At 32.2% G+C, this 72,089-nt stretch overlaps 1 protein-coding gene and 1 long non-coding RNA gene across 4 annotated transcripts; both read left to right on the top strand.

Moving 5' to 3' along the window:
* Positions 1 to 41,124: 41,124 nt before the first annotated feature.
* Positions 41,125 to 44,494, top strand: LOC145038918 (uncharacterized). 3 transcript variants are annotated; one of them, XR_013679633.1, is made up of 9 exons: positions 41,125 to 41,387; positions 41,553 to 41,605; positions 41,677 to 41,755; positions 41,938 to 41,989; positions 42,081 to 42,127; positions 42,890 to 42,945; positions 43,062 to 43,172; positions 43,250 to 43,355; positions 43,536 to 44,494. It is a non-coding gene; the product is annotated as an uncharacterized LOC145038918 (long non-coding RNA). The 3 variants fall into 3 exon arrangements; XR_013679634.1 differs by having other exon boundaries at positions 43,250 to 43,624; positions 44,276 to 44,494; XR_013679632.1 differs by having other exon boundaries at positions 43,250 to 44,494.
* Positions 44,495 to 56,788: 12,294 nt separating this feature from the next.
* On the top strand, positions 56,789 to 58,179 carry LOC145038917 (geranylgeranyl diphosphate reductase, chloroplastic-like). The gene has a single exon (XM_078987129.1). The coding sequence runs from the start codon at positions 56,789 to 56,791 to the stop codon at positions 58,160 to 58,162; it is 1,374 nt and encodes a 457-aa protein (XP_078843255.1). The 3' UTR covers positions 58,163 to 58,179.
* Positions 58,180 to 72,089: the final 13,910 nt, after the last annotated feature.

Genomic DNA, 72,089 nt, shown 5'->3' with positions numbered 1-72,089 from the left:
AGGATTCCGGAGATATAAAGAATACCAAAATCCGAGTTATAACGAAGAAGTTATGACATGTCAAAGTTTCACGACAGAACCGACACACGTTGTATGACGTAAAAAGTGAATTTACTATAAAGTGCTTTTTAGCTTTAACAATCTAAATGAAATTTGTAGTATTCGTTAAACCGAGAGCGTGCATAAAAAGAATGTCCAAATCTGACTTCGTATGTGGATGTTATGAATTTTTTAAGATTTGGCATAGCAATATGCAGCCCGAAACTCGAATTTTTGATCAAGTAATTTTTAGCCAAAACAAGCTAAATGAGAATCGAATATCTTGTTGATTGTAGTTTAACGGTAAAATGACAGATGAAAACGGACGTCGGATGAAGAAGTTATGAATTTTTAACGGAGTTTTCCTATGCTAGCCTGTTAAAAATATAACTTTAAAATTTAAAATCAAAATTAGTCGACGGAGTCTAAATGAATGTTGTAGAGCATAGTCTCACCTACACGTGGATATAAAGAACATCAAAAAATGGAGTTCATATGCCAAAGTTACAGATTTTACAAGTTTGGAAATTCAGAGTACGCCCAGCGTACAGGATTACGCCCAACGTACTCGTGTTCATGGTCTGAGTTGGGCCACATAGCCTACTCCATCGCATGGTTGACATGTGTATGTAGCTCTGATGCGTCCGAGAGGATCCACCCGTACTCCTAACATACTCGGTGTACGCCCAGTGTACTGGACCGCCTTGCAGTACACCCAGCGTAACCCCGATGTTCAACCACTATAAATAGAACTCAAGGTTGCTCGGATTTTGTTTACTTTCTTTACATCTTTCACCCTTATTCTCTCTCCTAAATTGGAAGAAATACCCCCGAAGCCTAGTGTATCGCCCTAGCACCCGAAGCAAGTTCTAAAGCCTCGAAGATCCCGAGGAAAATAGTTTTCGAGCTGAAATTCTGCCTGTGTAAAGTCCGTTTTTTTGGGAAAACACCCCGGTTTTATCGGAAACGATTGTTTTAAGAGATGAGGTGGTGTCCAACCGCCATCTTATCAGGTGAGTGTATAGTTATGTGTAAATATGTTGTTTGTTTATTTGAGATGATGTTGAATGAATGTTTTATATAGGTTTTAAAATGATTTAAACTATATATATATATATATATATATATATATATATATATATATATATATATATATATATATATATATATAGCTACAAAAATGTTGAGTATCACATAGGTAGATAAAATAGTTGGTTTGTGTTAAAATGATGAGAGATCTCGATATTGTTGTTATTGTTTCAGTCATCTAAACAGAGTATAGATGATGTCCATGGACTTTTCGAGACAATCCAGCGGAACACTGGCAGGTTTGCAACCTGTAGCTGTTTGTGAACTTAGTGTTCAATGCTATACTCTATCCCCCCACATGGTTGCCTTATTTGACATAAATTACCGAAGTATCCATAAAGCAGTGTTGTCACCCCAATGAAAATTCTTAGACTAGGTCCCTAATGAAAGGTGTTTAGGGATGTAAAGTGAGAATAATGGGAACAAGTAATCAGGGTTATTGCTGTTTGATGAAAATTAAAAAGTTTATTATTGGTTGATGAAATGAATAAATTTGTTATATGTGGGTTGAAAACCCTATATGCTCATCAGACTCCCAAGCCCGACCAACTCAGTTTTATGTATTACACTTAGTGGACCCCAAGCGTAGTTTGGAGGTTAATGACGGATTTCTGAATTTGTGACACCGTAAAATTTAAACAAAATTTTCACATTTTTAAATACACTTTTCCAAACACAATTATCGATAAAACTCCAATGTATCATGACTTTGTTTCACAAATATTTCCCAAGATCAAAATACATAAAAACCCATGCGTGTGTACGAATCCTGTCGACGCCTTCCCGCGATCATCACTAGTACCTGAAACACATAACACATAACACTGTAAGCATAAAGCTTAGTGAGTTCCCTAAAATACCATACATAACACATACTAGTTACTCGAGGCTATAACTCTGTGGGCCCATGGGCCCTAACTCTGTGGACCCTCTGGTCCTAACTCTGTGAACCTTTCGGTTCTAAATCTGATATACTCTGATATACTCATGACATAAACCACATAGAAATAATGCAGTACAACACATCACATAATAGCATACAATAACTCTGTCACATAACTCTAATTACCACTCAAGGTAACGTATAGTGAGAAGACTCACCTCAGATGTCTCGGTAAATCACTGACTCGGTAGAAATACGATCTAGCCTCCGCCTAAACACATAAAGTAATACTCTTGTAAATACAACTATCAGAAGTAGACTCAACCCTCTCTAGGCATCCTCAGAAGGGTAAAAGACCATTTTACCCCTCCTTTGGCTCAGAGGCCCTCATTGTTGACCAAACCCTAAAAGTAAACCAAAGTCAACGGTCAAACTTTGACCCGACTCGTCGAGTGCACTTGGGAAACTCGGCGATTCCACTAACTCTTTAGTCCCGTTTAACGCGTCCAGTCCCTCCCTTTACTCGACGATTCCCCAGGCATGACTCGCGGGGCCACCCCGACTCAACTCACCGAGTCTCAAGAACAACTTGGCGAGTACATGCCATGTAAAAACTCCATTAACCTCCTAAGGTTAGATCTGTTCCTCTAATCCATAGATTTGGCCTTCCCAAGCATAATAATCACGTAAAGTCCAGACCTTGACACTCATATATCATCTAGATGGTTTCATTTGGTGATTTATCCCCAAAAATGACATTCTAAGCTCATGACTCCCAAGATAACTCATAAAGCTCCAAGGTTTAAGGTCTCTGAACCTCTTTGAGTCGAGATCCAAAGCATAAACTCGATAAGGGACCAATTGCTCCACATAACCATCCTCAAAAAAGGTTAGGAAACCCTAACTCTAAGAATCAACACCAAAACTGAAGAAGGTCCGAATAAATACCTCAAGATGAAGTCTCTGGACTCTGAAACCACTAGAATCGCATCTCCTTCAGTCTCCTCTTTCTCTAGATCACTTCTTCTTGCTAAACTAAAGATAGAAAGATCAAATATAGCTTCTCCTTCCTCCCAAACAATTTAGCTCACTTAGGGTTCTCTCAAGGGACTGGTAGCTGCAATGGGAGACTATGAGTGCCCTTAAATAGGCTCCAAACCCAGGGGATTAAGGTTTCATTAAGCAGCATGGACTTGCCGAGTCCACTAATGGACTCGCCGAGACTAGTCGCGAACCCGGATGATAATCCGTGACCCTACTCGGCGAGTCTAAGCATCAACTCGCCAAGTTCCTTCACAAACTCCAAAAATAAATTATTAGAATAATATACCTGGGAATCCGGATGTTACAATTCTCCCCCACTAGAATTAGACTTCGCCCTCGAAGTCTCACTCTGCAAACAACTCTAGATGCTGCTCACTCATCTCACGCTCCGGCTCCTAAGTCAGCTCTGACCCTTTCCTATGCTGCCACTGCACCTGCACCATAGGCACTTCCTTGTTCCTCAGAACCTTGACCTTCCGATCTCTAATTTCCACCGGTCTCTCAACATAGTTCAGGCCCACATCCACCTGAATATCCTCTAATGGTACCACTGCTGACTCGTCAGCTATACACTTTCTCAACTGCAATACATGAAAAGTGTCGTGAATCTGACCCAACTCCGCAGGTAGCTCCAAATGGTAGGCTACCCTGCCTACTCTCGCGATCACCCTGAAAGGTCCAATATATTGAGGCCCCAACTTGCCCCTCTTCCTGAATCGGATCAGTCCTTTCCAAGGAGAGACCTTTAGGAGCACGAAGTCACCAACCTGAAACTCGAGCTCGGACCGATGCTTGTTTGCATAACTCTTCTGGCGACTTTGAGCGGTCAACAACCTCTGTCTGACCTGCTGTATCTGCTTAGTCGTCTGAAGCATAATCTCCATACTACCCATTACACGTTGCCCCACCTCTCCCCAACAAATAGGGGTCCGACACCTCCTCCCATACAATAGCTCAAAGGGTGGCATACCAATGCTCGAATGATGTCTATTGTTGTAGGAAACTCTACCAAAGGCAAATATGTGACCCAAATCCCGCCGGAATCCAACACACACGCTCGGAGCATGTCCTCGAGCGTCTGGATCGTCCGCTCGCTCTGCCCGCCAGTCTGTGGGTGGTATACGGTACTAAAATGCATCCTCATACCCAACTCTTAATGAAATTTCTTCTAGAATCTGGAAGTGAAACGCACATCTCGATCTGAGACAATCTAGATTGGCACTCCATGCCGCGATACCACCTCCCTCACGTACATCTCTTACAAAAGAAGATCATTTTGAAGCAAATTATGTTCTTGGGATGATTTACATCTCCAAAGGACATCCAACATGAAATGAAGGTACTTTATATATTATTGCAATATATCTTAGAGCCTCCACAATGCAAGTAGTATAAGAGTTAAATATATAGGTCGATGACTAGGACTGAATAGGAGTTGAATGGAGTGTGAGTGATGACATGGAGTAGATTTTAAAGAAAGAGTTGAATGATCATTGAATAGTTCAATAGAATGAATAATATTGATTAAGACTAAATATGTGTTTAATAGGTTCTGAGTGTTTTTCTATAGAGTTTAGTGGATTGCGGATGCCTTTAGACACAACCCTCATCACTAGAATAGATATTTGTGGATATTTAATATGTTTTCTTAATTCCTACTTGGTCTTCATTGGGTAACACACTTTAATTAAGTATACTACGTAATAAAACTTTGCCTTTGGGCTATTTGTTTTTATGTGTATGTTATGGTGGACAAATGGAACATGTTATATTGGACGTACTGAATACTTGTTTTGATCATTTGATGATATATGATGATGATTTTGTTGATTGTTCAATACAAGTAAGGAAACTTTTGCGAAATATTATGGTTCAACATAAACCTTCAGAAGATCAAGTCATGACTTTAAAATGTGAAGACTATACAGTCACAGAGGTTACTGATGAATTTTTTAGTATAATCATGTATTGGGTGTTTGACTTGTTTGTAAGTGGTATCGAGAGTACAATACATTTTATAAATTTGTAAAACATCATTATTAAGTAGCTACATAACATTTTATGGTAGCCGTGAAGGTAAACACAATATTTTTTTTGGTTTTTTTTTTTGTTGATGAATGTAAATGCAGCTAAATATCTTATTGTAGTAAAAATGCTTGTGTTTAAATTTTTTCGATTTTGTTTATTTACTTATTTAACATTTAACAAATCATAAGTTAATGGTGAGCACTTAAAACAACCATTGGGAAATGAATTCTCACAATTATAATGGTTAATTTATTATTTGACTTCAAGCTAGGATGTTTGGTATTTCATTAAAAAAACAACTTATTGACTTTAAAAAAGTTAATAAGTCAAAAAATGTGTTTGTCAATATGAAAAAGACTTTTAAAATAACATTTTATTAACCATTCAAAAATGAGATTTCAATAAGTTAGGATTTCTAACTATTCAAAACACCTTATAACTTTTTGGGTTGTAAAAGACAAATACCCTTTAAAACTAGTATAAAGCTAAGACAAACACCTTTTCAAAAACAACTTATTGACTTATTGACTTTTCCGCCACAAAAGCTATTCCAGACACTATTTAAAAATTTTGTTTTCTCACGACCATAATTCAATAAGTCTTTTTGCCTAAAAGTCTGTTAATTTGAGGTTCAAAATGAAATCCAAAACACATATTACCTATTTACTTAATATTTATATTCATCTAAACTAAATAACTAGAGGGAATAACTTACAATGAAACTTTAACACCTTATATACATTTATCACCTTATGTCTTTACGTCTCACTTATTACCCAAAGGTAAAGGTACATATAACATAAAAAAAAACCATTACAAATTATGACAATTGGCCACCGTTTTCGACTGTGGCACAACTTGTCACAAGTTTTTTCATGTTACAAATTTCAATATAAGATTTAGTTAGTTAAAATGAAACTTCAACACCTTATGTATCAGTTTATAACCAACACAAGGTAAAGGTACATCTAAAATAACAAAACCCATTATAAAAGAGGGCATTTAGTCACCGTTCTCGGCCATCGTACTACTTGTCACTTTCTATTGTGTAAAACCGATGTTAATGTGTGAAGTCTGATTTGAAATGGTGACCCATTTTTAGTGAAATGTCATGGAAACAATCATTTGAATTACTTTAGTGATGAGAAATATGAAAAACGATGCAAAAAGCTAGTTTTGTGCTGGTATTCCAACCTCCCAAGAAGAAACAGAGTCTTCAAAGGTTGTACAGTTCTACTTTCTATGGTCTTGTTTTAATCTTTGTAAGCTTTGCAAAATGATCATTGGTAGGTTAAAATGTTTTTAGTTTATTCAAATCTAAAATGCATATGTCGCTAAAAACATCAAATTTGTCACTATAATTAGTTTGTTTTTGAATAAAACCCAACAATTGATACAAAATCCATTTTTGCAAGCTTTGTTATATTTTTGATAATTTGTTATTATCTCTGTTTTTAGAAAACATGGATGGTTTCCTTTTTGTAAGAAAATCCTTACATATTTTCTATGACAACTTTATAATTGTTATTTTTTAGTGACAAAATTTTACGTGCATTTTTGTCACCAAACCTCTTGTGTACATATATGTACGATGTGCATAAACCAGTCATAAACCTCTTGTGTTGTTGCATGTGGTTTTTTCTTTAAAATGGTTGTAATAGCTTATTTATTAATATGGTATGTAATAATTAAATATATTAGTTTTCATTTTTTTTTATTTTATGTTTTGATTGATAAATTAGTTGTTTGACATAAGATGCTAAAACGGTTTTAAAATAAAACAAGTTTTATAAGTAAAAACTAGCTAACGGTAGCAGGCAAAAAAGTTTGTCAATTAAAATTATATAAGTTTAAAATTAAGATTTTAGAAACTTATCAAACTCCAACCTTATTTTATAAAAGGAAGTTTTATTAAAAAGGTTTATAAATGTTCTTTAGCACTCAAACAGTAAAACTTAATACTAGTTATTAAATTTAAAATTTGATCTCGCAAATTGTATAAAACCGAGTTTTAAAAAAGAACATTGTTAAAATTTGATTATAAATAAAAATGTTAAAATATGATTTGAAATTAAAAGTGTACCATGGTTTTTTGGATGTATGCAATAACCATGATATAATATGTTTTTTAAACTAGAATTATAAAAACATCAAAGACCCATTATTTAAACTCAAATCTATGCAATCCATTTTGAGGGCACTAGTATGTCTCTTGATATGCTAATGGGATAAAGGTCACCTAATCGATTACTCTTGTGTTTTGATGATTAGGGTGTATCCATGATTTCTATAACCAAGTTATAGGTTGATTATACAAGTTTTTCAAATTGGATGATTTGTTCGGAAATCTATTGTGATAAGCAAGAGACATCTGAGGCATAAATGGGGTCAAACATGTCTATTAAAATTTGTTATTAGCGATCCCATAAACTAGGAATTATATATTAGTATATATAATTGATAGTCAATATCTACCTTGTTGGATTCAATGAATGAGATAAATGATACCTAACCATTTATTTGTTTTGCAACTTGGATCCTAGACTTTGATCATTAATGTTTTTAGAAACAAATTTTTTATCAATTATTAAAGATTTAAATATTGTAAATACTAAATGATTATTATTAAAATTTTGTAGAGTATTCCTAAACAACCTTCTTTGAGTAGTAGACATGAGCATGATACCTGGTAATGGCAATACTGAGATGCTGAAGATGCTTCTAACATCATATTAGGAATAGTTAGTTATTCATCACTTCCAGGAAGTCTTAGATAACTTAGGTATATATCTAATGATCTAATAGTTTAAGTAAATATGCCAACAACACGGTGATCTAAGAGACCCATGGTTTATGGAACGGACACCTTTAAGCTTAAGAAATTCAAAAAGGCCCATATAGATGGTTCATGTTTCATATTTGGAGAAACATGACACAGGAAGAGAAACTGTCCCCCTTATTTCTATAGAAAAGATTCCTCGTGATATTTTCATTAAACTATACAGATAATAATCTTTAAGAAACTATGCAGTGTGATGTATGACTTCCTTTCTAATGAATGTCTATGATTTAGCACAAGATACCAAATCAACTTTATTGTCATTGTAATTATATTTTACGTGTTAAGACATAACTGTGAAATTTTTGTCAAAGTTTTCTAAAATAAAGTTGAAACACGGTTCAGTAATACAATCTAAATCCTTAGTGATTATAAATGATGAATTAAACCTTACTGGATATGGTTTATTTTCTAATTGGCAGAAATATCCTCATTTTACTCTTTTGATAATATACTTTACTCACTATTACTTGTATTTCAAATATAATCACCAACTAATAATTAGATAAAACACCTTAATAAGATTTAGTATGGAAATGCTCCATCCTTATCTTACTTAATGTTTTGTGGATTTGAAGTCTATGTTAGACCAAAGCTTCTAGATCCAAAGTCTACTAAATACATATTTGTAAAATATTTTAAAAAGTTGCTTAGATTATTATATTCAAACCCACCTAGAATAATTTCTCTTATTCCTCTAAAATCTTAGTTAATAGAAGAAAGCTTTTAATGACAAAGCAAGTGGGAGACACTTGGAACTTGAAGCAGCTCAAGAACGATAGCCTGATGTAGCACAAGTTGGCACTGGTTTCAACAAGAAATTTATGAATATTAATAACACCTATTCGTAAACACAAACTATTCGCATATATGGTAGAAATCATCTATCACGGGAGAAATATGGAATCTCATTGATAAGTTTTCTTGATGGTTTTTGGAAAATCCATCAACTACCAAAATGCGATGTCAGACTTTGAACTTGATAAATAAATTAGTGTCATGAACATTGAGATGTAAATCATGTATGTGCTTAATTAATATTCCTCTTTATAGTAAGGCAAAAAGGAGTAAGTAATTCTCTTAGAAAGAATACACACATGGATATATGTACATATTTTGCAAGACTTTTATATAAGGATTTTCGCATACTCATGTGATTGACTATGATATTTATCATAATCATGTCGTTGACTATGATCAAACCTTTTCACAAGTAGCCATGATTAGATCAACAAGGATATTATTTACCATAACTACATATTCTTAATATGAGATATGGAAAATAGATTTCAAGAAAAACTGTTTTTCTTAATACACACCTACTTGAAGATGTATATATAGCTTAGCCTGAATATTTTCGTAATCCTAGTTATCCTAAAAAAATGTGTAAGCCTTCATATCCATTTATGGTTATAAAGCAAACATCTTATGACTAGAATCATTATTTTAATACGAAAACATGGGGTATGCTTTTATATCAAAATGAAGATAAAATTTGTGTTTACTAAGAACTAATGGAGCATAGTGATATTTGTAATCTTGTAGGAATGAGGCATACTTAATCATGAAATTTTACATTCTGACTATGCAAGGCTCTTTCTTCTTGACTCAGAAAGTATTTCTAAGATGAAAGACTTAGAAAATACAAGATACATTCTTGGAATGTAAAATCTATGGAGATAATAAAGATGAATGTTAAAGTTTTAAATCTTTATGCATAAGTTGACAATATCTTGAAATAGATCAAGATGCAAGAGTCCTTTGGAGAACTCTTAGAATTGCCACATGGAACCAATTTGAGCTTTACTCAAAATAACTTATCCCAAAAGTTTGAGCTAGAAAAAATGATTAATATTCTATTTGCTTGGCAAAGGAATCTAACATTTATTCCACATTTTGCATAAGGGTAGGTATATGATCATGTTGTGAACATATCCTAATATACCAATTGAATACATAGGTAAATCACTAAATGACTACAAGGACATTCTAAGAGTACTTAAAAAAAACTAAGAGAATGTATATGATATAATTTGTTTAGAAGAAGATCTTGAAGGGTTCTACTTTTAATAAAATGGAATAATCCTTATACTATTAAGGTTACATGTAACCTATTAGATCGAAGTGATAACACTATTAAAGTAACATTCTATTGAACAACAAGAACCCTATAAACCCTAACTATTTTCAAAAATCATAAACAAGTTAGGGACTACATAACTTTTTGTTTATTCTTGTAGATAATTAATGAATTCCTTCTTCAATTGATCTTGGAAGCAAGCACCAGAAATCTCCTGCCTCTGATGGTTCACACCCAAACCATAGCAACTAAGGAAACTTGAAAGGAGATAAGGAGATAAGGAGAGGGAATATTTTTGACTATGCACATGGAAAAAACATTGGCCGAAAATATGAAGCTAAGGCACCATATTTATAGCTGATAGGTAAACCCTAGATAACCCTTGATTAAATAATAATATCTCAAATCAGGTAATTATCTGATTTCCTAATTATCTTCAAGGGATACTCTAGAAGCCCTAAAATCATCCACCAAACCGTCCACATGTATGGGGAAGGTTCTGGAACCTATTTGTTCAATTATTGAACAATTATAGCTTAGGTCCTTATACTTTTATCTAATCCAATAAATCCCAAAATTGATTTTAATTAATTTTTGATTAACTCTCAATTAAATAATACTATTTCTAATTAATTTATTATTCTCATAATATATTAACTAATCATTTATTTCTATTTATTAATCATATAATAAATCAATAAATCAGTTTCTTTCTCTCTCTAAAAGTCATCATATTCAATTATTAGGTTTGAGGGCAACCCAAAAGTACTTTGCTAATAGTTCAAGCATATACATATTCCATTATTGCCTTAGACACATAATCTAACAGTTTTCCACTTGTATACGTCTATAACTACAATTACTAGTATAAAATCTAAACTAATAGCAAGGGTGCTTCCCAAAGCAATTCAAGTCTCTATTCTAATGATACATTAGTCCTAAGATAAGTGATCAAATATTACTTTGTTCTACAAGATATCGTATGGACACGAGATGTGGATTGAAATTAATATCATTGTCCAAAATTCCATTTACCAATTTCCTGATTTATAACGACTGAGTTCAGACTACTAATTAAATAAATCAATTCAGTCCGGGCTCAGCCAAGCACTTCATATGTCGACAACAAATCATCTAGGGCCCAAAGATATTGCTTTTTCCATTAGGTCAAAAGGAATGAATAAATTTTGACTCTTATGCTTGTATTTTTTAGTCACCAAATCAAGCATGATGCTATGTTTTATGACATCATGTTACTGGTATGTTTACGTAACACAATGCACAACAGACTTGTAAATTACAACTCATATATCTCCATTTTAAGAATATAAGATATTATCGTCTTAGAATTACTCGTGATAAAATTCATGAAGAAATTGTCTGAGCGTAGGTTTATCCAATACTCAAAACCTCCATTTTTGAAGTACACATGAATATTGTAGCCATAAAATTTGCTATGTCTAATCTCCTTAGACAATCTACAATCCAATTCATGGCAGTCTTTATTCACTACTTACTTCCAAAATACGAGCAAATGTGGAACTTTGAATAATCAAATCATTCAGGAAGTAAAACATGCAAAGTGAAACATAATAATAAAGTAATCAACTATGGTCTCAAAACTATTGAATATAAATAATCTCTATTATTTAATCACCATAATATTTATGACTTTATTTATTGTAAAATGTTTCGAGTAATCAACTAACCACTTGAATTGAACATCAGTCATGCCAAGTTATGAACATGCATATTATGCCTCTCTATGACCCTTCCTTTTTGAACAGATCAATTGGACATTATTCTAAAGATGTTAATTCCAAATTTTTATCACAATCCAAAATGTGATGGAATTCCAACTTAAGATACATTAATCTCCTGTGATATCTAGATTCCAAAGTCTCAAAGACTGAGTCTTTGATATTACAGAATATCCCATTGAAAATTTGTTTCTAGAAACAATTCCATGGTAATGAAGGTTCTAATTTGAGGTACACTCCTTCAATACTTCTCTTGCATTAAGGTTTCCAACTCACATATAAACTTTTCAAGTATCTCCCATTATGGAAAAATTTCCATATTTCCATATGACCATAAATTCTAATCAAGAGGCACCTCAATCCAGAATCATGTCACCATAGTCCATCCAAATTAATATCATACATCGAACTTTCCAGAACCAGTATTTTGATTTGACCTTAGAATGTTCTTGATAGTTGTTTAACAACTTTAGTCACATAAAATTCTAGTCCTTTTTCTTACAATGCTCTAAGCATTCGAAAATTCAGAATAAGTGAATAGTATAGCATATATATATATATATATATATATATATATGTATATATATATATATATATATATATATAATTGATCCTATATCCGAAGCATATGGGACTTGACTCATTATGTCTCACACGAGGATTTGATATACGTTCAGTCTCTTTCTATAATATTTTCATGTATTGAATTTCCTATGTTGAACCATTTCAACATGATATTCATATACATCTACGACTAAGTTTTATTAAACCCTACAATCTAAAATTTTATATTTGAAAAGAAGTATGAGTGTCCACTCCCTTAAATCTACTATAGCAAAACAATTACCAAACATTGCAATTTCCAAATTGAAAACTATGTTCCCTATGAACAGTATTGTCAACATGCAATACTAGCATACCATTTAAGCTTCTACTAGCTTTGACATGTACACATAAAACAATTAGACTTCTAGAAATAAATACTCTTGAATTTCTTACTGAAGTACAAACTTCTGTCACACGATGCTTCGATAAGTCTCCAACTTGACTTCTTAAGCTTATATACCTTAATTGGATAGCAAATAATTCCTTACAATTTGAAATATGAAGAGAGATTTCATAATAATATTGTGAATTTGAGAATGCAATAAACACTACCAATATCCATATTGATCTTTGTTAGATCTTTGGAATCTATCAGCGAAAGTATTTCCTCATAATCATTCTCATGAATTAGAGTGAAACCTTTTCCACCCAGATTTTATGGTGAATACGTTCCTATCCATGTGAATCTATCATTTCAAACCTATAATCATGACACAGGGTTTAAGATAAAACAAAATTCGTATTTAGCTTTCCTTCATGGACTGAACTTCATTATTCTAAATTTCTTGACCACTGGTAGCTCAAGGGCCTACCAATACTTCCATGTTGTTAGCAACTCACCCATATTGACCAATGTACTTTCACTGACCAATGCACTTTTTCTTTTGCAGTTAAATGAAAAATATAGAACTCACAAACATTTCCAACTCAACTATAACTATATAGAAATAATAACGTGTCAACCAAACATGATAGGTTATGAACCTCAGATCGTGTGCTAGTGATAATTTAAAGGTTTATTGTTGATTGGCTCTTGAAACTCTCATGGTCAATAGGACTCCCACTAACTTCTTGACATATGAGTTTTCTCTCAAAGAATATTCCTTTGATGAGCTAAAAAAATATTCAAACGTTTGTGTGGATTCACAACAAGAAAAAACATCAAAGAATAGGTCTCTATTTATCTTTTGTTTCTTGATTAATGAAAAAAAAAATATCACAACTCCAACTATATATGAGCTAGAGTAAGAAAACATTTTTACTCCACATATTTCAAATGGTTTTTTAACCTTTTTAGTTTGAAATGGATTTCAAGATTTGATTCATAGTTACTAGAGCATGATTCTAAAACTTGATTGGAACAAAGTATGACTCATCTCTTGATCGAACTAATTCCAACAGTATCTAATTCCTCTTCTTAGTAATACAATTGCACTAAGATGTTCTTCGAGGATCGATTGTGATATAAATCCACAATCACTAAAACGATGATAGTAAAGGACTCGCATTTCCTTTCAGATTGGAGAATCTTTTATCTTTCTGTAAATTAGATTCTTCTTAATCATTTTGCTACTCTTTAAATCTTTTCAAAGTATTAGAATTATGCTTAATCTTATAAATACAACCATACTAACTAAATCATTAATAACTCATGAAGAATAGAGTTATCGTCCTTTGTGGTGGATCTGAATATTCTATGTCAACATGTACTAGATCCATTAGTCCTTCACTTGTATCACAAAAACATGTGATGAATGAATTAGTGATGATTTTCCAATGACCTATATTCTCATATACTATACAATGTGACTTGTAAAAAACCAAGTATTTGTCTAGTTAGTGATGATATTTCTTTTTCACTTGGTTGTTATGCCAATACCACAAGCGATATTATAAGAATCAAATCCACAATTAATTTTGATATTATCATAATATAACCAACAATTTCATCAACTCCATTGTAAGGAAATATAAAATAAGGCAACCAAATAAACCAAACTTTCACTTTTATTGAAAATAAAAGAAAATTTGGAACTTGTCCTTACAACGCATAAAACGAAAACTATGTTTGTAGACACTTCTGAAGAATAATTGCAATCCATTGAATTATCACAACTCCTTAAAAGTAGCTCTCAAATTTTCATCTTCGAACCATGTGACCAAAGTCTATTTCTCATGATCAGATTTAGTTCACCTTGCTCAAGCTTCCTCCTTTCTTTCACCTCCTTTAATACTACCAAAATGTGATCATCACATCATGTATTAAGAGTCTATGAATAAGAACTTATAAAACAATGGAGTCAGATAATGGATGTACCTGAAGTAGATTCATACGACTTGACTTTACTATCTCTAAGATCTTTCAAGAAGCTTTGTTTCCAAAGTCCCTTCAATTGGTAGTAGAAACAAATGGACTCTCTGGGGTTAACACTTAGAATGACCATAGAACTATTTTTACCTTTTACCATATGACAAATAATTTTATCTTGGACGACCCCTTTCCATTAGGAAGGATTTTTTTTATTCTGGACCACCATTGTTACCATTGTCAAAGTCCATGGACACCTTGGAATCAGACCCTTTAAGGACCTCTACTTCTTAAGCATTTCTGCTTCAACAACTATCAACATTTGGGTCAAATCAATCAGGGTCACGTTGATATTCCTCATATAAAAGTTCTCAATGAACTGATAATATGTATTTTGAAGCGAGAGAAGAACCTAGTCAATGGCTTGCTCCCTTAGGAAAAGACACCCAGTCTATCCAACTTGTCAATGTATGATTTCATTTTTAGAACATACACACATACACACACCAAGTTTATGTCTTGATGTTTACATGCCAATAGGGATTGAGTTTTTTCGTATCTTTTATCTTGGGAAAAATGTGACATTGGGAGAGTCATAGGAAGAGGAGGTTTAAGAGTTGAAGAAACATGATGTCCGGTTCCACCAATTCTTGAAGAAGGGAAAACATTTTCACCTTGATCACTATGTGGAAGATCATCTTCAGAAGGAAGAGGAAACCATTTCCATAGGAATGAGGAAGACCATATCTATCTTCATAAGATGCCAAAAATTGGGAGAAAAAAGAGAATTCAAGTTAGTTGATTTTAATCCTTAAATATTAACCTAAAACTTAAATTAAGGCTGGGACCCATATTTTCAATTCGAACTTTGAAGAGGAATGACGTAATGAAATTCGAATATATTTTAGGTAGGTAATGATTTTACGAATTTCGATCTTATGAAACTTCTAGATCTTTTGAGATTCATTGAATCCTATCAATGTCATGTTTAGTCTTGGATTATACTCTCAATTTATGACTGAGATGTTGATGTTCGAAACGAGATGTGAATAACCATGCAAACCCACTTGACAACCCCAATTTCATTAATCATCTCACATGATGTGTCAGTTAACCACACATGCTCCATCAACAATGATAACTTTTGAGATGCCCATCATATCTCTCTATAGTCCCTATTAGTGTGTCGGTTAACCACACATGCTCCAGTAACGACATATAAAGCATAATGTGTGTTTTCATGGATTAGAATACTTTTCACATTTTTCCTAAAGTAACTAAGAGTGGGATTTTATAAAATATTTAGTTACTTTGTATCATTATAATTATTAATGAGATTATGTCCTATCAATTCATTTGGCTAACAACCCTCCACCATAAAAGAGAGTGGTGGGCGAGAGTGGAAACCCAATGTCGGTCATTGTCTAGGCCACTTCCTTAAACTCTCCTTATAGTATTCCTTCGTGAATGAGGCGTACTAATGATTTGACTGACTTTTCTTATACATATAATATATTAAACTTTTAATGATATAAGTATAAGGTGTATTTTAAAACAATTCGAAAACACAAGGTTTAAATATTAATTATCTAAATTAAACAATTAATTAATTAATCTTTAAACCAAATATGATTTTAATATTAATCTTTTAATGAATCAAATAATTAAATATCATTAAATCATAAGGATAATTCACAAATTTAGGACATAAGATATCTTATTACTAAGATAAATATTCAATTTTATGTAATTAACAAAAATATTATCCAAGGTAATTATCCTAATCAATTTGAATTAAGGAAAAAACAATTCACTAATCAGAGGGTTCACCACGACATGGAAATCAATGTCACGTCATGGCAGAACGAAGAAAAACCTGGATCTGAAGATTCCCACGTCATGGCAGAAAGGACCGTAACGTGGCCCCGTAACAGAATGTCGATTCTACCAATTCTCCAAGTTGGGTTTTGTTCAAGTTCAAGCAATGCACTTTTAGTTGTTAGACAACCAAAAGCTCTGATACCACTGATGGGTTTACATGTAATAAAGCAGAATAATTAATTGTTAGACAACCAAAAGCTCTGATACCACTGATGGGTTTTACATGTAATAAAGAGGAAAATCCTTATACTATTAAGGGTACATGCAACCTATTAGATCTAAGTCATAACACTACTGAAGTAACATTCTATTGAACAGCAAGAACCTTGTAAACCCTACCTATTTTCAAAAATCATAAACAAGTTAGGGACTACATAACTTTTTGATTATTCTTGTAGATAATCGTTGAATTCCTTCTTCAGTTGTTCTTGGAAGCAAGCACCAGAAATCTCGTGCCTCTGATGGTTCACACTCAAACCCTAGAAAATAAGGAAACTTGAAGAGAGATGAGGAGAGCAGAGATTTTCGGCTATGCACTTTGTAAAAAGAGTGGCCGAAATATGAAGCTATAGGATGCTATTTATAGCTGATAGGAAAACTCTAGATAACTCTTACTTGATTAAAACAATAATATCTCAAATGAAGTAATTATCTGGTTTCTTATTTATCTTCAATGAATATTTTAGAAGCCCTAGAATCACCCATCAATCTGTCTATCTATCTGAGGAAGGTTCTGGAACCCTTTTGTTCAATTATTGAACAATTATAGCTTAGATTCTTGTTCTTTTAATTAATCCAATTAACTCTAATCAATTATGATTAATTCTTAATTAAATAATACTATTTCTAATTAATATATTATTCTCATAATATATTAACAAATCATTTATTTCTATTTGTTAATCATATAATAAAACAATAAATCGGTCTCTCTCTAAAAGTCATCATATTCAATTAGTAGGTTTGAGGGCATGCAACCCAAAAACACTTTGCCAATATTTCAAGCATATACCAATTTAGTTATTGCCTTGGACACCTAATCCAACAGATCATTATGTAAAGAGCAACATAAGATGCTAACTTTAAAAGAAAATATATATAATTATGAATTATAATTCGATTATGACTTTATTATGGAATGAAGAGTAAGTTTTTTTTTGGAATGAGATCCAATTAAATATGATTGCATAAATGAGTTTATTGAAAAATAGAGTTGAGTCCTTCCATTAAAGGATAACTTAGGGGTCTTTTGTGACTACTAGAGTATACTCAAGCAAGCTAAGAGACTCTAAATCACATAAGAACTCCAATCATATTCGAAATATTTAGCTTTACTTAGAATAAAGTTAAATATGGAGATGATAATGTTCTCAAATTTCACACAAATTAAATATATTAAGACCCATTCATAAACTCTTTCTTTAAGATAAGTATGATTGGCCACACTTTAACTATAAGACTTTTTCACACACCGCTAAAGCGAAAACACGAGGCATGGCAGTATAAAGGGTTTCATAGCAAAAGTTAAAAGACAACACTAACCATAGTATTAAAAATCATTACAAATTTCCAATAGGTTTGAACAACTTTTAAAAGAAATTACAATGTAAATTGAAATTGAAATACAACACATGCGAATGCTCTTAAAAGTGAAGTGTCCCTAAGTGCCACTTACTCGATGATTCCTGAAAAAGCATGTAAAACGAGTGTCAACTATAAAAATAGTTGGTGAGTACTCACAAGTTTAAAAATAATATTGGTTTCATGAATCGAAATCAAAGATTTGAAATAAATTTCCATACATAAAATAAATTGCTAAAATGAGTAAATAAGTTTGTATAGACAAAGTTCGTTGTCATCATGAGAAATATAGTACATTGCCCAAATGAGATGCAACGTTCATATTCTCATGGGAGATAAAGTTTCCATAAATAGAATTATATTGCAAAAACGAGTAAACAAGTTTGCATAAACAAAGTTCGTTATCATAATGAGAGATAAAGTATGATGCCCAAAATAGATGCAACGTTCATAATCTCATGGGAAATAAAGTTTGTTGCTAAAACGAGATACAAGGTTCGTATGTGCATAATGATTATACCATGAGTTCACAACCCAAGCCTAATGACCGAGGGTGCCCTCTTCTATGTATATCGCTAACATAGGGAAATATGGTAAAATGAACTCAAGTGAATCGTGCGAGTGAGGAGTTGTCTACCTCCTAATAGCGCTATCCATAATAACCATAGGCTCAAATGAGTTAATGAGTTGTGTGAACTGATTCCAGGGGCTTAAACGCTATAAGGCCTCATGAATTAACAATAACATACACATACGTAGCAACACATCACAACCAAGTTTGATACAAGTCAAATTAAATACAACGAACATAAATATTTTAGGACATGCTTTTCCACCCCAAAACATAAAAACCAAAAATAAGGGGAGTCGTGAATACTCACAATATGCTAAATATAGTAACCAAGTTTATAACAGTTAAATAAATACAACGGATATAAATAGTTTAGGACATGCTTTGCCACCCCAAAACCTTTAAAAATCAAAAATAGGGGATTGGTGAATACTCACAATGCACTGAGATGATGCAAATGGTGCCTTGACTACACTCCACTCGTACCACTATCGATTCCTACAATAATGTTATTCGCTAGTGAGTCTCTAATCGAAAGCTAACACTAGTATACTTACTACTACAATATAATTATGCCAATAACGTGTCAAATTTTAATATTGATAAGTTACAAACATTTTTCTGTGAAAATTAAATTTCAATGAATCGATTGTTATATAACAATTTAAGTGGAAATAACCCCATTTAAAATGCTAATATTTAACATTTTAAGAGGTGTTCGAATGATAAAATATTCAAAAGCTAAATTAATTTAGTTCTACAATTTCCCAAAGTTTGCATTTCAGTTTTAATTGAGGTTAAGGACCTCAAGATAAATTTTCTTAAATTTTTGATTTGTCTGACTATTTTTCACGACTTTAGTTTCTTAAATAATCATAACATCCTGAAAAGTACTAAACAGTTAATAAAAATTACCAAACTTTAGCTTTTGGTTCTAAATGTATTAAAAGACTTATAGATAAATTTTCATGGATTATGGATATGCATAACCATTTTTCATATATTTAATTCTCTAAATAGATACAAATTCATGAAAAATATAAATCAGTTAAGAAAATACCCCAAACATTTTACAGTAATGTCATTACACATACTTAAGTTGGGAAAAATATACAAATCGGTTTCTAAACTGTTTAACTCAATTTTACGATTTTTGAACATTTATTCTAATAAAAATTGAAATAAATAGAAAATAGTTTCCAAAATTGACCAAAATTTTTGTAACACTGTTATTAAACATTATTAAACTAGGAAAAATATTAAAATTAATTTATGAAGTGGTTAACCCAATTTTACGATTTTTGTGTATTTATTCTAATAAAATTTGGGTTTAAGTATATTAAATCTTTGGAAAATAGAAGAAAAATAGTATACAGAAGAGAAAAATCATGAAAATTTTTATGTAGCATACTCATGTACTACAAGGTGTTTTGGTAGACGTTCATGAATTTTGGATGAGCAAAACTATTTATTCTATTTTTAGGTCATTATAAATATAAAAATCAGAGAAAAATAGGAATGCATTATGCAAAATTCTGAAAATATTTTTCTAAGTCTTCCACAAAGACTATAAACTGCGAAAACTATTATATACCTTTTTCAAGTTATCTAAAGCCGTTTTATGATTTATTGGGGCTAAACAAAAAGAAATTTCAAAACCACACTAAATTGTAACAAAAATCGATGAAACTTAATAAGAAGTCATTATTTAGCATAGCGGTCATCCATGAACTTAACTACGATTTATAAACCTCAGAAAGTATTTTATATGATATATTACCCTATATTCTTGCATTAATTATAATATTTCGAGAAAAACGAATTATTTTCTGAAAATTTACAGATCATCGTATATTGTTGGTTGGATTCTGGGAAAAATATCATTTTAACAGAAAAGAAGTTTTAGGTATTTATTTGGTAATAAATCTTTTATGAAGATGTTTGAAAGCTTTTAACAACAAACTTTGATCATCAATCATCTAAGCTTGAAGATCATCACATGCTTGTTGGTTTGAAGATCATTAACGAGTTTCATATGTTAAAAAATTGTTTTTGATAGAAAACATAGGGCACATGTGGTGTTTTTCCACCAAAACATGTAGAAAACTGCATTTCCTTGATTTTGAGTTAGGTTTAGGTCCTTGGATTTCACCATTTACAACATGCATGTTGTTTTTGGGTGAAATCCTACCACCATCATCATCAAAACCGTGAGTAGGTACAAATGTTCATGATTTTACAATAGAATGGGGTAGAAGATGGAGAAAATCCATGAAAAACAAGTAAAACTTGAAAGAAAAGAGAAGGGGAATGAATGATTTTCGGGTTTACCTTTAAGAATAACATCAAATGTTGAGGTTTTTTAGTAGAAATGGCTGAACTTTTCTGAGATTTTGATGAGTTTAGAGGGAGAAAGAAGATAGAATTCAATGAATGATGGTAGAGTGTGTGAGAGAGAGAATGAAGAGGTGAAGAGTGTGGAGAAGAGAGAGATGATTATGTGTTCTGGGAAGAGGAGGAGGGTCTTGAGAGAGGGGAGGCCGAGATTTTGGGTGAGAGAGGCTCCCTCTCTCTCTTGTTTCTTTTATAAAAATTTAAATATTCTATAAAAATATCAAACTTTTTATAAAATATACACTAAAATCAATTTTGTATTCATAAAACCTTTTTTTTTTTAAATTAAGGGTAATGTTAATGAGTTAAATTTTATTTTCCTTGAATATATTATACTAATTCGAATTATTATAAGATAATATTACAAGTTTTATAATTATTTTTATAGAATTTTTAAGGTTAAAGTTTGTAAATATGAGTTTTTAGGGCATTTAGGGTTTTTGAGAGTTTGTAAATCTTTGGATATCAAAATTACTTGAACTTTGAGACTTCAAACTATTTTAGAGTTTCATAACTCTTATTCAGATTTAAAATATTGTTTGTAATTTATGTTTATTGGTTTATTGGCATTCTATGTAGTGATTCCGAGATTCAAACGAAATTGAGGAATCAAGTATAGTAGTCCTAGTTTCAACTTTGGCTTAAGTTTCTATGAGACTCTGACCTAACTTTTACTACTAGTTCAAGTACATTTTGTGTGTATATGACTCATGAAAGGTGTTCGAGTCAAAGAGTGAACCGAATATGGATAGTCTCGACAGTTAAGTGGTTCTAGAATTCACATAACCATGTGAAATCTAAGTAAACTATCCTTCGATTATACTTGTTTCCAAGTTTATAATAGGTTAAAACTTAGCTTTCAGTTACTAAGTCTAGTATGTGTCGTGCCTATATGTGCAACTAAGTTAACTCAAATCTTGAACCGACTCGAATTTTGACGGATGTCACAGTCTCCCCCGGTTGAAAGAATTACGTCCCGAAATTCAATTCGTGACGAATTCTATTAAACTCATCCGAATGCAATTGTACAATTGGAGAGGTGGTGACTTGGAGAACTATTTGATTATGTTGGGTTAATTCTCCAAGGGAAGAGCCCAATTCTTTAGTTATAATCAAATTAGTGTTTCCATAATTCGAGTTTTTGGGTCTAGATTGTGGGAAGTTAGGATCATGGAAATCATGATCCAACCATGGCGACCTAGTTGAAAAGATTAACTAGTTAGATATTATCTAACTTAAGAGAGAGAGAGCTATAAGTTTTGTTGAAGCACCAACTACATTGAGCGTTAAATCCGCATTGATCCTTAAGTTGCATTCTAAATTAGCACTAAATGTAAATTCGCCGCCTAATAAAGAAGAGATTAGGAACAATTTGTTCTCTTTCGGGTTGGCTACTCTATTTGGAAAAGATATATTCCGAAATAAGATGGGGTAGCATGAATGAAAGGGAAACGATCGAGGCTAAGTTCCTAAAAATACGTACTAAGGGTAAGCAACATCTCAAATGTAAAGGCTATTTAAGTGTCATCGACAAAATAAGTTACGAAATGATTTAGAATCTCCGAGGCTATAATCACTACTACGGTTACTCTTACAATAATAAAACCTTATTCGTAGAATGAATATATTTAGAGAGTCGTTGTTGCAAATGGAGGCGATGAAAGTTTATGATAAATTAAATCACATTATATAGATAGCATTTTAAGTATTTAGAAGCGATAAAAATCTCACTATTATCAAAATATGTGTTTAGAAATGATAACTAATCTCAATATTATCAAAATGTGTAATAATTCCAAGATAATGAAGATACATGTGTGACGATCCAACGAAGTAGCAAAATAATATAAAGATTAATTAAGGTTAAAGGTTTTAGTCGCCATTAATGGAATTTGTATAGAAATAATTGTATTAATTTTTTTTTTTTGAGAAATAGTCTAATTCTCTAAGTCAGGACACATTCAAGTTTACAAGAAGTCGGAAAACTTATAAAAACAAGTTTGAGAGTATAGGAACTCACTGAAAATTCCAAATCAGTAAAATATTATTTTAAGAAATGTGTAACAATGTCAATCTTTCAAAATAGTGCATTCATAGTTTAGTGTTTCTACAAAAACAATAATTTAAAGAATAGAGAATCGTAAAATTCAAAACTTTTGATGTATTTAAAGAAAAGAAGAAACATAAGGAAACATATCATTTGCATATATTTTTCCGGATATAGAAAAATTATAAGAATAAGGGTATTCATCTTGTGTATTAATTGTAAGGTATACACAATGAAAATTGCACTTTAAGTCAAGTTTCCGAATTTAAAACGAAAGAGCAAATGTAAATAAGAATTATTATTTTTTACAGAAGATTTCATAATAAAAATAAAATGTATAAGATAAAAGACGTAATTGAATATATCGTAGTTGACTAAATCAAAAGTATGCCTCACGACTATACACGTATTAATAGCTCAAAACGGAAGGGCAGACTTCTAGTCGTTATGTGTACGGACATGATACCAGGAGAAGCAAAAGAGACAAGAATAAAGTTAGACAATGTATTATGTTAACATTATGGCGTGCGAAATCTAAAATCAGAAGGAGAGCGAGAAATAAAGTTCAGGGGAAAGAAAAAGGAAGTTAGCGGTGGCAATGATCGTTATTGTTAAAATCATAAGAACAATACCTATAGGTAGATTTAAAACCAGGTTGGGATATATTTCAAACTTCAATATTTGATTTATATTCATAATTAAATAGACATGTGGGACTTTTAATGTGTTTGTTAAGGATTACTAAAAAAATCATAAGTTATATATTAAGTTAAACTCGATTTGTGAAAAAGAATAAGCCCTACAGATGGCAATTAAAAATCCGATAGTTTTGACTTTTTAGACTGAAGTCCAACAATGACTAAAATGAATAAGTTAAAGACTCAATATATTTAGAAGAATAGTTATTCATTGTTGAGAGTGTATCACTGGAAATTTAAAACTGAATACTAAGTTTTCAAATGCTATAAATTTTAAAAACTTTATAGATTATAAAACTATATTGGAGCAAAGTACACAAATAATGTATGTTTTGAAATACAAGCATTAGAGATGTCTTATAAACATGTTTGAAGTAGAAATTTGCAGAAATATCATGTTGGGTTTCGAGAAAACACATTAAAGTAAATTACAATGTCTAAATGAGAAAGCTATTAAAAATGTCAAACAAAGTGTTTTGAAGATTCAATGAACTTTTACACATAATATGAACTTCAATGTCATATGTTTAAGTTTTATAGCATAGAGTCTAAACACTTTTATAAAAAGAAAATGTTTCTAAGTTTTTCGAAAACGTGCCAAAATGGTAAGCAAGGTTTAAAATGGTTTATATGCCCTTAAAAGCACATTTATCCATTGAAATGGATTTGAAACGAAATTGAAATAGCAAGGTTAAAATCAATATTGATTAAATTGAGTTTTGACGAAAAGTGTTAAGTTAAAGCAAGTTGTCAAAAGATTTTTAGCGAGAATATGACTTAAATTGTTAGGAAAAGTCTAGTAAGTTGTATGAAGTGGTTATAAAGTATTTTATCATTGACAAATAAAACCGATGAAACGAAATAACTTTTCGATGGTAGATTAAGAAGTAAGGAAAAAGTATGTTAGTGTAGTTGATCGTACCTAAATACTAAGGCGAGTACAAAGCGAGTTTATGGCGAGTGTCGATGTCTTTTCCCCAAAATAAAGGACAAGAAAAATTGTTTGATAAACATGTTAAGTTTTCAACATAGAGGTCAAAGGGACATCCTATGTTAAGTTTTCAACTCAAGGTGGAAACAACGTATAGCTAAAGCGTAGCATGGTAATAAGGCCTCACGTATAGGTTAAACCTCCGTGTCTCCTCGTGAGTCGAATCCGGAATGCCCGCCAATGATGTCCAAGTGATTACTTAGTGGCGACTCATCTACCTCCTTACACGATGCTCCAATTATCATTCGTGTCGGTATCGATACACTTTTTCCTAGTTGTAACTCTTGAATACGATGAAGACGTATTGAGAGATAATTGGTATAGGTTTCGACTTAAGATTATTACTAGTGTATATCTAACTACTAAACTTATATCTAAAGTCAATAGTTACCGAGGAATACCCATTCTCAGTATTAAGTGCATTGTTCCTCAAGTGGCTAGTGATATAACCTAAGTGGTTAACCTAGCACTTGATAAAGGGTATGAATATTTCTAAATAAGACATTGTGGTAAAAGTACACTTAGTTTCTAAGTGTACCTAGATGAATGCCTATAATATGCAATTCTCGTATGCACACCGAAAAGCTTTGTTTTTCAAAAGTTCAAGCTGAAAATCATTTTGAACATAATTCTACTATAACCGTTTCAAGCCTCGCATTAAGTTTTCTTAATTAAGCATAGTTGTCCAAGCTACACTTAATTAAAGTCCAATAATGCATACTTGAATTAGTTATACTAGCAGTATCTTCAGTATTTTAAAAACATTTTGAAATTTTTTGGCTATAGTTGTGGTTCTCCAAAGGAAAACCGGTATTATCTATAACCTTCGGCTCTGATACCATTTTCTATCACACCCCGCTAAAGCGGAAACACGAGGCGTGGCAGTATAAAGGGTTACATAGCAAAAGTTAAAAGACAACACCAACAAGAGTATTAAAAATCATTACAAATTTCCAATGGGTTTGAACAACTTTTAAAAGAAATTACAATGTAAATTGAAATACAACACATGTGAATACTCCTAAAAGTGAAGTGTCCCTAAATGTCACTTACTCGATGATTCCTGAAAAAGCATGTAAAACGAGCGTAAACTACAAAAATAGTTGGTGAGTACTCACAAGTTTAAAATTAATATAGGTTTCATGAATTGAATTCAAAGATTTTGTGACATCCCCATTTTCACGGCCAGAAAAGACCGATTTTGTTTATGCTTTATAAAAATCGGAGTGCCTCTTTTAATAAAAATGTTGCAGAATTTGTTCCCAGTAAAACATGATAAATACGTTATCAAAGAATTTCCGAAGGAATGTATTTTTATTCATTTTAAAACATTTGGGATGTCATCGTCACTACAGAAACATAAGCATAAATAGAACTTACATTCAGTTTCACTAGTGATTTATATCTCCTTAATCTCTCTATGTAATGTGACTTCATATCAACACCTGTGATATAAATAAATTGAGTGGGTCAGGTTCGGAAAGTTGGTGAGTACATAGGGTTTTCAACCCACAATAATATAATTATTATGCTTAAAAAATCAAACAATCAACCAAATTACTCATCCCCATTATCTTCTTTACTCTTAAGGATCTATCCTAAGAGTCATCTACCCTACATTCATTTATTCCGAAGTCCCTTGCTCCCAGGGTTATAGGACTAGCACTAAATCCATAGCTGACAATGCTCGTTCATAAAGCACTAATTCCATAACTACTATAGTTTATTCATCGAGTACTAAGTTCATAGCTACCAATGTTTATCTAATATGTACTAAGTCCATAGCTACCAATTGCTAACAGGTACTAAGTCCATAGCTACCAGTGTTTATCTAGTAGGTACTAAGTCCATAGCTACCAATTCCTAACAGGTACTAAGTCCATAGCTACCAGTGTTTTTCCAATAGGCACTAAGTCCATAGCTACCGATGTTATTTATTAAGCACTAAGTCTATAGCTGCTTATGTTTACTTACATCATCTTTTATCTCTCATCATTCATCTACCCATGTCATACCCAACATATTTGTATATATAAAATATGTATACAGTTTAAATAATTTAAAACATGTATACAAACATTCATCCAACATAGACAACAACTATTTAGTTAATATGCACACATAGCATGTAGTTTATATAAAATACTTCATATCTATGTGTAAGATGAAAGTAACTATGCACTCACTTGAGAAGGTGGTGACTCGGTACTCGGACAGCGCTTCATTTACTTTAAAATAATTTCTTTCGATGAAACAAGAGGATTTTAGCTAGGATTCGGGCTCTGCAGGGGCAGGACTTCGTCGCTGAATCTTTCTAAGAAAGATTCATGCAGCGTTTCAGCGCTCACCTTACTATACTAAAACTACAGAAAGAGATATCGAATCAAGAGGGACTGAAATGCTCGAGGGATAAGGAGAGAAAGACTCTTGAATCAAGAGAATGGTGCAAGAAATATTAGAGACCAAGGCTCTTATTTATACTAATTGAATTTTCAAAAACTACCATCCATAATTACTTAATGACCTTTTAGTTATATAAACAACTAAACACCCCTCTATAATACTATTTTAAATGGATTTAATGATATTTGTACTATAATAATGTCGAAAGAGGTCAACATTAGTCTTATAATGATCGCATTGTCGATACCTTTCTAATGATATATACATATGTATATATGTGTGTACGTATATATGATTTATACTTTATTTTAATACGTAAATATGCTATTATAATTTGTAACTCGTTCATACGAACTCCATTTTTGACGTTCTTTATATTCACGCGTAGGTGGAGACGTACTCTGCAACTTTCGTTTAGACTCCGTCGGCTAATTTTAACTTTATTTTTAAAGTTATATTTTTAACCGGCCGGGACAAGATTGGTCCGTTAAAATCTCATAACTTCTTCATCTGATATCCATTTCCGTCTGTCTTTTAATTTTTACGCTACTAATAACGAGATCTTCGATTCTCTTTTAGGTTGTGTCGGCTAAAAACCGCTCGATCTAATACTCGAACTTCAGGCTGTACACCGCTAAACCGAAACTTCGAAAAATCATAACTTCCTCATACGAAGTCAGATTTGGGCTTGCTTTTTATGGACGTTCTCAGGTTAACATATTCTACGACTTTCATTTAGATTACTAAGGCTAAAAGCCGCTCTATCATAAATTCACTATTTACGTCTTCGCGGTGCGGTGTCGGTTCCGTCGCTAAAGTTCGACAAGTCATAACTTCTTAGTTATAACTTGGATTTCGGCGCTCTTTATATGTACGGAACCCTTGAGACATATTCTACAACTTGGTTAAGATTATTTATTCTAAATAATCTTTTGTCAAAAATTCGTTTTCGACCCTTATTATCTCTAAATTGACTAACTCGGATCTACTGGCGTTACAATTATCTCCCCCTTAGGATGATTATGTCTCGGAATCATCAACAAAACAGGACTCAGATGATGACTCCATACGTTATCTGTTAATCCTAAGTAATAACCATAACTTTGATGTTTCTTCAAATGAGTATCAAACTCTAAGACTTTCTAACTGCAGGTGGTGCACGATCTTGGACCCGCTCTCTATCTCATGTTAGACTTCCAATCATGATCTTTATGTCGTGATCTTGATCTTTATTGGAGACTCCTTTTTTTAACAAACTTGAGATAAGTTTCTTCCTTCAATTATCATAATAGACTGATGGGTCATGACCTCTAATCGTATGATGCATCGCTTGGACTCAGGTCTTTTAGAGTCAAATTCCAGAACAGACTATACCTTCCTTCATGTTCTAACCACTTCTTAAAAGGTAGCATTTCTAGCTACAAGCAACCGTCACGATACCTCTACCGATCACTTCAATAATCTTTTACTTCAATCCTATGGCTTAAGTCAGATGTTACATCGAACTTGGTTATCTAAACCACATAACATAATCAGTGTAGTCGGAGTCAAATTGATATGACCACTAGGGTCGAAATAACAATCATCTTCTTAGTCATTATCAAAACGATGGTAACGACATACATGAACAAAACAGAATCAATTACTAGATTCTTGGTAACCTTGTGACTTTCCCCAATCCAAGCATGAGTCATGTGTTTTCAGTAGTATATGCATCTACTACCTTTCACACCAACTCATACTCATCCCAAGTATTGTCTTGTAGTCCCTAAGTCCTAAAATCACAAAATAATTTAACACATATGAGTGTGTCAAAATAATCATAAAAATTTCCCTAGACTCTACTAGGACTTCTTCCATGCATATCTTCAATCATTAATTATGCTTCAACTCGGTTGGTGATGGACATTCCAGATGATAGGAAAACTTTAGGAGTTACACCAATCATTCTATAATCCCGCCAATCAAATGTGTACATTCAGATGTACCCTACTTCTATAGACGTACTGCTATTTTATCAGACGTATTCTAAACGCAAGATACCTCTCTTATGATATCTTCCGATAGGTATCATTCAGTATCGAAAGCCATCTCATTTCCTCTATTTTTCCCAGTCTATCATGGTCCGCATCACTTCCTGAACTTCTGCCATCAATACGAGTGTGTCCAAGTAATCATAAAAAAATCCCTAGACTCTACTAGGACTTCTTCCATGCATATCTTCAATCATCAATTCTGCTTCAACTCGTTTCGTGATGGACATTCCAGATGATAGGAAAACTTTAGGATTTACACCAATCATTCTATCATCCTGCCAATCAAATGTGTACATTCAAATGTACCCTACTTCTATAGACGTAATGCTATTTTATTAGATGTATTCTAAACGCAAGATACCTCTCTTATGATATCTTCCAATAGGTATCATTCAGTATAGAAAGCCATCTCATTTCCTCTATTTTCCCAGTCTATCATGGTCTGCATCACTTCCTGAGCTTCTGCCATCGTGATAGGTTCGGGTGCACGCGTAACGACCGATGTATGACCCATCACATTCTTAGGCTCAGGTTGTCATCTTCCTCTTGTTTTGTACACCCAAGAAGAAGTTTGGTGTACCGATACGAGAATTTAAGATAGGAAAGATCTTATTTATGATAGACGTATAAATCTCCTTATTACTCTGAAATGTTATATGCTAGTTCTAATATCGTAATCATACACTTAGAATCCTGAACACATAAGGTTTCCAGATCCGGTCGGCAACAGACCATAGATCCAAACAAATAACAGCATATAAGGCATCTATATAGCTCTAACATAAATCATTTAGCACATAAAACATTTTAGGCATCTTTCCTAAAATAAACTAGTGCTCGTGTCTAAATTATAGCAGACACTCATCTCACAATCATCACTTAGCATTCTAAGTTTAAGTCTAGAAATTTCCTACAAATTCCTAGTTCGCTTAAACTAATGCTCTAATACCAACTGTGACATCCCCATTTTCATCGCCAGAAAAGACCGATTTTGTTTATGCTTAATAAAAATCAGAGTACCTCTTTTAATTAAAATGTTGCGGAATTTGTTCCCAGTAGAACATGATAATTACGTTCTCAAAGAATTTTCAAAGAAAAGTATTTTTATTCATTTTCAAACATTTAGGATGTCATCGTCAATATAGAAACATAAGCATAAACAGAACTTACATTCAATATCACTAGTGATTTATATCTCCTTAATCTCAGTGTAATGTGACTTCATATCAACACCTGTGATATAAATAAACTGAGTGGGTCAGGTTGGGAAACCTAGTGAGTACATAAGGTTTTCAACCCACAATAATATAATTATTATGTTTAAACAATCAACCCAACTACCCATCCCCATTATCTTCTTTACTCTTAAGGATCTATCCTAAGAGTCATCTATCATGCATTCGTTTATTCCGAAGTCCCTTGCTTCCAGGGTCATACGACTGGCACTAAATCCATAGCTGTCAATGCTCGTTCGTAAAGAACTAATTCCATAGCTACTATAATTTATTCATCGGATGCTAAATCCATAGCTACCAGTTCTTATCTAATAGGTACTAAGTCCATAGCTACCAATTCCTAACAAGTACTAAGTCCATAGCTACTAGTGTTTATCTAGTAGGTACTAAGTCCATAGCTACCAATTCCTAATAGCTACTAATTCCATAGCTACCAATTCCTAACAGGTACTAAGTCCATAGCTACCAGTGTTTGTCCAATAGGCACTAAGTCCATAGTTGCAGATGTTATTCATTAGAGACTAAGTCTATAATTGCTTATGTTTACTCATATCATCTTTTATCTCTCATCATTCATCTACCCATGTCATACCCAACATATTTGTATATATAAAATACGTATACAGTTTAAATCATTTAAAACATGTATAAAAACGTTCATCTAGCATACACAACAAGTATTTAAATAATATGCACACACAGCACGTAGTTTATATAAAATACTTCATATATATGTGTAAGATGAAAGTAACTATGCAATCACTTGAGAAGGTGGTGATTCGGTACTCGGACAACACTTCACTTACTTTAAAATAATTTCCTTCGACGAAACAAGGGGATTTTAGCTAGGAGTCGGGCTCTGCAGGGGCAGAACTTCGTTGTTGAATCTTCTAAGAAAGATTCGTGCACCACTTCAGTGCTCACCTTACTATACTAAAACTACAGAAAGAGAAGTCGAATCACGAGGGACCGAAATTCTCAGGGGATAAGGAGAGAAATTCTCTTGAATCAAGAGAATGGTGCAAGAAATATTAGAGACCAAGGCTCTTATTTATACTAATTGAATTTAGAAAAACTACCATCCATAATTACTTAATGACCTTTTAGTTATATAAACAACTAAACACCCCTCTATAATACTATTTTAAATAGATTTAATGATATTTGTACTAAACTAATGTCGAAAGAACTCAATATTAGTCTTATAATGACCGCATCATCGATACCTTTCTCATGATATATATATATATATATATATATATGTGTGTGTGTGTGTGTGTGTGTGTACATATATACGATTTATACTTTATTTTTATACGTAAATATGCTATTATAATTTGTAACTCGTTCATATGAACTCCGTTTTTGACGTTCTTTATATTCACACGTAGGTGGAGATGTACTCTACAACTTTCGTTTAGTCTCTATCGGCTAATTTTCACTTTATTTTTAAAGTTATATTTTTAACAGGTCGGGGCAGGATTGGTCCGTTAAAATCTCATAACTTCTTCATCTGATGTCCATTTTCGTCTGTCTTTTTTTTCGTTATGCTACTAATAACGATATCTTCGATTCTCGTTTAGGTTGTGTTCGCTAAAACCCGCTTGATTTAATACTTGAACTTCGAGTTGTACACCGCTAAGCCGAAACTTCGAAAAATCATAACTTCCTCATACGAAGTCAGATTTGGGCTTCCTTTTTATGGATATTCTCAAGTTAACATATTCTACAACTTTCATTTAGATTACTAAGGCTAAAATCCGCTCTATCATAAATTCACTATTTACGTCTTCGCGGTGCCGTGTCGGTTCCGTTGCTAAACTTCGACGGGACATAACTTCTTCGTTATAACTCGGATTTCGGCGATCTTTATATGTACGGAACCCTTGAGACATATTCTACAACTTGGTTAAGATTATTTATTCTAAATAATATTTTGTCAAAAAGTTGTTTTCGACCCCTATTATCTCTAAATTGACGAGTCCGGATCTACGGGCGTTACAGATTTAATTTAAGTTTCCATAGATAAAAATAAATTGCTAAAATGAGTAAATAAGTTTTATAAACACAGTTCGTTGTCATCATGAGAAATAAAGTATGATGCTCAAATGAGACGCAACGTTCATATTCTCATGGGAGATAAAGGTTCCATAAATAGAATTATATTGTGAAAACGAGTAAACAAGGTTGCATAAACAAAGTTCGTTATCATCATGAGAGATAAAGTATGTTGCCTAAAATAGATGCAACGTTCATCATCTCATGGGAAATAAAGTTTGTTGCTAAAACGAGATACAAGGTTCGTATGTGCATACTGATTATACCATGAGTTCACAATCCAAGCCTAATGACCGAGGGTGCCCTCTTCTATGTCTATCGCTAACATAGGGAAATATGGTAAAATGCACTCAAGCGAATCGTGCGAGTGAGGAGTTGTCTACCTCCTAATAGCGTTATCCATAATAACCATAGGCTCAAATGATTTAATGACTTGTGTGAATTGATTCCAGGGACTTAAACGCGATAAGGCCTCATGAGTTAACAATAACATACATATGCATAGCAACATATAACAACCATGTTTGATACAAGTCAAATTAAATACAACGAACATAAATATTTTAGGACATGCTTTTCTACCCCAAAACATAAAAACCGAAAATAAGAGGAGTCGTGAATACTCACAATATGCTAAAGATAACAACCAAGTTTATACGAGTTAAATAAATACAACGGATATAAATAGTTTAGGACATGTTTTTCCACCCCAAAACCTTTAAAAATCAAAAATAGGGGATTGGTGAATACTCACAATGCATTTAGATGATGCAAATGGTGCCTTGACTACGCTCCACTCGTACCACTATCGATTCCTACAATAATGGTATTCGCTAGTGAGTCTCTAATCGAAAGCTAGCACTAGTATTCTTCCTACTACAATAAAATTATGCCAATAATGTGTCAAATTTTAATATTGATGAGTTACAAACATTTTTCTGTGAAAATTAAATTTCAATGAATCAATTGTTATATAACAATTTAAGTGGAAATTTCCCATTATTAAAATGTTAATATTTAAAATTTTAAGAGGTGTTCGAATGATTAAATATTCAAAAAACCAAATCAATTTAGTTCTACAATTTCCCAAAGTTTGCATTTCAGTTTTAATTGAAGTCAAGGACCTCAAGATAAATTTTCATGAATTTTTAATTTGTTTGATTATTTTTCACAATTTTAGTTTCTTAAATAACCATAAAATCATGAAAAATACTAAACAGTTAATAAAAATTACCAAACTTCAGCTTTTGGTTCTAAATGTACTAAAAAACTTCTAGATAAATTTTCATAGATTATGGATATGCATAACCATTTTTCATATATTTAATTCTCTAAATAGATACAAATTCATGAAAATAGAAATCAGTTAAGAAAATACCCCAAACCTTTTATAGTAATGTCATTACACATACTTAAGCTGGGAAAAATATACTAATCGGTTTCTAAACTGTTTAACCCAATTTTATGATTTTTGAGCAGTTATTCTAATAAAAATTAAAATAAATAGAAAATAGTTTCCAAATTTACCCAAAATTTCTGTAACACTGTTATTAAACATTATTAAGCCAGGAAAAATATTAAAATGAATTTATAAACTGTTTAACCCAATTTTATGATTTTTGTGTATTTATTCTAATAAAAATTGGGTTTAAGGGTATTAAATCATGGGAAAATAGAAGAAAACTAGTATACAGAAGAGAAAAATCATGAAAATTTTTATGTAGCATCCTCATGTACTACAAGGGGTTCTGGTAAATTTTCATGAATTTTGGATGAGCAGAACTATTTATTCTATTTTTAGGCTATTATAAATACAAAAATCGGAGAAAAATAGTAATGCAGTATGAAAAAATTGTGAAAATATTTTTCTAATTGTAAGCTACGAAAAGTATTATATACCGTTTTCAAATTATCTAAAGCAGTTTTATGATTTATTGGGGCTAAACAAATAGAAAATTCAAAACCACACTACAAAGTAACAAAAATCGATGAAACTTAATCAGAAGTCATTATTTAGCATAGGGGTCATCCACGAATTTAACTACGATTTATAGACCTCATAAAGTATTTTATATGATTTATTACGCTATTTTCTTGCATTAATTATAATAATTCGAGAAAAACGAAATATTTTCTGAAAATTTCGAGAACATCTTCTATTGTTGGTTGGATTCTGGGGAAAATATCATGTGAATAGAAAAGAAGTTTTAGGTATTTATTTGGTAATAAATCTTTTATGAACATGTTTGAAAGCTTTTAACAACAAACTTTGATCATCAAGCATCTAAGCTTGAAGATCATCACATGCTTGTTGGTTTGAAGATCATTAATGAGTTACATATGTTCAAAAATCGTTTTTGATAGAAAACATAGGGCGCATGTGGTGTTTTTCCACCAAAACATGTAGAAAAGTGCATTTCCTTAATTTTGACTTAGGTTTAGGTCCTTGGATTTCACCATTTACAACATGCATGTTGTTTTTGGGTGAAATCCTACCACCACCATCATCAAAACCGTGAGTAGGTACAAATGCTCATGATTTTACAATTGAATGGGGTAGAAGATGGAGAAAATCCATGAAAAACAAGTAAAACTTGAAAGAAAAGAAAAGGGGAATGAATGATTTTCGGGTTTTCCTTTAAGAATAACACCAAATGTTGAGGTTTTTTTTAGTAGAAATGGCTAAACTTTTCTGAGATTTTCGTGAGTTTAGAGGGAGAAAGAAGATAGAATTCAATGAATGATGGTAGAGTGTGTGAGAGAGAATGAAGAGGTGAAGAGTGTGGAGAAGAGAGAAATGATTATGTGTTTTGGGAAGAGGAGGAGGGTCTTGGGTGAGGGGAGGCCGAGATTTTGGGTGCGAGAGGCTCCCTCTCTCTTGTTTCTTTTATAAAAATTTAAATCTTTTATAAAAATATCAAACTTTTTATAAAATATACACTAAAATCAAGTTTTTATTCATAAAACCTTTATTTTTTTTTTTATATAAATTAAGGCTAATGTTAATGAGTTAAATTTTATTTTCCTTGAATATATTATACTAATTTTAATTATTATAAGATAATATTACAAGGTTTATAATTATTTTTATAGAATTTTTAAGGTTAAAGTTTGTAAATATGAGTTTTTAGGGCATTTAGGGTTTTTGAGAGTTTGTAAATCTTTGGATATCAAAATTATTTGAATTTTGAGACTTCAAACTATTTTAGAGTTTCATAACTCTTATTCAAATTAGAAATATTGTTTGTAATTTATTTTTATTGGTTTATTGGTATTCTATGTAGTGATTCCGAGATTCCAACGAAATTGAGGAATCAAGTATACTAGTCCTAGTTTCAACTTTGGCTTAAGTTTCTATGAGACTCTGACCTAACTTTTACTACTAGATCAAGTGCATTTTTTGTGTATATGACTCAATAAAAGATGTTCGAGTCAAAGAGTGACTCGAATATGAATAGTCTTGACCATTAAGTAGTTCTAGAATTCACATAACCATGTGATATCTAAGTAAACTATCCTTCGATTCTACTTGTTTCCAAGTTTCTAATAGGTTATAACTTAGCTTTCAGTTACTAAGTCTAGTACGTGTCGTGCCTATATGTGCAACTAATTTTACTCAAATCTTGAATCGACTCGAGTTTTGACGGATATCACAGACTTCATTATTCTATAAATGGGATTTTGATTTGAATTTAGTATTTGGATAATGAAACTTTAAGAGAACTATTATATTGTTTTGATATATTAGGAGATGATCATCACATAAATACTTGTTACATTCTATATTAACATGTTTAATCGATGAATAATCTTATTATTCTAAAAGTTCATGGTTGGTTATAATTGTGGGATAAATTATGAAGTAAGACTAATATGAATTGGATTGGTTGACACTCCCTAGATGAAAGTAGGAAAGCGGTTGAAACCAGGATTTATAGGTACTTGTTAGGGAACTAGTACTGAACAAAACCGCATCAAGATCACCTCATGGATCGCTTTCATGAGTGATACTTCATAAAAGATACTTTTTTTGTATCCTTAACACTTCTGATATATAGTGGGACTTAAGTGTAGGGAGTACTATTCTTTGATGCGGTCAAAAGGTAATTCTTAACTGAGTAGTTATAAAATCCATTATCAGGTGTGGTGTAAACTATGCAAGAGTCTTATGTAGTCAAGATGAGATTTTTTTCCTCTTATGTGTTGATAGCTAGACATTTAATGTGCATTACCTAAAGTAAAACACCAAATTAGATTGATTGCGATCCAAGTCTCATGTGTAACAGGATATGTGTAACAAAGGGATAACACATAACTTACCTATTACATGAATTAAGGCTTTAAGCTTTTGGTAATTGCATGTTGATAGAATAACACTAAGTCATATATTACTTGGGGTGGTGAAATGTTGCTAGATGTTCACCATCGTGTATATCAATCTAAAATGATTCTTGTACAGGTGGGAGATTGAAAGATTTATATGCCTAAGAGTCATTATAGAATGATATTTCTAGATAATATATCATCCTAAAAGGTCACACTAACAACAAATTGATGCAAATATATTATTAAAACAAGATATTGATCCTTGATAAATAAATACAATTCTTGTAATTAATTGGAAATTATTTATTTCATGGAAATATTAATCTCAATGTTAAGTATCAAACCATATCATAATATATAATAAGGTATGATTTATTAAGTCATGTACATCTCTTTTGACTAGAAATACTTTTATATTTTATCTAAAAAGATAAGGGTTTGTATTTTATAAAGACTTAAACTTTTTTTATAAAAATCTTGCCTTTTTCTTTATAAAAATTTAAGCATGGCTAGAGAATGGAGAGATGGTCTTTGGCTTATTTTATTCTCAGGGACATGCTTTAGAATCATGACATTAAAATAATATTAAGAGGTATGGCTTGTCCTAAAGTGTTAATACCTAATAGTTTATGTTTTGGCTTTATGAATGATTTCATTCTTCTCATTTCCACTAGCTAAAACCATGAAATTTTGGCCTTCCCATCTCCATATTCTCTATAGCTCTAGCTCTAAAGTCTTAAGATCAAAGTTATATAGATTTGATACTTTACTTGAATTCTCCTGTAGAACAAAAGCTTTGTTTTTTTCTTTAAGGCTTAAGAGTTTTACAACTACAAGAAGAAGACAAGCATCTTATTAAGTTATATAATTGTTTCTGTTTCTAACTAAGGTGGAGTTCTACTCTACATTCTTCATTAGCTTCCAACCTCCCAAGAGGAACCAAATTCTTAAATGGTTGTAAAATTTATCCTTTCTATGATTATGTTTTAATCTCTCTAAGATTTGCAAAATTATCCTTGGAGTTTAAAATAGTTTTGGTTCATTCAAATATAAAAAGCTTCCATTGATAATTATGTCAAATTTGTCACTATAGTTAGACTATTTTTGAATAAAAACAAAATAATATATCCTTCTTTAATCGATCCACTCTCCACTTGATCTTGAGCTCTGTAAGAGCGATTCTGGAGGTAAGGGGGTCTTGATGTAGTAGGAACATACGGGTGCAAGGATTAACTTTCAACCACATCTAAAGTTAATATCTTCCTCTTTAATTGAGCTTATGAGCTTCAATGGTGGAATCATGAATTAAATGGAAATTTAGAATTACTTACTAGATAAGTTGATTATAATTTTATGTAAAGTGTTAAGAAGCTAATTATAAGTTTTATGAGATGATTTCATGGTACAGTTCATATATTGATTTGTATGGTTTCAAACCATGGTTAGTGAAAGTTATGAATTAATGAAATTGAGTTGAGAAATTGATGAATTAAGTCATAAGGGATCTTAAGCCATGGAGCTTAATCAGTTTCATGTCAAAACTTGTCATGATATTGTGTCGAACAAAGTATGAAACTCTAATTGGAAATGTTATTAAACTCTTAATTGATTGATACATGTTCTAAAAGAGCTTAATACAGGATTCATTAGGTTTTAACCAAGGAAGTGTCAAAGCTCATAAAAAAGGAGGATTAAAGATAATTTAAAGTTAGATGTTGTGTAACTTGAAAGGTGAGTAATAAACTTACAGCTAAGTATGAATACATGGATAATTTATGGTAAAGTATATGTCTAATAAGAGTAGCATTATTCTTAATATCTATGTGAATTGTAGAATAACTCAATGTTATGAAAACTTATATGATTATGATATGTGTATATTATTAACCTAAAACATTGAGTTAATCTTGTAAAAGTAATGAAATGTTGTCGGCTTTCCTAAGGGGACTGCGTGGGGACCAATGAAATGTTGCATAGGGGTTCACATGGGAACAAACACTGCTACAAAAATACCCTTTTATGATATACATTGCATTTCGTAAAAGCCACAAATGACACGCAAATGCATGTCAAGGAAGGCCATGTCATAAAGGAACATGGCACGCTTTTGCGTGTCGTAAAATTACGACACACATTGCATGTCAAGGAAGGCCTTGTCATAATGGAAGACAACATGCAGTTGTGTGTTATAACCTTACAACGCGTATTTACGACAACCATTGCGTATCATTAATTCCCCTGTCATAAATGAAGATGACATGCATGTGCATGTCGTAAACTTTAGTAACCATTTACGACGTGCCTTCATAATACTCATTTACGTATAATACAATAATATGCAAAAAAATATATACCAAAACAATCAATTTCATCCAATAACATCATGTCAAGCAAGTTATCAAAAAATTGTAATACATTTGTATTAAGGGATCTGATAGTACATAGTTTTTAAGGGGGTTTCCTTAACTATATAACCTACTACTACATTACTATTAAGGGACACCTTCTTGTTTCACATATCATGTAAAAAAAATCCTTCGTGTCATTGGCTTACACCTTGTGTACCAGGTAAAAGTGTTGAACTTGGTGTCACGGGGGGCTGTCCACCGTGCGTGAATGGGAATTAAGGGCTTGAAGTATTAGCTGAAATTAAAAAAAAAAAACTTTTATTAATCACACAACCAACAACCTTTAGAAATACATCAAAATGCATATATATACATATGAAGTTTAGAGATATAAAAGTTGAGTACGTACATTTCGTGTTGTGTTTTGATTGGTCTCTTCCCATTTCCTTAGTTTGTGTACCTTGTTATAAAGAAGTGCAAGTATTGTAGTCCCCAAGTTTGCATACATAAGCCTTAAAATCTGAAAATACAACAAATAAAAAGACTAAATTTAACAAAAAATTATCTATTAAGAACGTGATACTTAACGGTTGTTACTTTAATAAAAAGGTAGGTCATTAGTAAGCAATACAACCTCTATATGTAATACACGTGTGTACTGAATGAAAATGGAAGTGGAATGTTATAATTTGACAGGTTTATCAAAGTAGAATGCTATAATTGAACAATTTCTTAGATCTTCTGGTAAGCTAACTGTGTCAAGGGGGTTGCATTTAGCTCACTTTTCTTTTCATTAATAATATATTTAGCTTTTGCAAGTTCTTGCTTGATTATTTTTACTGTTTAAGTATGCTACATCACACATAAATAAAATGTACATAAATAAATTATAGGATATTAATGAATAAAAGAGAGAGAGAACCATTAATTAAAAACAAAATGAAGTTCAACCATATGATGCTCATTCTATTCATCAGTCCAAAAAAGCAACAATTATTTAAAGAGACATGATTTGACTTTTGAGTCAACTCTCGAAATCCAAAAATTATTTCAAAGCTTTAAAGACATTTCTTTGACCTGAAATTCAAACAAAGTATGCATGTTTTGAAAGAGGAGTAGACATACATTTTTGATGAAACCTAATCATTATGCCAATTCTCTTGCTTACAATTAGCGGTTTCTCATTTTATGAAAACAAAGACCAAATAAGTTTTGGGTTTTTGCACATGTTTTGCATTATATTTTCTAAAATTCTTAGAAAATTGCTATAGTAAATTCAATCATTCGGACCGGTCTCAAAAACCGATATATATATATATATATAGGAGTAGGATCAAATGAGAACATCAAAAAGGTTGAGAACACGAGAATAAAGTATATTTATCTGCGATTCCATGTATTCATTTGTGGAGAAATGATAAATTTTTACGCTTTTAATTTCAATTGAAGAGAAAAAAACATATTCATGTTGATTGTGCGTAAAAAATCATCATTTCTCCACAAATGAATACATGGACTCACAAATGAATATACTTGTTCTCGGGTTCTCAACCTTTTAAGTGTTCTCATTTGATCCTTTCCGTATATATATATATATATATATATATATATATATATATATATATATATATATATATATATACCATTATATAAACCATATATAATGGTGGACCCTTAAGAATTTAAGACAATGTCTTAAAAAACAAGGGGATGAGTTCTAGACCTTTGGATCTAAAAGGAACGGTGAGGATTTTGCTATCTGTAATCCATGTGAAAAGGTTTTGACCAATGAGAATCAAGAAACACATATGCACACTTTACAACTTACCCTAATCTTTCCTTCTTCTCTTTCCGCCGTTTAAACACATTCCTCCTTTCGGAAGCCATAGAACAGAATGCTCCTACTCCTCTTGAAAGCCATTAACGACACCACAAAAGTCTTGACGAAAACCCTCACCCTTTGTCACGAACATCGTTACACCCATCGACTTACGTACGTTAAACCCCACCAGCAAATATGCAGCCAAAATCTCCTTCCTTTTGTCATGTTTTAACCGATTTTTGTGTGGGTTTCGATTTCATGTGCTAGGGCTCAAATAATCATGAAGTCTTCCAAGATTGTAACGAACAAAGAAGATAAAGGTTTTTTTTTTTTTTTACTTTGTTTGATTTATGAGTTTTCTTCTTAATAATGTTGAATGTACCATCTTATTTCATGTCGAAAGAACTCAAACTTGAGTCCAAATCTCCTTCTTTTTGTCCTGTGTGTTAATGGATTTTTGTGTGGGTTTCAATTTCATGTGCTAGGGCTCAAGTAATGTTGAAGTCTTCCAAGAGTGTGCCGAACAAACTAGACAAAGGTTCATTTTTTAATTGGTTTGATTTAAGGGTTTTCTTCTCAAGAATGTTGAAGAACCACATTTTTTTTTAGGTTCAAAAATATGGACCGTACCATCCCATGGATGATGAACGAACCTCCGATTTTACTTCATGTTTTAGAATATTTACAGGTTATACTTCTGTTTATTGAATTTTTTTTGTTGAACGAACCACTATAGCCTATGTTGTTATTTTTATTGTATATTTTTTTTTCTATCACACCCTTATTAGTTCCCTTTATTAGTTCGAGTTTACACATAAAAATTCTGATTTTGTGATTTATTTTTCTATTATGTATTTGAATTGAAAGCAGATCAAGAAGGTATGATATCAGATTTGCACCAACAAAGTTTTATGTTATTTAGGTATTAATTATTGGTGTTTATTTTACTTCAATTAAATTAGATATATGCTTTTCTTCATTATTAACTTCAAAGTTTATGTTTATTTTTTTAGATTTGATGAAAGGGTGTGATTAAATGCTACACAAAGACTTATTGAAGGTATTTGTCCTTTTTTTAACTCTTCACATATTTGCTAAGGTTTTGTTTACATGATATCATTAAAAAATTCAAACTTATAAGTGAATCATATTGTTATGAAACTTTTTACCCATAGAAATGGCATTGTACTTTCATTTTAGTCTATATGATCCTATTTCTTCCCTTGTAAATACAAATTAAGAAATATCATCATACATCGAATGGCACTTGTATTTGATTTAAAGAACACAAATAATTGGTTTGTATGTCACGCTTAAAAAACCAAATTTGAAAATTGCTTTATAATAACATCCTACTCTACAGTATAAGATTAGCTCTATGTAAGATTTTATGCAATCTCTTGTGTATGATGTTGCAACTTATGATATCAACTCTCACCTACTCTCATATTCTATTTTGATTTTTAAAAATCGAATTTATGTTGAATATGATAGATATTTGTTTTCAATCTGAGGATTCATGAGTCTTGAGTACAGAACAGGTATATCCAACCTACCTTCAAGTATAAACCACCACGAAAGGTTGTGTCTTTAACTTGAAAGATGTAATGATTGTAATTATAGTTTGTGTTCAGGTAAAACCAATCTTGTTTTTTTTATTCTTTTTGTAAACCAATCTTGATGTTTTTGTTTGTGTTTGAAATTAATGATGATGGAATTCAAGATAAGTTACTGATGACCCAATTATGCTAAAACAGATGAGTTACTGGTAAGCCTTTGTCAAGAAATATTGATGTTTTTATTTGGTTTCGTGGTCGTGCAGTATCCAATTATGGAAATCAGATGCATCCATTAAAGGTTGGAGTTCAAAACAAAAAGGTGTCGTTTCATAACACTATATTTTTGTTACATATATAGAAATTCATTAACATGGTCACTAAAGGGGTGTAAGTTGCTATTTTTGATATTTACCCCTTAACCCTTCAATCCTTCAGATAAAAACAGGGGAAAACATGAAAGCTTGGATATATATAAAGAATGATGAGGTTTAGTTGATTGGAGATAGAAAGTTGTGGACACCCTTATCCAAGATCAAGGGTAATGCGGTAGGTCTTTAAACATTACACTTTAATAAATAGTAAAAATAACCTAGGTCTAAAGTGGTCTTCTGATTCTATTACAGGAAGCTATTGGGCTTTTTTTTACTATGGTGGTAGTTGAAGGAATAACCAAATCAAAACCAAGGAATAACGAAATCATATAAACAAGCCACTTACATGAAAAATCATGTAATAATCTGTATCTTGACTTGTGTAAATCTCTTTTTTCTCTGTTGTGACATGTGTAGTTTTTGTAAATGGTTTTAGACCAAAAGAAAAAATAATATCTATCCTGACCTGTATGTGATATTTGCCTTTTTGCTGGTAAAAGCCCTTGAAGATGCTTATCTTGTTGTAAATGCTCTTCAGGAGGATAAAGTGACGAACACACAACTATTAACATGCTTGAGGACCTCGATTATGTTGGATATCTAGCACTTAATGCGTACATCATTGAGGTATTTTGATTTACTTTTTTATCACATCCTATCTGGAATATGGAACACAGATCAACTTTAATTTACTTTTTATTAATAATAAAAAAATAAAAGAAAAAAAATTGTTTTTATTAATTCTTTCGCATGTTCTTTTATTTCTTTCTCTGTATGGTGCTATTTTGGGGAGGGGGGGGGTACTTCTTGAGGTGTGTTTTTTCCCTCATTGTACAGGATCTACAAAGTTGACAATCAATCTGATTATAAGTTTCATAGATATTTACAAGGAATCTGTTGTGAATCTATTCTGTAATAATATGTTCGTAGTGAAATGCCATGGTATGATGTTGCTGACATGTAAAAGTTCATGGTTTGAAGGCATAGTTTGCTGATACTGATCACATTTAATGTCTACAAGCTCTGGTGTTGTCAACTCTTGACAATTTGGCCCTTAACCTGGGCTTGAACTCATCACAGGTTAGTTGCTTGGAAACAAATTAGTCACGTGGTATACAAGCAGAAGAAATTCAAATGGCAGGAATACTAAAGAAAATATGCGAGTGGTATTTTGGTCCAAACCGTGTAACCCTTGGTTGCTGTCTAAAAGTCCATGTCGTTGCTGCTGAGTTTGGTGAGGCAGATCACTCAAGTTTTTTTTTTTTTTTTTTTTATCAGATGGCTTGGTTGTTCATCCTCAGAATAAGAGCTTGTTGTTGCTGCTACCTCCTAGGAATCCCCTCAATTGGCCACAACTTTTCATCTTTAAGTCATGTTTATATAAACACCTTGTGTTTTGGTGATATTATGAACTAGGCTGTTTTTTATCTTTCGTATGTCTATTTTCTATAACTGGTCCAGCTTCCTGGAAGTTGGTTGTTTTCTATAGTTATAATAATATCCAGTCGTTCAAAAAAAAGCTATCTAGACAATGGAGTTTGTTAAATCATCATTAGTGACCGTTATTTCATAATTTTCATAATTCAGTTTCTAATGACAAATAAATAATGTTGACTGAACTCTAAGAAATGTTTACTAGAATAAGCAATACACATCTATTTTGGTTATAAGAAATGTACTACTTTCCTAATCAAAATAGTAATCTAGTGACTTTTATAAAGTAATTTTTTATTTCTTTAACACATTTTTTTATTATCTTAAACAAATAACAATGTACTTTATAAAAATAACTTATGTTTTGCTCGATTGAACCTCTATATGGATTTTGGTCTCTCAAATCTGAGTGGAAACTCCTATGTGCAGCTTGAATGTATTAAAATTTACTTGAATGAACGCACAGAGCATCTATAATAAGACAAGACATTAAATGTATGTTCATTATGTTATGTAAAATTTATATTATAAAAAGGGAGCTTGCGCTCTTTGACAAAACAAAAAACAATATTCGTATAATTCATTTTTTTCAAAACAATTATTAGTTTTTGTGTTCTAATTATTAACTAAACAAAATTAATACTTGTATAATATTTTTTTTTCAAAAAAAATATTTCTAAAAGTTATTAAAATAGAAAGCCATGTAAATAAAAGAAATCCTATTAAAATTACAAAGAAACTTGATGACTAAAGTATATAAATTTATAGAAAAATTAAGAGGCCGCTAAACCAAAATGAATCTTACAAATTTATAGTTACTTTAAAATTAAGATGCTAATAAATTTAAATCATTCTTACAACCTTAAAAATTAAGAGGCTAAAAGAGTCCAAAATAGCAACATACTTTAATTTTTATTACGAAACCGCTTAGCGATAGAAAACTAACCGCTGAAAGAACCTATTTGTTGTTGTCGCATCTACTACGTACATAGCCGGAAATTATCTACCGAAAGAAATATTCAGCACAAAACAATCCGTCAAAAGACTAAACGAACCATCTGACACGAAAAAAGAACTATTCACCGAAAAGAAACTATTCATAATTAAAAAGAAACTATTCACCGATCATAATCTATGTGATGACCGTCGAAAGGAAACCAATCGTCGCAAATGACTATCTGATAGACAACAACCCGCTAAAAGGCTAAAACGAAAAACAAACTAATCGTCGCATTGAAACTATCAGCCGTAAGGAATAATCTGCGCCGTCGCATCGCGCGGGTATGCTACTAGTATATATATATATATATATATATATATATATATATATATATATATATATATATATATATATATATATATATATACCATATTATAAAAAGTTTATAAGTGTGGCCCCATTAAAATTTAAGACATTTGTCTTAAAACTCAAGGAAACAAAATTTGGACCTTTGATTTTACATCGGAGGGTGAAGATTAGACTATTGGTGATCCATGTGAATTGCTTACAACCAGTGAGTATTTAGTATTCAATTCTACACACGGATAAACACTACCATACATATAATTGTGCACTAATTTTTAATACCTTAAAATTTTCATTTGATGCAGCCGCTATCTCATTCCAGCCGCATCGACGATTCCATTTTCCCCAACCCCTTCTCCCATCGCCAGCCATCATCTACGCCACAAGCGAAGACATTGTCGCTCTACGCCACCACAGAAGCCACCATTTAAAACCCTTCCTCATAGCTATTACTCACTTAGGATTATATCGGCGTGTCCTTCGATCATTCTGCTTCACCATCGGTTGACCTGGAGTCAACATCTCCTTCATTTTTTCGTGCATGTTAACATGTTTTGTGTTCCAATTTCGTAGGATAGAGTATTCACAATGGTTATGCAGAAGAAACTTAAACTAAAAATCAACGATTCAACGTGTTTTAATAAGAAAATCATATCAATTTGATTTTATAATTTATTTTATTTTATTTTAATATTAATATTAATTTGATTTTAAAACTAATTTAATTTGATTTTATAATTAATTTGATTTTTTTTTAAACCGTATGTAGTTTACCCTTAAGTTTTTTTTAGAGTTTCTAGTTGTTTCAATTATATCATTGTAGTTTTTTCCTTTATTTTTCTTATTCATTTTTATATTTATATATGCTTTTATAATTAATTTGATTTTGTTTTAAACTAAACTAATTTGATTTGATTTTACAATTAATTTAATATTTTGTTTTTATTGATTTTTTAAAAAAACTAAATCACATTTACTTGCTAGTTCTATATCACATTTACTTTATAATTATTTTAAAATTACTAAAAGTACGTTGCTATTAAGTTAACGACGACATGACCAACATTAAGTCACTAACAAAATTAAACACTCAAATTGTGAAGTTTGTTTGCTAGTTCTATAAGGTTGCATATTAAATCAAATTGTGAAGATGATTCCTTGAATTTCGTTAGTTAAGTATTGTTTTTATGTATTAATTCAAAATATTATGTCTATATAAAGCTTACCTTTAAGTTTTTTTTTTAGAGTTTCTAGTTGTTTCGGTTATATCATTGTTGCATGCTCTTTGTTAGTGTTTTCATAAATTGTATGTCTATCTAGTTTAAGATTTTTTGATACTATTGGAAAACTAAATTAATGAGTGTGATTGGGTTCTTATCACACTAATGCATTAAAATTATCATCTAATGCACTAAAATTATCATCATTTAAAACCATTCATATCAATGCAATTCAAAGTGGTCCTTTTATATATATATATATATATATATATATATATATATATAGATATATATATATATATATATATATATATATATATAGATATATATATATATATATATATATATATATATATATATATATATATATATATATATATATCCCTTGAAGCACATCTAATCCACTAAAATTATCACAATTTAAAATCATTCATACAATGCAATTCAAAGTGGTTATTATGTTGCATATACATATCATGGGATATGAAAAAAAAATACTGCATCGTCTCCTGTGGTATGGTATAGTTTAAGAAAAAAAATTGTAAAAACCAATAAACTAACCTCAAAATGTGGTTAAAAAACGGAATTCCTTTTCTATGGGTGGTGAATCTTCTTCCTAATCAATAGAGAGAAATGGGGCTGTGATTTAGGGCTCCATATTATTACAAATAAAAGACCAAAAATTTAGAAATTAAGAAGCAATCAAGCAACAAAACCCTTACCTTGGTGGAAGATGAACTTGGAATCAACTTCTAGCCCATGAGATCGCCGACTGCAAGTGTGAGAGAGAAAATTGTGAGGCAACTGCAAAATGAAAGCTGATTCTGGGTTTTGTTATCAGGGAAACCCTATACAGACGACATGTCGTCGGTATAGGTCGACCAAAACGCCGTCGTATAGCTTTAGTTCATTAAAAAAAAAAAAAGATTTCACGCGGATCGGGGCCCCCTTTTTCAGACGACATGTCGTCGGTATTGCCTCGAAAAACGACATCATTTCCATGTTCTGCAACACGGATTAAAAATAAAGGGAAATTAAATTTTAATCAACCTACACAGACGACAAGTCGTCGGAATAGGTCGCCTAAAACGACATCGTTTCGATGTTCTGCGACACGGATTAAAAATAAAGAGAAATTAAATTTTTATCAACCTATACCGACGACAAGTCGTCTGAATAGGTCGCACAAAACGACATCGTCTCGGATTTCTGCTACAAGGAAATAAAATAAATGGAAAATATTTTTTTAGAACATTTTCCAGACGACAAGTCGTCTGTAAAGCTTTTCGATATACCGCCAATTTTTTCATCTTTTCCCGCCGAGTCTGTACCGACGACATGTCATCGGTATAGCCCTTCTGGTCAAAGTTTAAAGGTCAACATTTTTTTCCTTTGTACCGATGACATGTCGTCGGTATAGGGTCACTTTTGCCGACGACATCTGTCGTCTGGATAGGTGTCGTGTACACAAGATGAAATTCTTGTAGTGAACAGGTTTGATTTATGAGTTTTTTTTCTGTAGAAATATTTATAACATGTTTGCTTTACTAACACTTGCAAAAATCTACAACAAACCTTCCCAAGAATGTTGAACGATCTATCATTTGTGTTCATTCTTGGTGCTTTAAATTTTTAACAGGTCATGCTTCCTTTTTTTTGTTTTTATGTTTATAATAGGTTTGAATCAAGTTGGATCATTCACATGAAAATGATTGATTTAGTTATTTTTTGTATATCTGAATGATAACAGATTTGGTAGGGCTGATATCACTTTTAAAAGGAACGAATGTTTATGTTATTTAGGTATAATTATTAGTGTTTATTTAACTTATGTATTGTAATAACTATTTTCTTCAGGATTAACTTCAAATCATGGTTTATTGTTTTTAAAGCTGAAGATGGAATGTGATTAAATGTCATGGAAATACTTAATGAAGGTTTATTTTTACCATTACTCATGTTATTTTCTGGGCAACTCAAAAACAAATGAGCCATAAGGGTATGTTTTCATTAATATATGTTTTTGTTCATATCTGTAGGAAGCATTTAAAAGATATGAACTTAATCTTCATGTTTAATAACAATATGCTAATATATTGTTATATGTTTCAAATCTGATTTTTTTAATGTTTTTGTTTGTAAGGATGAAAATTTGAAGATGAAAAACGTATGGAAGATATTTTGAAGATTTGAAATGGACATTACAGAAAGGGGATTTGATATGGACATTAGTTAACAAGGTTGAATGTAATTCAGAAGTGGATATATTAAATAGATTAAATGATATTTTTTATTATCTTTTGAAGCTTATATCCTAGATTTGTTTGTGTTATTTACTTTGGTAATGTATATATATATTTTCAATATATTTATGTAATTATTGCATATATTTATTTGATTCAAGTAGGAATTTTGTTGATGAAATTTTCATAGAACTTTTGATTTAGTTTTTTTTAACCTTTTTTTTATATGTTATGATTTTAAAATTCCAATATAAGTTAGAGGAGATAAGACGTAAATATTGGTATACGAAGACTGATTGAGACTGGCATAAATTTCTAAGTACTTTTCAAAATTGATTTTTTTTTTTTTTAATTTGGTAAAGTTTTTATATTGTAAATGATAAAGCTGTGAATAAATAGTACCTAAATCAAACCTAATACGATGGTTACCTAAAGCAAGTTTGAAAAAAAATTACTTTTACATAGCTTATGGTTACCTAAAGCAAGTTTGAAAAAAATTACTTTTACATAGCTTATGTACCGAGAATAACAAAAAGAAATGATAACCGCATTTACCATGAGGCATTATCTGTTATTTTTAAATTGAAAAATTAATATTGATTTCTGATTTCTGTGGAGAAACTATAATATAAATAACTAAAACTACGTTTCAAATAAATTTAGATAATAATAGAACTTTATGACAACCAAATTTATTTATATAATAAAAAATAAAAAAAAATAATAAACATACATCAACTTAAATTCAAATTTACTAAAGATAATTTAAATGAAAAAAATTATACGGAAATTTTGTAATCTACTCTTTATAGCTTAGACTCGAATATAAAAAAGTTAAAAACTATTTTATGACTTGAATGCATATTTATGCTTGCATCTCTTTTTAATTAAATATGAATAAATGATTTGTAACCGTCAAAGCTTGTCTTTTTAAATTAACATAAATTGGTTCAAGAAGAAAATGGACGAATAGTTGAATATGTGAAGTGGATGAGTCAACAATTTTAAATTAAAAACTTTTACTACCAAAAAGTTTAAAAATAACATTTATTACCATACAATAAGATTTTATATTTAATTTATTTAGTTTTATACCCTCATAAAATACATTTATTATTATCATAAAAAAAAACTTTTAGATCTATTTCAATTGAAATTCTATGCCATAACAAAAAAAAAAAAAAAAAAAAAAAAAAAAAAAAAAAAAAAGACAAAACTTCAAAAATGGTCCCTATGGTTTTCGAAAATATTAAGTTTAGTCCCTAAGTTCAAAAAACCTCACAGATGGTCCTTGTGGTTTTAAAACTTTTAACAAATGGTCATTTTCGTTAACTCCGTTAGGTTTTGACCGTTAAGTGAAGGGCATTTCTGTCTTTTCACTACAGGGACCATTTTTGAAGTTTTGCCTTTATTTAAAAAAAAAATTATTATTTAATATTAAAGGTCTCTCTCTCTCTCTCCCTCCCTCTCCCCCCTCTCTCTCTCTCTCTCTCTCTCTCTCTCTCTCTCTCCAAACAGCTAATAAGATTGGGACCCAATTACAATCTTCTCTTCTCGGAACAGCAAATTCAGGCACATAACCCGATGGTAATTTCGGGCTTTCTTAATGCTATGGAAATGTTTCTACAAGCGATTGCATCATCTACTATGATTCAGCACATTATCTTGTCTCCCGTTGCTTTCCTTACACTGGAGCTAGGGTTTATCTCGATGACTGTTTTATGCGATTCCAAAATTAAAGTTTCTTTAATGAGTATTTTGGACCTGACGACACTGCTGTTTGTGGGAATACCACAAGGAAGAGTAACCCATTTCAAGATTCAGTAACTTAGGCTGTTTTAAAATCTGTGACTGATGCGTTGACTAATGTTGACTACTTTGCAAGAGAAGTTACAGTTTCTGCGAATGGAAATGAATCAGTTTATGTAATGGCACAATGCCGGAAGACATTGAATTCAAGTTCTTGTAGGAGTTGTTTTGACACTACATCTAATTTGATGTTTCAATGTTTACCATGGTCTGAAGGGCGTGCATTAAATATAGGGTGTTTTTTGAGGTATTCTGATGTCAATTTTCTTAATCCTGTAGCATCAAGAAGAAGCAATAGGGGTAATATAATCAGTTGTTGTTCTTCATAAATTGATAATTTTAAACACTTGGTAGTTAATACAATTTTTTTTACCGATAAGTGACTAATTTCCACCGCATACAAGTTTTACATATGGCTTATTCACAATACATTAAACCATATATAACCATATTAAACTACATAATTATCCTACTGCGCAACGCATGAGCATTCGCCTAGTGTGTGTGTATGTGTATATATATATATATATATATATATATATATATGTATATACACGCTAGTTATAACCCGTGATAACCAGGGTTATAAAATTAATTAAACTTTCGTATTAAAAAATCAAAATTATTAATCAATTCTTTTAAATAAATTATTACTTAAGAGATATTTTTTAATTATATAAAATTATAATCGTTGATTTAAATAAATACATGGAGTTATATCATTTTATAATTTGTATTAATTTTTTTAATGTAATGTTATTAATTTAATATAATTAAAGGGAGAAATTTTAAAATTTAAAATTTAAAATTAAGAATCAATTATTAATTTAATAAAATTAGAGTAGAAAATTTAAATTTTGAAATTTGAAATGAATAATTAATAGGTTGATAAGTGGCATGATAAATGATATATAACATTAATGAATGGTTCTAATTGAATGACACTTATCAATATGTGATTAAACCTATTCTTTTATTAGAATATACTAGTTTATAACCCGTGGGAAACACGGTTATAAAATTAATTAAATTTTCATATTAAAAAATTAAAATTATTAATCAATTATTTTAAATAAATTATTATTTAAAAGATATTTTTTGTTATATAAAATTATAATTGTTGATTTAAATAAATAATTGAAGTTATGTCACCTTATAATCTATTTTAATTTTAATTTAGTTTTCAATCTGATGTTATTAATTTAATATAATTAGAGTGGAAATTTAAAATGGTAATCAATTATTAATTAGTGTAACTATAGTGGAAATTTAAATTTTGAAATTTAAATTTGGATAATTAATAGGTTGACAAATAACATAATTGGTGATATATAACATTAATGAGGAGCTCTAAACATATGACACTTGTCGATAGGAGATTAAACATATTGTTTTATTAGAAAAGAGATGGATATATATATATATATATATATATATATATATATATATATATATATATATATATATATGTATATATTAGTTTATAACCCGTGATAACTGCGGTTATAAAATTAATTAAACTTTCGTATTAAAAAATTAAAATTATTAATCAATTATTTTAAATAAATTACTTAAGAGACATTTTTTAGTTATATAAAATTATAATCGTTGATTTAAATAAATACATGGAGTTATATCATTTTATAATTTGTATTAATTTTTTTTTAATTTAATGTTATTAATTTAATATAATTAAAGGGAGAAATTATATAATTTTAAATTTAAAATTAAGAATCAATTATTAATTTAATAATATTAGAGTAGGAAATTTAAATTTTGAAATTTGAAATAATAATTAATAGGTTGACAAGTGGCATGATAAATGATATATAACATTAATGAAGGTTATAATTGAATGACACTTGTTAATATGTGATTAAACCTATTTTTTTTATTAGAATAGGGATATATATATATATATATATATATATATATATATATATATATATATATATATACTAGTTTATAACCCGGGGGAACCATGGTTATAAAATTAATCAAATTTTTATAGTAAAAATCAAAATTATTAATAAGTTATTTAAATAAATTATTAATTTAAGAGATATTTTTATTAGTTATGTGAAATTATAATCATTGATTCAAATAAATATATAAAATTAATTTTTAATATATATTAGATATTTTTTATTTGTGAATTAATGAAAACATTAATTTAAAATTTAAAATACAAAATAGAATCACATTAATGAGGAGGTCTAATAAATTTAAAATTGAAAACTAATAGAGTGACAAGTGACAACACATTAATTAAAATGTCTAATATGATGACACATGGCAAAAGAGCTCCTCTTATATATATATATATATATATATATATATATATATATATATATATATATATATATATATATATATATATATATATAGGGAAAAGGGAATATAAATTACAGCCCCACCTAAGCTTAGGTACTAAACCTCTTGAAAATACATTGTTTTACTATATAAAGATTACGGTTAATGGATTCATGATTAATACTTGAAGATGTAAATTCAAGATCGACACAATAAGGTTTACGGTTTAGGGTTTAGATTTAGGGTTTAGGGTTTAGAGTCTAGGGTTTCGGGTTTAGGTTTAGGGTTTAGGGTTTAGATTTAGGGTTTAGGGTTTAGATTTAGCGTTTAGTATTTAGGTTTAGGGTTTAGGGTTTAAATTTAGGGTTAGGGTTTAGTAATATTCACTTGGGTGAAGTAATAAAAAATAATTGAGTAAAGAAAACTAGGATGGTAAAACGATAATGAAAGAAAGAAATGTTTTGGAGGATGATATATTTATCAAGTGAAACAAAACCGGATATATCTAGCATGTTAAAACGACATATTTTAGAAGTTTAGTACCTAAGCTTAGGTGGGGCTGTAATGTATATTCTTTATATATATATATATATATATATATATATATATATATATATATATATATATATATATATATATATATATATATATGTTAAACTCATATGATTAATTTAAAGAAGTTTTCAAGATTATTTGTTAATTGTTAACTCATGTAAGATATATAAAAAAGAACCGCTTAGCCAACCGTATAAGTGATATGCATTAAAAAAGAAGAAAAAAAACTTAGACAACCGTTCATGTTTTACATAGTAGGTCCTGTCTTTTTTTTTATTTTTATCCAAGTTACTATAGCATCTCCGCAATGTAAAGCATCAGGAAAAGGAAATTAACATTATTGATTCCATAATTTCTATGCACAAAATCATGTTTAAAAACACTAAGATTAAGAGGGAGAGACTAAATCGCTTCGTTGACCAAGATAAGGCTTCTGAACACCATCAACAAAAAAGAGAATAGTAGGAAACCCTTACACCTCGTACACCTAGTGTACTTAGCACGTAGCAGGTTTGATTATCATCAAATTCATTATCATAACTCCCAAAATTCTCATGATCTACACACCAAAAAAACAATAGAAATAAAATGATTAACAATTTTGGTTTATTTGATGTTAATCTACAAGATAATCATTTCCGGAGAAGTATCAAATTAGAGTTGCATATATTAAAACTACATTTTAGCAATAAAGGGTATTTCAGATATTTGACTATAGTTTCAACATCATTAAATTTATTGTTCAGTTGGTTACACAAATCAAGACAGAGGAAAAGATTCCACTAGCTATAATCTTGCATTTTATTATTCTTCCAAAAATGTTCACCAATATTATTTTCATTTTCTCATCTGATGTCAAAATCTTAATTGCTTCAGCAACCTACTCCACATTTCTTTTATTTAAAATTATTATGTAGACAGGAACCTTTGTAATAGAACAATCAGTTATTAGAAGAGTTGATTAAATGAACAGTTAATTATTACTTCTAATAAATCAATCAAATTTACAGAGAAGGTTGTAGAACTTATTCACCTATTCTATTAAAGCATTCATGTTAGCCACCTTAGGGGCCATGAGTATTTACCCAAAGAAGGAGAAGCAGTAAAGATTTGGTTGCACATGTAAATAGGGATCGTAGGGATGCTATTTTAAACCCAAATTGCAAGGAAAAGAAAGTGTGTTGGTCGGATCACTTTCCATCCCTGAGAACCTTCTTGCAAACCTTCAGCCTCACTTTATCGTGACTCCCTATATACGATCTCCAACAAACCATTATTAGTTTACTAATCTTGGGAGTTAAGGGAGGAGCTACTCAAACAAAAGATTCTAAAAAAAAAGCATATAAAACCCTAATACTGGAGAATTCAACATCACAGTTCACACCATGGAAATAAAATCAATCACGATGGCAAAAAAATCCATCAAGAATAAAGACTTTCCAAATACAAGCAAAAAAAAGAACGATAATAGGTTAAAAATAAGTTTTTTTCAAAATAGAATGAGCACCAAATTCCATAAAATTATAAAAATTATAAAATCTTACAATTTGATTTGTGGAGGAGGCAAGGTCACCTGTACATTACATGTTGCTTGAATCAGACCTAGCTAGGGCTCCATTAGTTCGCAAATGACAACAAGGAGAAGTCGCAAAACCCTTAATCTCCATGTAAGCCCGACATGGGGACAGTGTAACGAGCCCTAAATCGTAGTCTCTGTAAGTGTGAGGAGCCCAGGGCCGGTCCAGCGGTGGGCAACCCGGGCAACCGTTCAGGGCCCACGACTGCAGGGGGCCAAAATTTATGAGCTATGTAGTTTATATATAAAAAAAAAAAGTTATTATCTAAATGATTTTTAGGGCCTAAATTTGATTGAAACTCAATTTAGCTCAAAATATAAACAATTTAGTTTGCTTTTTATTTATAAGTGAAAACGTCTATATTAAAGAGTAATGATATTTTTCTAAATCTGTATTATATTTGCAATTGAGGAACCCTTTTTTTTCTTTTCGCCCCGGGCCCCATTTATGTTTGGACCGGCCCTGGAGGAGCCGTAACTGGTTGGCTCTTGAACGAAGGCTTGTTAACTTGAAAAGTTGTCGTACTCTCCGGTGAGGTGAGGTGGGCCCGAGATTGCTGCCAGAAAGAGGTGAACGGAGGTCGCCGGTAGGAGATGAGAGGGGTCAGTTGGTATGGATGCTTGTATCTAGTTTTTATTAAGGAGTTGATCCGTATATAACAAATTTTCTTTATACACAACAATTTGTATATTAAAATATTGAAATATACAACTCTATAAAGGATGCATGAGTGCTTTTATTAAGGATGTATTAACAAATAAAAAATTGAGTTGATATCATAAAAGATTCTACATATTGATTTTTTTCCGAATTAATTGTAATCTTTTTCCTAAAATACTTTGTATTTTTTCTGATTTTATATTTATAAGATTTTGTACTTTTATAAAGTTTTCTTCTTGTTTGTTACGGTTTTTCATGAGAGCTTAAGAAATAAATTAAGTTTAATCGGTAGAAAATCAAATATGTATAGAATTTTATAAAATAAATAAATAAATAAAGTCAAAATGAATTAGATAAATACATACGATTTTTTCATTTAAAGACCAAAATTAAATCATAATTACCATCCATGAAATAATAATAATAATAATAATAATAATAATAATAATGATAATAATAATAATAAAAGTTAAGAAAACAAACACTATATTAACCAACACCATATAAACAAATTATGTAAATTACCCTAAATTCAATCAGACATTTTAAAGTCAAATAAAAATTAAAATTAAAAAAATTAAAATCAGAAATGTCTCTATTTAAACGAATGAATCCATGGATCTTGCAAATCAGAAAACCCCGCTCTAAAGTTTACTTCTCTTAAGACATCCACAATGGCCTCAATTACATTCAAGTCTTTCATCGGACTCCATCAATCTTCAATGGAAAAACACCGCCACCACTCGATCACCACTCCATCTGAATGTCTTGTACCAAGCCAACTCCACTACCGCCGTCTTACTGTTGTCGCGGCCAAGTCCAGTCCCACAATCACTGGACGAAATCTTCGCGTTGCAGTGGTTGGCGGTGGTCCTGCCGGTGGCGCAGCTGCCGAAACTCTAGCCAAAGGCGGAATAGAGACTTTCCTCATCGAGCGCAAACTGGACAATGCTAAACCCTGCGGTGGATCCATCCCACTTTGCATGGTCGAAGAATTTGACTTGCCGATGGATATAATTGACCGCCGTGTCACCAATCTGAAGATCATCTCCCCATCAAATGTCGCCGTCACCATCGGTAAAACACTCAAACCCCATGAGTACATCGGCATGGTCCGTCGGGAACTCCTCGACGCCTACCTCCGTGATCGCGCTGAAGCCTCCGGCGCCACCATTATCAACGGACTTTTCGTCAAAATGGATAAACCCCAAGAGAAAAACGCACCATACATCCTCCATTACAATACCTACAACGGAAAAACCGCTGGAGAAAGGACGAGTATCGAAGTTGATGCAGTAATTGGTGCCGACGGAGCAAATTCCCGTGTCGCAAAATCCATTGACGCCGGAGATTATGAGTACCTTATAGCTATCCAAGAACGCATCAAGATCCCTGACAAAAAAATGAAGTATTATGAGAATCTCGCCGAGATGTACGTCGGAAGTGACATATCACCTGACTTCTACGGATGGGTGTATCCGAAATCAGACCACGTGGACGTCGGAACAGGAACCTTGAGACATAAACCAGACATTGAAAAACTCCAGCTCGCCACGCGCCTCCGTGTGGGTGAAAAGATTCAAGGAGGAAAGATCATATGGGTGGAAGCTCACCCCATGCCTCAACACCCTCGACCGAGGAGAGTGGTGGAGAGGGTAGCGTTGGTAGGAGACGCCGCCGGGTATGTTATGAAAGGCTCCGGTGAAGGGATATATTTTGCAGCAAAAAGCGGGCGGATGTGTGCGGAGGCGATAGTGGAGGGATCGGAGAACGGGAGGAAGATGGTGGACGAGGGAGATTTGAGGAGTTATCTGGAGAAATGGGACACAATATTTGGGCCGACGTTTAAGAAGATGGATATGGTGGATAAGGTGTTTTATAGGTCGAATATGGGGAAGGAGGCTGTAGTGGAGTTGTTTCGGCATGAATATGCGCAGAAGATGATATTGGAGAGCTATTTGTACAAGACGGTGGCCACTGTGAATCCTTTGGAGCGGTTGAAACTCGCCGTGAGTTCAATTGGGAGCCTGGTAAGGGCTAATGCCTAATAGTTAAGCGAAGCAAATAGGAGGCTAAGATATGATTATTTTAAACCTATGGTAAATTGGTAATTAATAATTAATGGTAATTTTAGTGTAGGTCTGTACTAATTTTTTATATTGTATTACTTAGTAGATTATAGTTTAAATTTTAAAAACGTTTGTTAAATAAAAATTTATATTTTCATGAAGAGAAAGCGTTTTATTTTCGAACATAAATCCTAATAGATAATTAGATGTGCAAAAATAACCAAATACACTAATTACATTGTGAAAAAAAATAGCCTTGAAAGTCGCATTTGATTAAGCTCATCTATGATTTCGCAAATGGATTAGTCCATCTGCTATTTCCTTGTGACCATCTGCGATTTCGGAATCACTAGTATAAAAAAGTTTTTTTTCTTCATTCTCTCTCTCTCTCTCCAATTTTCTTATAATCATCATAGACCATTTCTTCAACAATTCTAGAAATATAGTAAGATCTTAACTCATTTTGTGTTTTAATCAATATTTATCAAATGTAGGTTTTGTTTATTTAGGATTTATTCTACTAGTTTTTGAAAAAAAAAAAAAAAAAAAAACTAACTATATTGTGTGTCATTGGCTAATTGTGTTGTATTTGATAAGTATAGTAGTATTTATTAATAGTCTTGAAGTTTTGATGTTATTTGATTAGTGGTTGTATGAATGTACAAGTATATAATGTGTAAAGAGTGCATTAGGTTGTTGTATTTTTGAAATTTTTTTGTTAAGAAGTTTAGTAAAATGAGTTTTTTTTTTTAAAACATAATGATTCTTTTTTTATTGATCTGGTATTACATTTGCAATATGTTAGTCTACATGCATTTTTATTTTTTAAATTAGTGTTTGTTTAGTTGTCGTTACTATAAAAAATTGGTTACAATATTGTTTATAATATACTTTGTATATTTGTTTTGCTTGTAATTTGAATATTGGTTTATTTATTCAATGTAATTTCCGTATATTTTTAAAGAAAATACTTGTTTAGTTTTCTAATACGTTGTTTTTCAGCAAGATTATAAAATTTTTAATGTTAAAGTTGTTGTCAACCTAAAATGATCAGGGTGAAACATTTAGGAAGTTTTGGAGGTGTGTCATGGTGCACAACGTGAAAGTTTTAGACATTTCGTGTTTGGTTACTTGTTAGACGTCCCTCGGAACATGATGTTCCGTAGAATGTTTCTTCATCTGCTACGGCTAGACGTTGTACTCTCTCAAGATGACATAAAATGGTTATTTTTTAGATTGGGGGATAAGGAAATGGTTTATGGTCCGGAATAGTTTTGTTTGATAATCAGGTTTAGTTTTGGTGTGTATCTCAAAATGATTGGGAAAAAAGTCTCAGAAAAAAAAAAAAAGTTAGTAGTAAAAAAAGATATTTATTACGGGAACGTCAATTTCCGAACCATACAAATAGTTCGGTGAAAATCTGTGACTTGAAAAGTTTTGTTTTAAATCATCCCTTCTTAGAAGCTACTGAAGATGATGCATTTAGAGTGTCTCTTATATACATCTTGTGTGAATGATTTTTGGGAAAAACAATAAATGATCGGGTGCTGCAAGACCTTTTTTTTTTTTTTGCGAGAGTTTAGATGTGTGGAAGATGTATTTTTTTGTCTTGTTTGAAAGTTCCATGTTATTAATGTTAATGTATATTATAAGTATTTTTTTTTTTTGCATTTGTTTTTAGTGTAGCTATCTGTGGAAGTTTACCTATGATGACCTTGAGGATACGTGGAAAAACATAAATAGATATTTTTTACTGCCGGAGCACCGCAAAACTTTTAAATACTCTGTTTTTAGGATTTACGGTACCATTTATGGTATACAAATTTATTATTATTTGTAAGATGTTATTGCTAAGTTATTTATTTTAATTTTTGTTACTATAATTATGAAAGTTGTAGATATAACTATATGAGATGTTGCTAGTTGTTCGTGTAGGTGGATTTGCATTACGAAAAAAAAAAGACACACCTCAGATCAAATGATGGAGTGGTACCAAAAAATTAAAATGGGTTGATGTGAACAAGATTTTTTTTACATGACAAAGGTTTTTAAATATTATGTTAATTATAAACAATTCATGATTGCACCTTTATATACAGTTTTAATATGTTAAATTGTTTTAGGAGGGACAACGACCAAGACATAGCATGTGACCGAGTGATGATGAGATGTTGTCTTCTTATTATATGTCATGTCAAGAGTATGCATATGGTGAACGAAACTCAGTTCCATCACCAGTACGAGACCATTTTAGGAGACAAGACGAATCTTCGTAGAACAGGTGTTTATGAACCGACAACCTACTAAGGTATTTGTAGAAGAAGGGGATAATGAGAGCATATGGAACAACATCACTTTTGATGATCCCACAGAATTCCAAACAAATTTTGGTGAAAAGGTTAGTGACACCTTACATTTATGATACAATTTGTTAACAAATTTGTAAATTTATGTTAATATTTTGTAGCTGAAAATGTAAGTTTTAGATGATGAGGCGTTAAATAAAAATAAAGCCAATGAAAATTGTTGAATCAAGAAGTGACCCTCTTGAACCTTACGTCCGAAGTCCTCCTTAGTATTCCGGATTCAGCTACCGCAACTTGAATTGATGTCATCTGCAGCCTACCACAACTGGAATGAACACTTAGTTCTATCTTATATCATTACATTTTAATGTCTAGTGTACCTTGCATGGTCACTTATTTTGTTAATCTTTGGTCAGACCATGTATTGTTCTCGGACCTCTATAAATAGAGTGTACCGCTTCTATATCAAAACACATCTCTCTTGAATCTCATATCATATATTTTTCTCTTTACTCTCAAAGATCTTACTGAACTCAAACTCTTATATTAAGATCGTAATCTCTCCTTCGGAGCAAGTGACTCTTGACTTAATCACTTTGAGCTGATCACACTTATTAACTTGGTTTGATTGCAATCCTTGTTAGGAATCAGCTTAAGTGTTTACTTGATATAATACTTGTTGTCATTTATATTTCCTTATATTTCCGCACCTAACTATCTAACTATCTAACTCTAACTTAATATTATTGAGCTTTATGATCCTTTAAGTTAAACTTTATTCCACAATATTACTTGTATTAACGTTTGTTCAAGTGTGTTACTCAAGTTTTTCTATCAACAACTGGCATCAGAGCCAAAGTGGTTGCTTTTTGAACAAAAACTCTTATTTTAAAAAGCATTCTATACCACTGAAGCTCATTTCCTTCAAAAAAAAATTAAAAAAAAGGAAATATGGCACATGCATTGTCACTCAATGTTTTCAACAGTGTTGGAGGTCCGTATAGAGCTCCAATATTGGTGACAAATGAGTATCATCACTGGTCCCAAAGGATGGAGAGATATCTAAGAAGACTTAGACGAGATGTGTGGAGATCTATACAAGAAGGACCTCATGTCCCTATTCTTACTCCGGTTTAAGCCGACGGTGCCCAAGCCAGACTTGGAGGAGGTCAAGCTGGCATGAATTCTCCCACAAAGGATTATCTTGACAAAATGGAAAATGATGCAATTGCCTTTTATGAAATATCCTGCGGAGTTGCTCCTGATAACTTTGATATTGTCATCAATTGCAAATGCGCAAAAGAGATTTGGGATGTCCTCAAGAACCTGTATGAAGGTTCTGAGTAGACACAAGATAAGAAGCTCACTACCACACTCAACGAATTCAATAATTTCAAAGCTCATGCGGGAGAAAGCCTTAAGGATTCTTTCAAAAGATTCAACCTCATTGTCACCAAGTTGTCAAATGCTGGCACTATCTGCAGCAACCATGAAACCAATCTCCAATTTCTCAATGGTTTAGGGAAACACTGGACTACCGCAAAGATGATAGTCCAAGGTGATAGTAAGATTCATTCATTCTCTCTTTTCAAACTATACAGGGAACTCCAAGCACAAGAATCAACCGTGCTCAAAGATTGTGTTGACTTCGGAGGACCACTCGCTCTCATGGCCCAATCTCCACAAAACTTAACTTCTCAACCTTACTCTCTCTCTCTCTCTCTCTCTTATGAAAACCCAGTGCAGTCATACGATACTGACACAGAGTATGATGATGAAGAAGAATTATAGTATCCTATTGCTCTTGTTAGTTAGCAGTTCAATCATTTACCTCCAACTTCCTTTGGCAAAAATCAGCAGTTCACTAAACCTCCCTTTAACCGAAACTTCAACCCTCAAAACAATCACACCCGATATCCCAAACACCCTCACCAATCTCTGCAACCAATAAATTCTCATCAAGCTAAAGAGATGCCGCAGCCTGCTAAACCAACTGACTCCGGTCCCTTGACCGAAGTTAAAGAAGATGTTGTCATTTGTAATAAGTGCAACAAAGAGAATCATTTTGCCAAGGAGTGTAAGGCAAATGTAATCAATGTCAAAGCCTTTAATATCCGAATGGCACAGGAGATGGATGAAAAAGAAAAAGGAAGGGCATTTATGGCCCAGGTGAAAAGAGATCATCAAGTATGGTCTTCAGGTGATGAGGATCAAGACTTCAACATCAAAAACAAGGGAAAGATTTGTATGTTGGCCACTACGGATGAAGATGGGTCGACGAAGCATGAAAAGAACTACATATATATGGCCAAGGACGGAACTCTGAGCATAGTCGAACATGTAAAACTTATGATCCAAACTATTAATTATAGCATGCATGATTGTCAACCATTCCTTGACAACCTTAATGACACATGTGCTTCTGTCCTTTCAGACTATAACAAGGCCCTAGATTAGAAGAAAATAGCTTCCCAGGAAATGCTCCATGTTAAAGGATGTCACACCCCAAAACCACGAACAACGGAAACATTCAGCGGTGGAGGACGTCATGTACAGTATCACAACAGTGTAAAATAGTAAACAAGCAACAACATCATCCATTGCATTATATGTAAAGTTTTAATACATATGTGCTCTTTTATTGTAATAAGACACCAAAAATATAATCAAAATAAAAGACGAGACTTGTCTGCTCCGTCTTCTCAAAAACTGGCCTCCGTACCTGTCTACTGATGACCTGAGAATACAAGTTATTTTGAAAGAGAGTATCAGCTTTAAAGCTGGTGAATTCATAAGTATTTAAGTGTCATTCAATTGCTTTGAAAAGCTGTTTTAAAAGTCATGTAAATCTTTAAATGAAAATGTTGATGTAAGTATGAAAAGCCCTAGAAAATCCCTTGTTTTCTATCAGTGTGAGATGTAGTCTTTTACCAAGACCCAAATGTTTTGTAAGTAAAATGATAGTTTTTCCTTCTATTGACTAGTACTAAAGTACTTAGTCTAACTCATCGTTTATGTGAAAGAATCACAAAATAAAGTAAACTGGAAAATGTACTACTGTAAGTGTTGTCACTGGGTACTAGGACTAACACAAGATCGCGTTAAGCGAAAAATGAAACCGGACATCCGAAGATTGTTCAGAAAAGTAATAATGTAAGTGTCATCGCTGGGTACTAGGAGTAACACAACATCGCAATAAGCGAAAAGTATAACCTTATGAACAATCGAAGATTGTCCACTTGTCCTCTGTAGCAGCAGCAGCAGGTGGGTGGAGGGGTTAGCCCCAGTTATCGATCTTCCTAATATAAATAGTAACCTTAGACCTCCATAGATGGTCATCAACCACTGGAGCTAATCAGTGGGGTTCGGAATGGTAAGTCCCGCCGAGATATCCCATTGAACCGGGATAGGAAAGATAATTTACACAGAAAGTACTAATAAATCATCCCCGTAGTTCTAAGTACAAGTATCCATGTAAGTGAACACAAGATAATGCATCTATGTAACAATGTTCATGTATGGTATTCATGTATGTGTGTTCATGTATCAGGTAAGTATATATAAACATGTTCATGCATCAGGTAAGCATATGTATATGTACTCATGTATCAGGTAATGTACTGGTATAGACTCATGAATGAACTGACTCTTGTGTGATTCCTTGTAATAGGAATAATGTTTGATACAGTTTCGAACTTGTCCTCAGACCGTAGTTCATCTAACTACAGTTTCGAACCAAAATTACCATCCATAAAGTGTCCCAATAATGAATCAACTTTTACCTACTCTGCGGTAGTTCAATCTAATATAACACAGACCGAAGTCAAGAGTATTGAGACCATTTAGCCAATTCTTCATGAATTGCCCATCGATAATTTTGAATTTGGTCAATGTTCTTAAAGTCCTGTTTCTTCCGGTTCAAATAACTGAAGTCCTCATTTTCGAAAAGAGTCCAAATTTTCAAGAAAACCGCAGTTAAACCTCAATGACTGCGGTTCTCCAAAATCACAGGCAAAACAAGCTTTTAAAGAACTCAAAACTCGTGGAAAAAAGAAAGAAAGTTTTTCAAAAAATAAAACCCAAATCTCCAAACAAAAGGGTCTTTAAAAACATGATCAGATTTCAAAAGACACTTCAATCGAGAAAATGGACAAGAAGGAATGTACAGTTCCAAAAACTTTTTCAAAGTCCTCTGACAAATTCCAAAGGGTGTCAAATCTTTTCATAGATATCATTTTCAAAACTCCTCCTCAAATGACACAATGTGGAAAGGAATTTTTCCAATTCCGACACTTCAAAAGTCACGTCAATTTGACAAACAAACAAAACCTATGAGGAAATCAATAGCAGACAAAAGATCTAAACCTAGGAGGAATTCCACTGCCCAAACTTTTTCAAAACCCAAGGGCAAGTTTGTTAAATCTTAGACTGGTCACAAGCCTCACACCTCACCCCCTGGACAACTGATCAGGTGTAGTGTCTGGGTAAATGAGAAAAATCTCACTTTTATATTTTATTATCATAAACAACCAAATTAGTTCGACCTCGTAATCCTACAAAACCTCTTACTCATCCTAAACCTCGTAACGTTTAGAAATCTCGTAATACTAAAAAGACCTCAAAACATCCAGGTCTAGGTTTGAAAGTTGATACGCAACCTGTCCCCACCATCTCCTTTCATGTATCTAAGAAAAATTCTTTCGTAACCCCGGGATCCAAACTTGTTGGGGTGCCCAAACTAACCGTGTAATTTTCAGGCCTTATGCAAGGAGGAACAAGAAGAGGAGTGGCTGATCAATAGTGCTTGCTGCTTGCACATGACAGGAAGGTTAGAGTACCTTCGAGATTTCAGGCCAATCAGCAATGGAGGACATGTAATATTTGGTAACAACTCAAATGGTATCACCCGAGGTTATGGTGTTCTAACAACCAGGAACTTCTCAATACAGAAGGTTGCTTACGTAGAATGCCTCAAGAATAATCTCATAAGTGTAGGCCAACTATGCAAATCAGGACATCGAGTTGAGTTTGATAATGAATTCTGCTATATCATGACAAGCGATAGGATCACCTTCTTGATCCAATCTAAATTCGAATGAACCATGTACCCTTTGGATGTCTCATTGATCATCGGGAAACCGCAGTTATGCTTTTTGTACAAAGCTGTATCCAAAGTTAACTGGTTGTGGGATCGCAAGCTAGGTCACCTGATCTTTTGGTACATCAACAATCTTGTCACTGAAGAACTCGTCCGAGGTCTCCCAATCCTGAAGTACAACAATGAAACACTTTGCCCTACTTGTGAGTGTGGAAAACAATCAAAGGGAAGTCACCCTCTGGTTATTGATTCATCAATTTCTGAACCTCTAGAGTTGCTACACATTGATCTCTACGGTCCATCTACCGTAGTCAGTCTCCATCACAAGAAGTCCATAGTGGTTATAGTTGATGACTTCACTCGTGTCACATGGGTCTTCTTTTTGAGACTCAAGTCCGAAACACTGAAGGTTCTTATAAACTTCATTAAAGAAATTGAACTCCAAATCAAGCTACCAGTTCGCAGAATCCGAAGTGATAATGGAACCGATTTCACTAACCATCTCTTGGATAATTTCTTAGTTTCCAAAGGTATTAGTCACAACTTCTCTGCTCCCTACACACCGCAACAAAATGGAGTAGTAGAGGGAAGGAACCGTACTCTGGTTGAAGTATTCAGATCTATGTTAAACTTTGCAAACCTGCCTCTATACTTGCTGGCCGAAGCAGTTGCAACAACATGCCTTGTCCAAAACCGAAGCATTGTATGCAAGCGTCTAAATAAAACACCTTATGAAGGCTTTAACAATCGAAAACCGAATGTCTGATTCTTCCAGATATTCAGGTGTAGATGTTTTCTGATCAACAACAAGGACCATCTTAACAAATTTACACCGAAGACAGATAAAGGCATACTCTTTGGCTACCCAACAAACAAGGTGGCATACCGAGTCCTAATAAGACGCACACGACTAATAGTTGAAATTTTCGATGTCAAATTCGATAACTGTTACGTCCACAACACATTTTCTTCGAATGAAAGAAAATCGATCTTGGAAAGTGATATTCCAGCCTCTTCGGGTCCTCTCAACATCGTTGAAATCAATTATAACAACCTCTTCGATCCCGTAGAGACTACTCAACTGTCCGAAATTCTTGTATCCCCGGAAGCCCAACAATAACACACAGAAGTATCTGGACCTTCCATCTATGATGACTTGTCTCATGAAACTTCCACCTTTCCGGTTGAGGGGGAAAGCAATACTCCGATTTTGACGAAAACCATCGAGGTTCCAGTGCTTGAAGATGCAACTCTCATTTTGATCCGCAAATGCTCTAATCCATCAAATGTTTGCTATGACTCAGATGAAGAAGAAAATATTGACACAAGAACCGATCCGAGGGATATCACGTATTCTCTATTCCAAGGGGAACCATCTTTTGTTCATTAGGAACTCCCATCCGCAATATAGGGGGAACCTCATTCTGATCCTACTTCTTCAGTCGAAGTCCAAGACTCTTCTGCTGGCTGGTCACAAGTCAAGGGGGAACTGCCCTCTCCCACCGAAGAATCCTCTGACATTGTTGACATCCCTTCCACCGCAGTTGTTGATCATCACAATCACGTTTACACATCTGGACAAAAGAACACCATCTATGTCAAATCATTGGAAACCCATCTGCTAGCGTACAGACTCGATCTTCTCATGATGTTGCAGACCACTACCACTATGCATCATTTATGTCTGCAATCGAGCCTTGATCCATCCATGAAACTCTCCTAGAGCCTGACTGGGTCTCTGCCATGCAAGAAGAGTTAGCTTAATTTGAAGGAAACAAAGTGTGGAAACTCATTCTAAAGTCTAAAGGTCACACTATTGTTGGAACAAGATGGGTATACAAGAACAAGCTCGATGAATCCGCTGTGGTTGTTCGTAACAAAGCAAGGTTAGTTGTAAAGGGGTATAGTCAATTAGAAGGTGTTGACTATGATGAAACATATGCCCCTGTATCCAGGATGGAAGCAATATGCATCTTCTTAGCATATGCAGCACAAAAAATATCAAAGTACATCAAATGGATGTAAAAAGCGCTTTCCTAAATGGTGAATTGAAAAAAGAAGTCTACTTGCAACAACCTCTAGGCTTTGAAATTCTTGAATTTCCACTATATTGCTTCAAGCTTGAGAAAGCAGTTCATGGTTTTAAGCAAGCACCGAGGGCATGGTATGAGACTCTCTCCGAGTTTCTTGTCATGTCAGATATAAAAGAGGAGTGACTGAACCGACATTGTTTTGAAAGGCAAACGGTAATCACTTTATGCTTATACAAATCTATGTGGATGATATCATATTTGGGTCAATAGATCAACGTATGGTGGATAAATTTGCATTGCTCATGACCAAGAAATTATAACTGAGCATGAATAGAGAGATTAACTTCTTTCTAATACTCCAAGTGAAACAAGTCCCTCAAGGGATATTCATCATCAGGAAAAATATACCTTTGAATTGTTGAAGAAATACTCAATGGATAATTGTTCCTATACCAAGGTTTTTATGGCCTTCGGATATAAGGTTTCTGTTGATCCTTTCGTAGAATCAGTATATCACAAGACTTATAGAGGAATGATTGGTTCATTGTGATGGGTTTTGGTCCTAAGAACATCCTATGTGCTCATACAAACCCTAATGCTCGGATCTAGGTTTCTCTATTGTACATGCAAGTTATCCAAGACTATAAACCCTAATTCTAACATTCAAATAATCATATTAACATGAGAATAGGTTTATAATGTTACCTTGATTGTTATGTAGCAATAACAATCGCAAATCTCCTTGTATTGACTTTGGAAGGCTTAGAGTCACAATTGTCACTCCTCTAATGGTTCACAAACACCAAGAGCAAATGGAGAAGATATGAGGAGAGAGGGGAGGTATTGAATTCGTCCCTAAGAAGCCTTGGGAAGGTCTTACACGAATTCATGAGCCAAGGGGGTTTATATAGGTGTACAGATAGGGTTTCAGTCATTATCCTTATCTAGTTGCTTGCTTACCAAGCAACCCATAAGATAATCCTTGAATCCTTATCATAGTCGAATTCTAAGGCATTATCACCTTAAATTCGTCCATCCTATACTTAGGATAATCCTTACCTTATTTTGTAACTATCACATAATTACAATTCAGCCCCTCTATTACACTCGATCACAAAATTAATTCCTAATTAATTATTGACCAATATTAATTAAACAAATATGATTTCTCCTTTAATATATTATTCTTATAACATATTAATAAATCATAATAACCTCTCTCTCTCTATTTATTACTCCAATCAAGTTGCTTTGGTGAAGGCAACCCAAAAGGACCATGCACCATCGGGTCAAGTACATACCAAAATAGTTATGGACTTAGACATTAATCCAATAGTCTCCTACTTGGATAAGTCTAATAACTATTATGCGTATGACTTAAGATCCTGATCTGCAATCGTAGCTTTCCAAAGCCGCTGTCAACTCTGATCCTATCAGATACGCGTGTCCTTAGATAAGGGATCATATATTCCTCCATTCTAGATATCGTCTGAGATATGATTTCTAATCATTCTCTTTGTACTATTTCTCGATCTCCGTCTTATGACGACTGACTAATTGAACAAATCAAATTAGCCCTAGCCCGACCAAGCATTTACGTTTGTCATCACTAAATCATCGAGGGGCCCAAAGATATCGCTTTTATCCTTCTTTAGATAAAAGGAACAGATAAACTTTGATACAATGTTCGCTTGCACTTACTCACCAAATCACACACAACAATATGTTTTATAACACCAAGTTACTAGTGCGTTTTCATATTATCAATATGCAACCGATTAGCAAGATACAACTCACACATCCCGGTTTCAAGAATATAAGATGTTATCGTCTCACCAATCACTCGTGATACAATCCATGGAGTGATCCAAGTGAGTGTGGGTTTAATCCAATGCTCAAATTCATATTCATAAGCACTCATGAATGTTGCAGCAAACATTTGCTTATGTCTAATACTCTTTTAGACAATCCACACACCAATTCACGACAGTCTTCATTCATACCTACTTCCAACATATGAACGACTGTGACCCATTCGAATAATTCGATTATTCTTAATAAACTCAATTATTCTGGAAGTCAAAACATGCAAATTGAAACACACGAATAATACTAATCCCATATGGCCTCAAACCTTTGAGTATAAATAAAACTCATTTTATTTATCACCATATCGATTACTCATTATTTGTCGTTTCGGGTAATCAACTTCTTACTTGAATTACAACACTTATCCCATGCTCCTAGCATGCACACAATGTTCACCTATGGTTCTTACTTTGTGAAATAGATCACATTGAACACATTTCCAATCATTCTCATTTTACAACTCCAAATCCTTTTTCATAAGTGAAAGAATATCAAATTCTTGCTACTTATAGAATATGCTAGATTCTAACATTCTATGCAATGATTCTTTCGTAATGTCACTGCACCAAAGTCACAAAGACTATTGCCAATGATATTACCAAATCTTCTATCGGAGATTGTTACAAGACAATTCCTAGATATGATGTCTCTCACTCAAAGTACAATCCTTTGAACATCCTTTTGCATAAAGGTTTCTAATTTAGTCATAGATTTTTCAATATTCAATTTCCAATATGGATACGCTTCCATATTTTCCATATGACAAATCATTCTTAATAGAATCTTATCTATTCATAATAATGTCGATATGGTCCATCCAATATCATGCTTCCAACTACTCACAAGCAACCAATCCTCGTCGAACTTTGGATTGTCCTTTTATAGTTGTTTAATTATTTTTAGTCAAAACCGATCCTAGTCCCTTTTCCCCCTAAATGCGCTAGACATTTGGAAAATTTTAGAATGGTCAAATATTAAAGCATTTGCAATCGATCCTATACCCAAAGCGTATGGGACACGATGCATAATGTTTTATTTTCTATGTTCTCAAAATTCGAATTGTGAAGAGGAATGCCGTAATCATAATCGAAAATTTTAAGAACACACTATGTACCTTTGACTAAATTTATTAACATTTCTCAACCTAAGCTTTTAGATTTGAAACGAAGCATAATATTCTCTCCCTTAATTCTAGCAAAACAACTTTACAACCCTTACTACTTTGCAAGGTATAACTCTTGTTTTCTATAATTAATATTGCCAACTTGCAATACTTGCCTTAATAATCATACAATCATAACATTTATGCTCCCACTATCATGATGATTATTATAAAACATAACATTTATGCTCCCACTAGCTTCGACATGTATTCAAAACATCTTAACTTCCCGAAAAACAATACCTATTGAATTTCTTAAGTCCATGTTTCTAATACTTAATGCTTTGATAATCTTTTATCAAGGACTCTTAAGGTTATACACCTTTGCCTTAGATAGTTCGTATGTGTGTCTAAACAATTAAGACTAATTGCCAAACCTCACAATTCAAATCGTGGAAAGAGATACCGTAACCATAATTGAATTCGAGAATGCAACTTTACAATCACTATCTTCTTAAAATCTTTCTTAGTGAAAGCATTTCCTCACAATCATTTTCATGAAGGAGGAAATCTTATGACACTTAGATTTTAATGGTGTATATGTTCCTATCCATGTGAATTTGTCAAAACCAAATTTTACGACAAATTCAAACTCATATGGACCGAACTCTTTTAATCTTGATTTCTTGCCTTATGGTAGCACAGCTGCCCACCACGTCTTCCAAGTAGTTAAGCAGCTCACCTTTTCCTATCAATGTACCTTTCATTGATTAAGGTGCTTTACCTTTTATGCGTTAAAAAATGAGAACTCATAGGACTCACATGCATAATTAACTCAATTGGAACAATACATAATCAAAATATTGTCAACACGATAGGTTGTAAAACTCAACTCGTGTGCTGGTGATGATCGTTAAGGTTTATTTGATTTGTTCTTGAAACCTTTCAAGAGCATTAAGACTCCCACTGACTCCTTGACATATAAGATTCTTCTGTCAATAACCATTTCTTGACAACCAAATATTCAAGAGTTAGTGTAGTTTTTATCATAACACTTCATAAAATGGTCTCAGTTGGTCTTTGTCTTATTCAAGACATCACAACTTTCCACATTTGATGAATGTTATAAACCCTCTTAATACTTTTCACTCATTGTCACAATCTTAACTTTAAGACTTGTTATTGGAATGAAGTATGATTGACCTTTTGATTTAACCATTTCTTCAATTCTTGATTCCTCTTCTTAAACATACAATTGTACTAAGACTCACTTAGAGGATCAATTGAGATATGGTTCTTTAATCATTAAGACCTATCATAAAGCATAAAAGGTACTCTCCCTTCTTCTTAGAACGGAGAAACTTTTATCTTTCTGCCTACTCGATTCTTCTTATTCGTTTTGCTATTGATTTAAACTTTTTCAATCAATTTAGAATTACACTTAATCTTGTAAGTATAATCACATTTACTAAACCTTTAGTAAATCATGACGAATATC

Source organism: Lactuca saligna, chromosome 4, assembly GCF_052625555.1.
Source record: "Lactuca saligna cultivar CGN05327 chromosome 4, ASM5262555v1, whole genome shotgun sequence".
Lineage (NCBI taxonomy): Eukaryota > Viridiplantae > Streptophyta > Magnoliopsida > Asterales > Asteraceae > Lactuca > Lactuca saligna.
Note: the sequence above shows the minus strand (reverse complement) of the source record. Positions and strands in the feature narration are given on the sequence as shown.

Bases quoted from the DNA above. Each gene is read 5' to 3' on its own strand.
- LOC145038917 (XM_078987129.1), top strand. From the start codon at position 56,789: ATGGCCTCAATTACATTCAAGTCTTTCATCGGACTCCATCAATCTTCA.